This window comes from Cryptomeria japonica, chromosome 10 (genome assembly GCF_030272615.1).
Source record: "Cryptomeria japonica chromosome 10, Sugi_1.0, whole genome shotgun sequence".
Classification (NCBI taxonomy): domain Eukaryota; kingdom Viridiplantae; phylum Streptophyta; class Pinopsida; order Cupressales; family Cupressaceae; genus Cryptomeria; species Cryptomeria japonica.
Window position 1 is genome coordinate 467,121,815 of NC_081414.1, and position 72,089 is coordinate 467,193,903.

A 72,089-nucleotide genomic window follows, 5' to 3' on the forward strand; every position below is an offset into this window, starting at 1 on the left:
TAAATCATCTATCAAGACCTTAACTTTAATATCCCTAGCCTTTGAAAAGATTGATTATAACTTCCCTTTATTCCACCTAGAGCTTATTGATTGGGACCAACAAGGACCTTTGAATTTGGATCAATGTAAAAATGACAAAGCAATTGCTGAGTTTATGGAATTCTGAGAAGGCATACCACTAGAGGATCATAAAAATGATTTATAATATATCTTGATGCTACAACATAATTTGGAGAGTGTACTAGTCCTTCTACTCACAAAAAAATCAAAATTAAAAATAAGCGTTATAGTGAAAATTGAAACGCACTTTTAGACTCTAAAAAGGTAAAAATAAGGGATGTAGTTGTTAACATTTTTTACCAATTAGCCAAAGTTGTCATTTAAAGGTCATAGAAGGTTTAAAATTTTTTTAAGAAATTTCATAATTCAAAAATTATTGTGTAAAAGACTTGGGCGCCAAGATGTAAAAAGGGAAAAATTAATTTCTTTTGTGAGCCTCTTTATTGAACTTAATGTTGAAGTCTCATTCTTGAGTTTTTAGGGCACGTACTTGAAAGGAGTTAGATTTTTCTGCTATTTGATGTTGAATAAGTCCAAGGCTTCATGGAATGGTGTAAAATCAAGAATTTATTGCTCCCATAGTGATCCACATTTCAGGAAAGGAAGCAAAAAAGTGGCACATTGTAGAGATTTTTAAGGACTTGGCATGCAATGTGGGTTTGACAAAGTTTGAGGTGTTCTTACTTTCAAAACACATTAGAAGGATTAAACATTTTCCTTGTGTTTCCTACTAGGTATGCCTTGAACCTTGGAGGATGTTTTTTTTAAAACATAGACATGGACATGGTGTTAGACCCTTTCAAAGGCATATGTAAGGTTTGGGTTCTTACGTGTACTTGTGGCTTACATGACATGTTCATCTATCATAATGAGTGAAGACAATTTTTAGATTTTTTGAGAAGCATTGAGTGCCAAATCATTAAAAGAAGATTGTGGATGCCAAATAAAGTGAAGAGTTTTGAGCTTTCAATAAGCATATTTCTTGTGAAGGTTTTCTTACTGTAAATTCATCATTCCCTTTTGACAAATAAGGTAGAGGCAAGTAAATTTCATCATTATTTTATAGTCATGAGAGAGGTTTTGATCCAAAGAGAACAAATAAATAATAAATTTGAGCATAAATCACAGTTTCAAGCATATCTAGAATAGATTTGTACATATAAAAGATTTGAAAGTCATCAAATTTGTCCTTGAAATACTTATTGAGCTGGCTAATCCTATGGTGTATATTAAAAGATATGTGAAGAGGCTTGTAGGACCAAAAAAATAAAAGCATGGAAAATTTTAGGAGTAATCTTAGCTCTACAAATCCAATTCACCAACACAATAATAGTAGCAAAAATGACAGTTCCTGATAGCTTGTAGCAAGGAAGGATTCTCTCACATGAAGGGTAAGCACTATCAAAGGAGTGATAGTCATTTAAAGCACCAACATTGCCAAGTAGATGAAAAACAAAGAGTAGTTTATGAAAGAGGGTTTAGCACATCAAAGAAGAAAATATAGTGTCAACAAAAAAAATCTTTATTCATTTGTGTCCAGTGGTTAAATGGCAGCTCATGGGTTAAGACAATCTTCTCAAGAATGCACCCATGGTGAAATTAAGAAGTAGATTTGTCTTCCAATTCAAATGTAGTGAGAAAATTTCATTAAAATATAAATGACCAAAATATTAGCAATGACAAATATCAAAGGACTAGAATTTAGTGGCATGCTATAATCAAAGTGTGTTGTGTATGACAGTGGGGTTGAAAATGGAAGATGCTATAAAAATTTTGTTTCTATTGGACAATGAGCAATCCATAGTGATAGTAAGAGTGAATAAAGATGATAGTGCACAAAAGGTAGGGAAATCACATTTGGGTCAACATGGAAGAAGGCTAAAGATGTCCCCAACACTTTGCATCATCCCCTAATATCACAAAGCAAGATACAACATATAGAAGAAGTAGAGAGGCAAATAGAAGGTGTACAGAAAAAAATATGTCGTATCCGAGCACCTACAGAGTAACTTGGGTCCTTTGGGAGAGAAGAACAAATAAAGATAGTCAACCTCCCATATCCAAGCATGTACAGAGTAATCTGGGTCCTCCGAGAGGGAACAAACATATAAAGAAAGCATAGGAGAACACAATCAAGCTCACATGTAAAAAGATGGAGATAAAAGATAAATATACTAAAGGTTATCCATTAGGGGATCATCATCCTCCCAATATAGATCATAGGGAGAAGGAGGACGAGCTCAGAGAGGGACCACCGCTAGAGAATCATTGGGAACCTCACCTACAGCGAGGGCGAGGGATGAAGCAGCATAAATGTCTGCATCCACAAGCTCAGTGGAGGCAATGCTCAATGATCATGAAAAGATCATAGACAAGGTCAGGATGTCCTCCAAGGAGCTGAATAAGAAAGCCTTCATAGAGGAAGAAGGTGACTCAGTCGGAGAGGATGAAACAAGAATAGGATTGTCAGCCTCCGAAAGAGACGAAATGACAAACTTGGGAGAAGGTGGAGCCTTCTCAATTACACACACAAAAATAGGCAAAGTAGTAGGTACTAAAACAAGGAGAGAAAGGGATGAAGAACATAATTGTGAGGTTTTTTTCCATTGAAATTTGGGGACAGGGCCCTACTCAAACTTGCTTTTGGGTTGGATAGGAGCAATATGGTTCCTATCAATCATAGTAGGCTAAAGTACCCTAAGAAAATTTTGATGTGGGAATGACTGTGAAACAAGGGGTGAAGACAAATTTGTGTTGGACACTACCTATGTATGTAGCATATGAACAGGTCAAGACAAAAAAAGTATGTCTAGAAAGGAGGTAATGAGGGGTGCCTCCAAAGAAGGAGCAATGAAAACCTACACCTTTTTAAAGGGAGGTTCATTGATGGACCCCAAAGTAGTTGGAAGTAAAACCAAAGATGATGCAGAAATAGGATCAGTTGATGAAGGAGTATTTGATGCAATAGAACTACGTGTTGTAGATGCAACAATATATTGTAGAGCAGTATCACGCTCTCGAGCCATGGCCTATCGATAACACTTATTCTCACATGCACGTTGATTACAATAGAGATGAGGGCCACCAACTGAATCCCAAGAGGACTCGAGAACATCATGCTTCATGGGAAAGGCCTCCAAAACCATGTCAAGGATAGAAGAAGGCCTAATGGATGTGATTGGTACAACATTCACAATGATGGGGGCCCGACCCCACTTTTCCCAAGGAACAACTAGAGGAACATAGGGTGATGACAAGGGTTGTGAAGAAGAAACTAATGGATATGAATGAGAGTAAGGAGAATGTCTCCTCCTAGGATAGCAAGGAGGTTGAGGGATATCAGTTAAGATTGGGAGCTTAAAGGGAGGGTGGGTCACAGACTTCGATGTCATGGGTGCCTTTCCCTTGTCCAAATTAGGGGTAGACCTGAGGATACAAGACACCACTGGAGGTTGCATAGTCTGAGATGGATGAGGAGGTCTACTTGAGGGAGTGGTTTTAACCTCATCTCTCAATGATGGACACCACCTACTCTAGCACCAAAATGGATAGAGCAGAAATCGATGTAGGAAGTGGTAATGAATAACTAGGTTGCACCAACTTAGGGGCCAACTCCCCTGTCTTATATTGATAATAAGCATGGTACATCAAATCACCATGGGGAAGCATGGGCCCAACCAGAGAAGGCTATAAATGATCTAACGCAAAGTCTCCCTGAGCTACGAGGGGTTGATATCTAGTGTCTTGGATGACATGGAGAAAACCTTGATGGGAAAAATTTAGACATTTATGCACAACTAAGAAGACCACATCAACAACTATCAATTAGGGAATTCCCAACTTAACATGAAAAAGGTCCAACTTAGGATGATAACAAAGGTCAATGAAATAGCCTTGGGTTCGACAAGGACTGTCAAGGTGATGTTACCCACAGGAGGGATAAAGAAACCATCATGTGTCCTTAGGGTTTCTCAACATTCATCATATGTAGGCCTATGTCAAACATTCACAAATAGAGTCTCTTCTATGATGACAACGACTCTACATGATGGGTAAACCATCACACCTATGAAAATTTGACCATTCAACTTAGTAGGTATGTACAAAGGAGAAGGCTCACCACAATATAGAGCATCCAAAGGGGTGAATGACAATGATGTGTCAAACACCTTCCCCTTCTGGCTAGGAGGCAAACAAATAGGAGTGATGGTGACCATGTTCACAAATGGACCATCATTTGAAGAAGGATATGATGCAGAAATAAAATTTGCCGAATGCATGGGAAATGTATCGGTGTAGATCTGTAAATCACTGTTGGTCTTATCAACAAACTTGTTTGCCTTATGCTTCCACGCATCAACTTTAATTGCACCACTATCAATATGGTCTTAGACAATATTCTAAAGATGATAACATTGCTAAGTGCCATGACCAGGTACATAATGGTAATGAAAAAAATTTGATCCATCATACCAACACATATAGGGTCTATTATTAGACAATGGTCTAACATTGGGAAGAGTAATTATATTATATTTTAACAATTGTTGCATTATGCAGGTAGGAGTCATTCAATTTAGTGAAGAGTCTATTATATTTTGATCCCTGTATAGAAACCATCAGAGGAACAACCACAACATTAGCTACAAATTTGTTCTTTCTAGACCCTTTCGTGGATGTGCCTAAAAAAGACCCATCGTGAGGGTTTAAAGTAGAATCTCTGAACTGTGTCATGGTGTGCTGGTAGTCTATGAGTGCAGAACACATACTAGAAAAGTTTTGATAATGATTAAGAGATAACTTCTCCATTAATACCGGCTGCAAATTTCCCATGACATACTCTACAAATTGCTATCTAGCAGAACAAAGTGGATTTTGGTAGAAACCGACTGATATCTCAAGATAAAGTTTGTGACTTTTTCATTAGGTTTTTGTTGGTAATTGACACTCAATTGGTTTTTTTCACTATGTTGTCATTGATGGAAACATGGTATCTTGTTTCAGCTTCATGTTTTAGTTCATTTGTGTACCGGTAGGCACTTCACTGGCACCAACACTGGCAGGATGGAAGGAGTTCTTTGGTTATCGATAATGTAGGCTGACATAGTTTAGAATCAAGTTATCGGTATTGGAGGCCGGTATATTTTGGATCTGGCATCGGCAATTGTTTTTGATATTCATGTATTTATGTTATCTAGCTGACATGTATATTGATATTGTTATTATCTTTGTAAGCCAACATAAGGCATGATGAATTATATAGGGTATATAGGTTATTTGGTTAGATCATTTTGATAGGAGATGAATATGTGATGGATGTGGTATGGATACAAATAGGGATGTTATGTAATGAAAAATATATCAGAGAGATCATGTATGTGAGGATATTTATGTAAGGGATATTTCGATAAAGGGTTTAGGTTTTCAGACTGGAATAGACAAAGCTTAACTGGAACTATATTCAGGCATAGAAGATGCTATCTTTGTAGTTCAATCATTTCTTTGGATTGTAGTCTAGATTTATATGTAGTCAGTGAGGCTCCTTTTGTGATTGAGCAGTGTGCTCTAGGTTGTAAGCCTTCCTGCAAGTGCAAGTCCCTGTTAGGTCCCAAAGGCAACTGAGAAGGGGGGTGGTGAATCAGTTGTCTAATAAATAAAAACCAAAACTAACTTAACCAAACTTAATGCTTAATACTAGTAAACCAAACATTAATGCCGGTAGATAGTTTAATAGTTAATTGCAATACCGGTAAATTTTAATGCATGAAACAGAAAGACAAATAACATACACAACACATAACACAGTTATTTGTACATGGAAGCCCTATAAGGGGAAAAAATATGGTGGGAAACCTTACCAACAATCAGATGATACTATTGCAGATAGTATGTGTGTACAATATGGAGTCTCCACATGCAGAAAGGCCAACTACCTAGAGCTCACTGCTCAATCACAAAATGGGAGTCACACTGACTACAATTGGATGGTTAAATCCAATGATAATGTACTGCTCAAAATAGCATCTTCATATGCTAGATTCAGTACCGGTTAAGCTCTAATTCACCTTCTTCAAACCTTCCTTCAATCTTGAATGATGTTTGTGTGTATAGCTCTGCTTATATTTGTATATACCTTATTGTAATCCTTTTCCACACTCTACCACATAATCTCATAGATGATATCTTACATATATACCAAAACCTAAGACCAAATGTGTAGGTCGGCTCACTAAGATATTACAATAAAATCAATTACAAATGATTCAACATGTGATGCATGATATCGACTCAATGCATTTATAATAATAATAAATCATCTTCATAATGTGTCATGCCGATCTAGAATAGATAAGCTTGATGGTGCATATCCTAGACCTATTTGCCGGTAACAACAAATATGCAAATCCAATTAGATCAATAATCAAATCACAAAAACCAAGTGTCCAAACAATGTCTTCGACATAACCAAGTAATCTCCAGATGATAACAGATCATCCTCAATGCTAGTGATTAATATAATCTCGTCGATTAACCAGATACCGATGACTGTGCTTAAGTCACTGATCATGTCAGTGAACATAACCAAAGATCTCCAAGAGTTCTCAAGTGTTGACAAGTGTTGAAATCAATGACAAAACCATATCAACATATCCAAAATACCAACAATCCCCCCCTTTGGCATTGATGGCAACACAAGATGGAAAAACCATCTAAGTGCCAAAGCAGAAATGCCAAAAACCAAAAACCAACAATCTTCGAAAGAGATCATCAAAATATAGATAACAATCTCTCCCCAAAAGATAATGTGTTTTTCCATAGATATCTCTCCCCCTTTGACATCAAATACCAAAGAAATACAAAAACCAAATACCATCAGTTCAAAGAACTTATCACAAAATACCAACTTATCAATTTATCCAACTACTCCCTCTGAGAAGTAGCTCTCCTCATCAAAGCCGAAAAAAATATTTCTCTGTTAATTATGTTGGTTGATGACAATCATCAACTGTCTAAGTTTCTACCAATGAGGGTATAACTCCAAGTTGCTCCCTAAGATATTCAAAATTTTCCTTAGGCAAACGTTTAGTAAAGATATCTGCAATCTACTCTTTAGTATTCACATAAACCAATTTCACTTCTTTTGCTTCAACATTCTCTTTCAAAAAATTGAATTTGATAGAAACATGTTTAGTTTTTTAGTGAAATACCAGATTCTTTGATTATCAATTGCTGCCATATTATCATAGTAAATGATTATAGGTTCCTTTCATTTTACCTTTATGTCCTTCAACATTTGCTTAATCCATAATACCTATGCACAATTAGTTATTGTTGCAACATATTCTGATTCTGCTGTTGATAAAGACGTGCAACTTTGTTTCTTTCTCGGCCAAGAGATTAATCTGCTACCAAGAAAGAATGCTCCACCAGTGGTTCTTTTTCTGTCATCTACATCTCCTGCCCAATTTGCATCTGTGTATGTACATAAGTCAAAGTTTTCATCTCTAGGATACCATAAGCCAAGATTTGTTGTGCCTTGTAGATACCAAAAAATCCTTTTCACTATTGATTCATGATTTTCCTTAGGATTACTCTGAAATCTTGAATCAATACATACTACATTCATAATATCAGGTCTTGTTTGTGTCAAATACAGTAAACCTCCTATCATAGACTTGTACCTAGTCGGATTAATAGGTGTTGATTCATCCTTCAAAGATAGCTTATCAGTTGTAGTCATAGGTGTGCTTACCGGTTTAGATTTTTCCATGCCAAATTTATTTAGTAATTCCTTCAAGTACTTTGATTGATTTATGAATATACCTTTATCAGTATGTGAAATCTACAATCCTAAAAAGAATTTTATCTCTCCAAACATAGGCATTTCAAATTCTTCCTGTATCTTATTAGAAAATTCTTTACACAATCCATCTTCTCCTCCAAAGATTATATCATCAACAAAAACTTCAATAACCAAGATGTCATCATTAGTTACTTTGTAATATAGATTGTTGTCAGCATTAACTTTATTAAAACCAATCTTCAAAAGATATTTGTACAATCTAGCATACCAAGCTCTAGGATCTTGCTTCAATCCATATAAATCTTTCCTTAACCTGCAAACCATATCTTTGTCATCTGTCAAAGAAAATCCATTAGGTTGTTCAATTTAAACTTCTTCTTCTAGATCTTCATTCAAAAATGCACATTTAACATCCATTTGATATACTTTATAGTTCATGTGTGCTACAAAAGCTAAGAATAATCTGACTGCCTTAATTCTAACTATCGGTGCAAAGGTTTCATTGCAATGAATTCCTTCTTTTTGTGAATATCCCTTACACACTAATCTTGCTTTGTTTCTAATTACCTTACCATCTTCATTAAGTTTATTTCTGAATACCCATTTAGTTCCAATTACATTTTTGTCTTTAGGTCAGGGAACTAATGTCCATGTGTTATTCTTTTCAATTTGTTCCAATTCATCTTCCATAGCTTTAATCCAATGTTTATCTTTACATGCCTTATTAATAGTCGCTGGTTCAATTTAAGAAATAAGGCATACCTCTTCATTTTTCAGTCTTCCTCTAGTCATAACTCCTTGATACTTGTTCCCAATTATCTAATTTTCAGAGTGATTCAATCTTACATACCGGGGTGTTTTTACTTGTTGTTGTTCTTCAGTCATTGTGGAATTCTTAGACGATGCTAGTGTGACTGGATCAACATTCTATACTGGTGTGCTCATTGTAGGTTCATTTGATATTATCTCTATTGCCAATTCGGAGTTCATGGACCTTCTAAACTGTTCATCAATCTTCACATTTGCACTTTCAATGATTTTCTGCAATCTTTTATTAAAGCATCTATATGCCTTGCTCTTAGATGAATAACCAAGAAATATTCCTTCATCACTTCTAGGATCAAATTTTCGAATATACTCATCTCTCCTAATATAACATTTGCTTCCAAATATTCTAAAATATTTAAGAGTGGGATTATTACCAAACCATAGTTCATGAGGGGTCTTACTAGTTTCACCTTTGATGTGAACTCTGTTGAATGTATAAATGACTGTATTGACTGCTTCTCTCCAATACACATGAGGTAGATTTTCTTTTGATATCATGCTTCTAGCTGCATCCAAAATAGTTATGTTCTTCTTTTCCACAACTCCATTTTGTTGGGGTGTCTGAGGTGCTGATAACTGTCTTTTAATTCCATTCACTTCACAAAATGTATTAAATTCCTTAGATGTGAATTCGCCTCCTTGATTTGATCTCAAGCATTTTATTTTCTTACCAATTTCATTCTCTACCATTACCTTGAATAGTTTGAACTTCCCAAAATCTTTTGATTTCTCCTTGAGAAAAGTAACCCAACACATTCTAGAATAATCATCAATGATTAGCATAAAATATCTATCTCCTTGTAAACTTCTAGTTCTTGCTGGACCACATAAATCAGTATGAATTAAGTCAGGAACATTATTGGAATTTTTTGGTATACTCTTAAAAGATGCTCTAACTTGTTTTCCAAATTGACATTCCTTACATACTAGATTGTGAGGCTTAACAATCTTAGGTAAATCTCTTACTGCCTTAGTTGTACTAATTTTCACAATGCAATCAAAATTTACATGACACGGTCTCTTATGCCATAGCCAACTTTCATCAATATGTGCAATCAAGCATATCTTCTCATTGTTATTCAAATGAAATATATTACCTCTAGTCTGATTACCGGTTGCAATTTTCAAACCAGTTCTATTCATGATTTTGCATTTACCATTATTGAATTGTAATTGAAATCCCTTTTCAACTAATTGACCAACACTCAAAAGATTATGCTTCAAACCTTCAACATAGTAAACATTATCAGTATTATGCTTACCATCGAAAAATATAGTGCATTTTCCTCTAATCAAACAAGCTTTGTCATCTCCAAATCTTACTAGACCTCCATTGTATTCCTGAAAGGTTAAGAATTTACTCTTATCACCAGTCATATGATGTGAACATTTGGAATCAATAATCCATTCATCCTTATCTTCAAGTTTAGTTGCCAGGGCCTACTCTACCGGTTGAATAGTAGGTGTCAGTTGATCTTTTGTTATAGCAACAAAATCCCATCCATTGTCTGCCAATTCCTCATCAGAATCATCAGTAACTCCTTCATCAACATAGTAACATGATTTGTCTCTATTCTTCTTAAATCTGTACCTTTGATATTCAGGGTTAGGCTTGTATGTTCTTTTAGCTTCTTCTTTCAATCTTGCATGTCTATCAGGACACCTAGAAGCCATATGACCAATCTTATTGCAGCTAAAACATTTAAATGGTGCTTTACCTTCATACTTACTTCCAACTGGACCTTTAGGCATTTTCCTTGCAAATAGTGCTTCAAGTTCTTCCAGTTCTTCATTCTTCTTTCTAATTTCTTCAATTTCTCTTGCATAAAAGGCTTTCCAATCAGATTTTTCAAATGATGATAATGATGTTGCAGATGATGATGATGCTTTGAAAGCTAAATCTATCTTAATAGTAGCAACGGGACCAAATTCTTCAAGTTCAAAAGCTGAAAGTTTTTCAATCAAAGTATCTCTAGATACTAATGTATTAGGCATTGTTCTCAATTCATTAATAGCAGTTACTTTTATTTTGTATGTCGGTGGCAAAGCTCTTAAAACTTTAGAAACAATTTCATCTTCACTTAAGGTTCCTCCACAACATTGTATACCCAAAACAAGTTCATTTACTCTTTCCATAAAAGCAGAAATCCTTTCATCTTCTTCCATTTTCAGATTTTCATACATGACCCGGAAGCATTCCAGTTTTACAATTTTGACTATGGTATCACCTTCATTCAATGTCTCAAATTTATCCCAAATAGCTTTAGCAGCAGATCTATCTGATAATCCCATGATTTTCTGATCTGACAATGCGCTCAAAAGTGATTTTCTTGCTTTGCAATCATTTTCCTCATCCTTAGCCAAGGTTGGTGGATTAGGTTGACCTTGAGTAGGAAAAGTATAGCCATTCTTTGTAACATCTCATATGTCTTTCCCAATGCAATTCAAATGAGTCTCCTGTTAGGGTTCCCACAGATACTAAGAGGGCGGGTAAATCAGTATCTAATCGGTAATCTGATTTTCTTAAAATAGAACATGTAGAACATAAAGTAATAGTATACCGGTATGCAAGAATTAATGTAAATAATAGAATCAAAAACATCCACATGAAAAGAACACCATAACACAAGATGTTTAACAAGGAAACCCGGTGTGGGAAAAACCTCGGTGGGATTTATGACCCACAATATTCACTTACTGGCCAATAAGAGAATATTACTTACAATAGGGGCCTGCACATGCAGGAAGGCCAACTGCCTAGAGCACACTGCTCAATAAGAAGTCACACTGACTTACAATGAGGATTATGCAAATCCAATGATCTATACTGCTTTACAATAGCATCTTCAATGTCAGATCCAGTACTGGTTCTTGCTCTGTTCTTTACATATACCCTTGACCTACAATTCGCACATTAGGTCTGCCTTATAATTTTCTTTACGCTTCTTATCCATATCCTACAAATGTCTACAATGATCTCTTTTATATACAAGAGTCATTTTACAATTTGCCAAGTTAGCTTACAATAATAAACAAAATATTACATATCAAAAATCCTGTCGGCCTCTATGCCGGTATACATGTTTTCTTCTGTGCCAGTGTACATCTTCTATGTCGATGCCGGTGTAGATTGATCTTGCTGATGTTGATGCACTATCTTGTTTGAATAATTCTTTGCTGGTATAATGTCTTGTCGGTACCATAGGATTGCAAGGTTGCCCGTGTAATGCTTTTGCCGGTATAATGTCTTGCCGGTGCCATAGGATTGCAAGGTTGCCTATGTAATGCTTTTGCCGGTATAATGTCTTGCCGGTGCCATAGGATTGCAAGGTTGCCATCAATGACCAAACCTTCAATCACACACAATGTCTCATTAGAGTGTCCATATGCCAACAATCTCCCCCTTTGGCATTGATGGCAACACTCATGAGAAATTTCAAAAGATATCCAAAAAAAATGTGTAGACCAAAAATGTTACCAAAAATGTGAGAACTCCCCCTGAGTATGTGATCCCTGTGTTTTGAATTTTCTCATCCTACTACTCCCCCTTTGGCATCAATGACAAAGGTTAGTAGATTTTGTAGTTGTACCAATCCATAAGCTCAACCTTGTAGTTGGGTAGTTATTATCTGAAGAATATCTCTGAAAATTAAGTTTATACCATCCATAAACTTCTTACTGTCTTTTATTGTTGTCTCAGTTCTGTATACTATACTGGTGAGATGCTGCAAGTGCTCTACCAGTGTTTTGCTTCCCTGTGTTAATGCCTCTGAGATTTCCTTCCGCAGAGATGCTAAATAGTCCAATCTTGGACTTAGTTTAGATCTCAAGAATTTTGCCTTGTTTATTATTTTCTCTTTTTCTCTTTCCAATTTGAGTACTTATTCCTCAACATTTGTTATCTTTTCCTCAAAAACTGATAATGTATCGGATGAGTTAACAAAATTATCTGCAAGTTTATTGATCTCTTCTTGTACCTTGCTCATCTTTTTGTCTACATCTATGGTCAAAAAGTTTATCTTACAGGTGTCTTTGTACAGAGTTTTGTACTCTTTCAATAAATTGCACAGTTCCGGTAGAAGTGTGTCAAATTCCCTATTACACTTCTTTATTCCTTCCTCAAAGAATTTATGTTTCTCTTTTTCTACAATTTCCTTTACAGATTCTACCTTTGTTTGCTCAAAATTTCCAGAAATATATTTACAAAGTGTATCCAACTGGCCTAAAGAATCTTTATTGTCTATATTACAATTAGGAGCTATTGATTTCAAAAATGGAATTGAATCATCTATTGCTTTATAAGCTTGTGAGCTATAATCAGTTATTTTCTTGATAGATTCAAGTAATACCTTAGTCACATTTGATGGTGACCCAACAAACTGAGTGCCGATGGAAGTGACCACGCTAGTATTGACCTCTGGTAGGTCTGTTTGTGTCTCCATCTCTTTAAGCACTAGTTTTCCTACATCATTTCTTACCAGTGGCATCTGTTCTGGAGCCTTTAGCTCTGTTGGTTGCTCTGTTTGTGTTTCAGATTCCATCTTTTTCTCTGTATCTACTGTCGGTTGCTCTGTGTTTCCTATTACCGGAGGCTCTTTGGATATACCTGATTTATCTGTTGTATCCTTATCTACCACTATGTTGATCTTCTGAGTATCAACATTCACAGTATATAGGACTTCAGGATTAGGATTATTATCCTCTGTATCCATACTCTCAGCTGTCGGTTGATCTTCTGTAGTTGTTGTTTTTACTGGTGGGGTATTTAAAGGAGGTGGGGGTAAGTTGTCTCTAATCTTGATACTTGGTGGTCCACCAACTTTACCTGTCCCTTTGTCCTTCTGATATACCAGAATGGGCTTGGGATTCCTATATTCTTCTTTTTTTTCTTTTTCAACCAAGAATATATCCCAACCATTTTCTGTTTCCTTTGAAACTTCTGTAACTCTACCTGCCATTAGTGAAATTTGCCGGTGAGCAATGGAAAAAACTGTCTGGTTGGCCTGAGCTATTAGATCATCAATTTCCTTAGGTGAGTTAACCAGGTATACTGCAAGTAATTTTTCTATTTTAATTTTCTTATCCAACTCAATTATTCCTTGCCTTCTAGCCTCAAGTCTTTTATATAGATCATCAGGAATTTCATTTAGGACTTGCATCAAAAACTTTTTATACATGTCCATGTGTAATATAACACTCTCCTCAACTTGTCCTTTCTCATCATTTGATAGGGTGTCATAGATTTTCCCTATGTTTTTCAATTTACCTTCCTCTGTGATCTCATTCAGTAATATGTCAAGAGGGGCCAAGTCAGTGTTTGTCTTCTTCTTCTTTTTGGGGGTTAGCTTCTTCTTAGGTGTGACTTTCTTGATCGGAGATCTCACGGCTTGTTGCTTTTGTCTTGTTTTTCTAGGTGAGGGAGTGGTTGCCGATGAGGGGTCTCTTTTCCTAACAACTCTTTTGAAGGTTGCTGGCATATCTCCTTCTGAGGAAGTACCTACCGGTGATAGATGAGTTTTAGGTTGTTGGGCTACCAACTCATCTTCAGTTATGCCAGTTTTCTTTAATACATCTTCCTTTATGGCTTTTGCTTGTCTGGATCCTTTTCTCACAAATGCCTCAACCTTTTTTACTCTCTTCTTAGATTGAATTTGACTTTCTATGGTCTCAGCACTACCAAATACTTCTTCCTTTGGTTCATTGGGAGCTTCCAGAAGTGTTTTGGCATAAGTTTCAATAATATGATCATCGGTCTCATAACCCATCTCTATTACCCAAATTGTTCTTGGTATGACTGCTTCCATCTAGATCTCATCCTTTTTTATTACAAAACATATATCATCCTTGTATTTTTTGACAATTTCCTGTGATAGTCTGATTCTTTTATTCATTCTGGCCTTTAGTGCTTGAAAATACTCATTGATATTCTTTTCTTTGTTTTCACCCATGTTGTTGAATAAGTCAGATAATTGTTTTCCTACTGGTATGTCAAATCCAAAATCCTTGTTGCCTATACCGGGAACCTATTTGGTTATGTGTAGCATTAAGCATACAAGTAAATTTCCAAATCTAAAGGTTCCTTTCTTATCCTTCTTGAAATTTGCTAAATTGTCAATTAACTCATCCTTTAACCATTCACAGATATCAATTTTTACATTGTCCTTAACCATGTCATAAGCACTCTTTATGCATAAACTGGAAACTGAGTTAAGCCTATTAGCATGAGTTGCTTTGTAACCTAAAATCATGCTAACAAATCTAACATTTGTATCGGTCACATCATTAACCCTCAATGATCTCTTGTTGGGTGTTGCGCCAGTTAAGTTTGTTACTAAGTCATTGGAGACCTTCTTGGTTTTGTCGGGTCTGCTACTGGTGGAGGGTAACCCTGTTACTACTTTCACAACTTCCTTTGTAATTTTATGCACTGAGTCAAGCCAAAAGAATGAATCATGTACCCTGTTCAGAACTATCCTAACCACTTCCTTGGGAAATTCAGGAATGCAGAGGATTTCAGTGAATCCTAGGGTTTCAACAATTTTATGTTTAGGTTTCACATTTCCGGAATTGTCACATATAACAGTCTTATACATGTTTTTAATTTCTTCATCACCTAATTCCTCTATGTTGCAATGAATATACATTCTAGGGTCTTCTGCATAAACAAAACCTTTTGGAATTTTTGAAAAAGCACCTGTGTTGTCATCTTTCTTAGCTACCTCGGGAACTAGCTGAAACATGGGCCTAGGTCATTTTATAACTTCGACTACTGTAGGGTTTGCTATGAATTCAAGTGTAGAGGAGGATGCCATGATGATAAATACCTTTTTCTACCTTTGGATGGATTGATTGCTGAAGTGCTTTGCCTCTTTGCTCGGAATGCCTTAGCTCGGAAATCTTCGTGCTCTCTGAAAGTTTGAATTCATGGTGAAATGAAATGGAGCCAAAAACCTTATTTTATAAAGTCTTTTCTGCTACCTACCACATTAATTGCTTGCCGGTAATGTATTAGCTCAACTTTATTTGCCAGTAATGAATGATTTTCAACTTCTTTTCTCTAACCGAGGGAATAATAGCACATGTGTCATTAGACTGCCAAACCCTCAAGATAATTTTCTTCAATTTGATGAAGAACATCTTGCTGGTGGAGCATTACTCTGTCCTACCGGTGGAGCATCATATTATCCTGCCGGTGGAGCATTTGTTGGTTCTACCGGTGGAGGAGTATCCCCAATATTTAGATCACCTTTTCTAATCCATTGCTTTGATAATTCTTGCTTAACCTCTTCAACCTTTTCTTTACCTTTCAAACTAGTACTTTTGTTGTCTACCGGTGTACCTTTACTTCTACAAAATTTAACAATATGACCAATCTTGTTACATGCATAACAAGTTACATTATTTTTCTGAATAGCTTTCCCATAACCTATGTCGGTTTGTGTTCTGCATTGATTTGATAAATGACCAAATCTTCCACAAACATAACATCTTACATTCATTCTGCAGTTTTCAGAGTTATGACCAATTTTGTTGCATTTGGAGCATTGACCGATGGGAGGATTGATGTTCTGATAATTCCTAGATCTACATTCATTTGCCCTACGACCATATTTATTGCAGTTAAAGCATTTTCCATTGAATTTGTAAGTATTAGAAGGTCTTACCGGTTTGCTGTAATCTTGGGTATTTGCAGTACCAGAGCTTTCTCCAACTTCAAATCCAATTCTAGAAGTGTCACCTTTGAGTTTTTGATTCTTCAATAAGGTACCAAGTTCTTCTAAGCTTTTCTTGAATTTTTCTTTGTTTTGATTTGCAGTTTCCAATTCCCTTTCCAAGATTTATTTTTGTCTCATTAGTTCATTCGAGTCATTCTGAGTATGCATCAGATCTGTCTTCAACATGTCATTTTCATAGCTAAGTCTTGTGTTCTCATTTGCTGCATCACTTAGTCTTCTGGTCAATTCTTCTTCATTCTTCTTTCTGTCCTCAATCTCTTTGCAAAATCTCATAGTCATATCCTGCATTTCATTTTTTGTTGTCATGATCTCTTGTTTCAATTTGCTTATCATATCATTTAGTGATTCCTTTTCATCATTCTCATTTTGCAATTTTTCACAAAGTTCTCTTCTCTTATTTCTTGTAATTGTAAGATTTTCTTGAAGTGCCTGAATAATGTCCTGAGCTGCTTTTAAATCATCTTCTAATTTGATATTTTTCAACTTCTCTGCATCATAGTCAGTAAGAGCTCCTTCAAGTTGCTTCATCAGATTTTCCATCTTTACCGGTGTCAAGATCTTCCTCAAGCTGTTAGGCTTTTGAAAATAGAGGACCAGGCTCTGATACCAATTGTTAGGGTTCCCACAGATACTGAGAGGGGGGGGTGAATCAGTATCTGACCGGTAATGTGATTTTCTTTAAATAGAACATGCAGAACATAAAGTAACAGTATACCGGTATGCAAGAATTAATGTAAATAACATAATCAAAAACATCCACATGAAAAGAACACCATAACACAAGATGTTTAACGAGGAAACCCGATGTGGGAAAAACCTCGGTGGGATTTGTGACCCACAATATTCACTTACTGGACAATAAGAGAATATTACTTACAATAGGGGCCTGCACATGCAGGAAGGCCAACTGCCTAGAGCACACTGCTCAATAAGAAGTCACACTAACTTACAATGAGGATTATGCAAATCCAATGATCTGTACTGCTTTACAATAGCATCTTCAATGCCAGATTCAATACCAGTTCTTGCTCTGTTCTTTACATATACCCTTGACCTACAATTCGCACATTAGGTCTGCCTTATAATTTTCTTTATGCTTCCTATCCATATCCTACAAATGTCTACAATGATCTCTTTTATATACAAGAGTCATTTTACAATTTGCCAAGTCGGCTTACAATAATAAACAAAATATTACATATCAAAAATCCTGTCGGCCTTTGTGCCGGTATACATATTTTCTTCTGTGCCGATGTACATCTTCTATGTCGGTGCTGGTGTAGATTGATCTTGCTAATGCTGATGCACTGTCTTGTTTGAATAATGCTTTGCCGGTATAATGTCTTGTCGGTGCCATAGGATTGCAAGGTTGTCTGTGTAATGCTTTTGCCGATATAATGTCTTGTCGGTGCCATAGGATTGCAAGGTTGCCTGTGTAATGCTTTTGCCGGTATAATGTCTTGCCGGTGCCATAGGATTGCATGGTTGCCATCAATGACAAAACCTTCAATCACACACAATGTCTCATTGGAGTGTCCATATGCCAACATCTCCATCCTGATCTTCCATATGCCATAGTTGGTTTCATCTTGAGCTTTGAACTATCCTTCCTGAAATAGTTAGTAGACATTAGATCTCCTTAAGCTGTTAAACTTCCACAAAAAGAGGACTATGCTTTGATACCAATTATTAGGTCTCAGAGGCAACTAAGAGGGGGGGGTGAATTAGTTGTCTAATAAATACAAACCAAAACTAACTTAACCAAACTTAATGCTTAATACTGGTAAACCAAACATTAATGTTGGTAGATAGTTTAATAGTTAATTGTAGTACCGATAAAGTTTAATGCATGAAACAGAAAGAAAAATAACATACACAACACATAACACAGTTATTTGTACGTGGAAACCCTGTAAGGGGAAAAACCACGGTGGGAAACCTTACCAACAATCAGATGATACTACTGCAGATAGTATGTGTGTACAATATGGAGTCTGCACATGCACAAAGGCCAACTGCCTAGAGCTCACTTCTTAATCACAAAATGGGAGTCACACTGACTACAATTGGATGGTTAAATCCAATGATAATGTACTGCTCAAAATAGCATCTTCATATACTGGATTCAGTACTGGTTAAGCTCTGATTTTCCTTCTTCAAACCTTCCTTCAATCTTGAATGATGTCTGCATGTATAGCTCTACTTATATTCGTATATACCTTATTACAATCCTTTTCCACACTCTACCACATAATCTCACAATTGAGATCTTACATATATACCAAAACCTAAGACCAAATGTGTAGGTCGGCTCACTAAGATATTACAATAAAATCAATTACAAATGAATCAATATGTGATACATGATGTCAGCTCAATGCATTTATAATAATAATAAATCATCTTCATAACGTGTCTTGCTGATCTGGAATAGATAAGCTTGTCGGTGCATATCCTGGACCTATTTGCCAGTAACAACAAATATGCAAACCCGATTAGATCAATAATCAAATCACCAAAACCAAGTGTCCAAACAATGTCTTCGACATAACCAAGTAATCTCCAGATGATAACAAATCATTCTCAGTGTCGGTGAACAATATAAGCCCGCCTATTAACCAGATACCGGTGACTATGCATAAGTCACTGATCATGCCGGTGAACATAACCAAAGATCTCCAAGAGTTCTCAAGTGTTGACAAGTGTTGACATCAATGACAAAACCATATCAACATATCCAAAATACCAGCAACCCCTATATTTTGTAATATCTCTTCATATGGCTAGTGGATTGATATTGCGAGTCACAAATCCACCATGGTTTTTCCTCTTTGGGGTTTTCCACGTATATCTTTGTGTGTTATGGTGTTCATTTATGTGATTTGCTTATTGGTTGCTTTACTTCTTTCAATTTTGTATGTATCGGTATATCGGTTGGTGTATGCATGTTTTAATAAGGCTAAAATTGATCATTCTGATAGAACACTGATTCATCCCCCTCTCAGTGTTCTTGGATTCCAACAATTGGTATCAGAGCCTTGTGCCTCAGAGGAATTTTAATAGCTTGAGGAACATCCTGAATTCGGAAGATCCTGAATTCAGAATCCATGGATATGGGTTTCGAAGAGAAACTTGAGATGGCACTTGAAGATTATGATGTTGAAAGGATGAAGAACTTAAAGCTACAAGATGAATTGAATTCTTCTAAGGAATTCATTCTTGTCCTACAAGAGAAGTTGTCATCTGTTCAAGCTAGGAGGAAGGAACTTTTTCAAAATTAGGATGATGAAGAGAAAGATGCACTTAAGGAATAGTGTCAGAAGATGAGTCAGGAGAACATGGTAATGAGAAATGAAATGCAAGTTATAACTATGAGAATGTCTAAGGAGATTGAAGACCGAAAGAAAAAGGAAGAAAATCTTGTTGTATCTCTGAAGAACAAATTTGAAGAATGTGGTAGGTTGGTTCATGAGAATGATATGTTGAGAACTGATTTAGTACAATCCCAGAGTAATGAACAAGATCTTGTGTATAAAGAAAAATTCAAGATTAGTTCAATATAGCTAGATGAGTTATTGAAAAGACAAAGGCAAAATGGAGATTCTAGTGGAGTTGGATTTGAGCAAGGACAGAGTTCCGGTACTGCAAATGAAGATCAAAACCATAAGGCACTGGTAAGGTAGTTTAATGCTTATAAATTTAATGGTAGATGTTTTTTTTGTAATAAATTTGGTCACATGGCTAGGCATTGTAGAAACAAAGTAAATCAAAACCCTGATTTTGCTTTCGGTCAATGTTCTAAATGTAATAAGTATGGTCATAATATAGAATATTGCAAAATGAATGTTAAATGTTATGCATGTGGAAAATTTGAACATATGGCTAATCAGTGAAGGTCAAGCAATTATACCGGTTTTAGAAAAGAAATTCAAAAGAACAATGGACATATTGGACAAGTGGAAAGGTTGGACACATTGCTAAATTTTGTATAAGCATAAATCTACTGGTTGGTAATGGAGGATCAAATGAGAAAGGGAAAGAAAAGGTTAATAAAATTCAGCAAGATCATATCCAGAGATGGGTCAGGAAGAATGAAGAACAATCAACAGATGCTAATGCACCGGTTACTTATCCAGCAAAGGAAGTTGCTCTTGCACCGGTAGGAAGCTCAACCAGTAACTGAGGCAGATGCCTTAGGGGTAGGCAATAATTCTTGAAGATGCTGCATATGCCCCAGGAAGAGGTTCTGAAAGATGTTTCAGACATTGGAGATGCTTATCCGGCATAGATATGTGTTGGATTTTGCCAAGATCAAGGGCACAATGAAAAGCATAAAAGAGACAATAGAATGACAAGAACAACTGTACTCTCATCAATATGCAAAATGATCAATTGGATTAACCAATACAATGAATAGAGGCCTGCTTATATAGGCAAGGCCATATGGATGTATGAGCACACAAATATGACATGTGGCTCAATGAGAAACAAGGGTAGGTAAGAAATACTAAGGGTAGGTAGGAGAAATAATATAATATTCCACAAGAGGTGGATGGCCCACTGAATGTGGAGTGTAACAGCAAAATAAGACCACAAAAGGTGGAATTTCTCCTACAAGCTCTATCCCTAAGTGCACACTTCCCTAAGTGTCTCAAATCCAAACTACGAAGAGCTCGCAACTACTGGAACTTACTCTCGGTGAAAGGTTTGGTGAATATGTCAGCAACCTGCTCTTCTATACGACAATACTGCAAATCAATGACCTTCTCCTGGATGAGCTCTCGGATATAGTGCATATGAATCTCGATGTGTTTGGTCCGTTGGTGCTGGACCGGGTTCTTCAAGATCGCAATAGCACTCTGATTGTCGCAATGTAGAATTGTCATCCGTGGAGTGGTGAAACCAAACTCTATGAGAATCTGCTGGAGCCAAATGGTCTCAGTCGCTACGTTAACAGCGCCTCGATACTCAGCCTCAGTTGAAGAGAGAGCAATAGCATGTTGCTTCTTGCTCTACCAACAAATGGGGCCCGAACCAAGGTGAAAACTATAACCAAAAGTAGACTTACAATCAACTAGATCGCCAGCCCAATCGGAGTCTGTGTAACCAACCAAGCGAAGTCCTGTGCTTGTTGCATATTGAATCCCATAGTGATGTGTACCCTGGATGTAATGAAGAATGCATTTGGCGGCTTTCCAATGAAGCTCATGTGGATCCTGCATGAAGCGGGAAACCATGCCAACTGTAAATGAAATATCAGGGCGTGTATGAGTCAAGTAGATGAGACTACCCACAAGCTGACGATACAAAGTGGCATCAACTGGTGGAGAAGAACACTGAGCCTCAAGCTTGACTCCTGAAAGAAAGGGAGTCAGGGTAGGCTTACAATCAGCCATATGAAAGAATGCAAGTAGATCAAGAGCATACTTGGGCTGCGATAGTGTGATCCCAGAAGGTAACTGTGAAATCTCTATCCCAAGAAAGTAGTGCAAAAGACCCAAGTCAGTCATAGCAAATCTGTCATGCAAAGCAGATTTGACCCTGCTAATGATGGATGAAGTACTCCCTGTAATGATCAAGTCATCAACATAGAGCACAAGTATCAAGTGAGAGTCATCCTGTCACAAAATGTAAACATTCAGATCGGAATGACACCTGGTGAAACCTGTGAAGAGAAGAAAGGAATCCATCTTGGCGTACCAAGCCCTGGGGGCCTGCTTAAGGCCATAGAGAGATTTCCTTAGTCTGCAAACCAAGGAAGTATCCTGGATGAAACCCTGTGGCTGCTCCATATAAATCTCCTCATCAAGATCACCATGAAGAAAAGCACTCTTCACATCCATCTGATGTACAACCCAACCATGAGCTGTAGCAATAGCAAGTGTCAAATGAATGGAGTTCATCTTGGCTATGGGTGCAAAGGTCTCAGTATAGTCAACACCTGCAACCTACGAGAAACCTTTTGCAATAAGCCGAGCCTTATACTTATCCACACTACCATCCGCTGCAAACTTGGTCCGATAGATCCACTTACATCAAACCATCTTTCTCCCCTTAGGGAGATGGACTAGATCCCATGTGTTGTTCCTCATCAAGGAACTATACTCTTCCTCCATAGCTTGGTCCCACTCAGGAACCCCTGATGCTTCCCTGAATGTCTGTGGATTGGAAGCAGTAGCAATGAATGCATGTGGAAGATCCTAATGTTGTGATCGAGTTCTCCGTGTATCTGAAGGATCCCCAACAAGAGAACCTGCGGACTCAAGTGTCTGTCGAGCCCAACGAGGTCTAGGTGGGGGTGGAGAACGAGGCTCCTCAATTGCAAGTGGACCTTGCGGAGGTGTAACCCTGCGAGTCAGAGTTGAGGGAGTCTCATCATCTGAATCACTAACATCACTATCGACAATGAAGGAAGGTGGAGGAGGTAGAGAGGCTAAGCTAGGAGAGCTTTCCTCAAAGTGAACACTCCTCTCAATGAATACCTCATGTGTCTCTGGATCCATCAATCTGTATGCCTTAAAACCCTCAGGATATCCAACAAATATGCAAGGTTGACTCTGAGGTTCCAATGCCTTGCGTTTCTGTGGAGGTATGCGAGCCCATGCTGGACACCCAAAGACTCTAAAATGTCTCACAATCGGTTTCCTACCAGCCCAAGCTTCAAAAGGAGTAATACCTTGCAAATATTTGTGAGGAACTCGATTCTGGATGTGTGTGGCACAACTGATAGCCTCTGCCCAAAAGGCAGGATCAAGAGAACGTGCATGTATCATACAGCTAGCCATTTCTTTGAGATTTCTATTCTTGCGTTCTGCAACCTTGTTCTGCTATGGAGTGTATGCAACAGAATGCTAAAGATCAATCCCCTCAAATGTACAAAAATCCTCAAGTCTCTTGTTCACATATTCCCTTCCATTATCTGTGCGAAGAATCTTGACCACTTTCCCTGATTGCTTCTCCACACGAGTCTTGAAGTCCTGAAATCTGTCAAATACTTCACTCTTATGAATGAGAAAGTAGACCCAAGTGAAGTGGGAGTAGTCATCAATGAAGGTAAGAACATAGCAGGCCTTACTGAATGAAGGTGCTAGAAATGGACCTGCTACATCACTGTGAACAAGTTGAAGAACTTCCAAAGCTCTCCAAGTTTTCTCTTTATCAAACTTCTCTTCGGGATGCTTGCCCATGGAACAACCTGAACATACACCCTCTGAAAAACTAATTTGAGGAAGGCCTGTGACCATGTCTTTAGTGCTTAGCTGCTGAAGATAGCGGTAGTTGAGGTGACCAAACCACTCATGCCATAGCTTACTTTCTGAATTTGAATGAGTAAGCAAGGCCCTAGAAGGTGAACTTGGCACAAAGTGGGAGAATGAATAAAGTCTAGAGTTGTCATTGACTTGTCCCACTACTACCAAGGCATCATCATCAAGATCCTTTACCACAACTGAATCTGGGGTAAACTCAACCTTTTTCCCATTCCCATAGTGAGTGATTTGGTAGATGGAGAGAAGGTTGGTAGACAAGTTAGGAACATAGAGAACATTCTCAAATGTTCCATCATCCATGTCAACTGAACCTTTCCCTTCAACCTCTACTTGTGTGTCATCACCTATGTAAATGTGAGGTACCTTATAGGGCTCCAATGAAGAAAACTGCTCCTTTGTAGAACCCATGTGATATGAGGCACCTGAGTCAAGTATCCATTGCTGTGAAGAACCTGTTGTAGCCACAAATGCTTGCCCTTTTTCCTTAGACTATGAGGAAGAGGAAGGAGTTGAATCCTTCTTTGTGTAGGCGGATGGCAAGTTGATGTTGTTTTTCTTGAGAAGATTGGTTAACTCATCAACTTGCTTTGCATGGCATCGATGCTCATCATGACCATACTTTTTGCAATATGCACAAGTTGGTTTATCCTTCTTAGGTGGTGTCCCCTTCTTGGAAGAGGATGAAAAATCACCTTGTGATGGAGAGGATGATTGTCCTTTTTCCTGGTGTGGTTTAGACTTGGATTGCTTCTTCTTCTTGTTGGAATCTTTGCCTTGACTTCCTTGATTTCCTTGATTTGCTACCAAAGCCTTGGACTTTGAAGACTTGAGAAACCCCATGTTCAACAACTTAGATTGTTCCAATATCAACATTTCTGTGAAAGCATCAAAAGAAGGCATAACATAAGAACTCCCCACTGTCAAACAATGAGTTTGGAAGCTAGGTACAAATGCTGCATATTCTGGTGCAAGCTTGTCCAACAAGTTGAATATCAATTGAGCATCCTTCTTGTCAATTCCACAATCCTTTAGCTTTGCTCTTAGCTCATTTGCTTTGGTTACATAATCTTGGATTGTATCAAAATTCTTGGGATCTAAGTTGGTGAGCTCATTATCAATCTGATAGCCTCTGATTTCATCAACTTGTCCATACAATTTCTAAAACATATCCCAAGCCTCTTTAATTGTTTTACACTTCTCAATGTGGAAAATGAGGTCATCTGATACATACTTGCGTAAGGTTCCAAGAGCCATGCAATTCTTTGTGAGCCATTCTAATTGAGAATTTGGATCAGCCTTAGGATCAGGTGGTGTTGTTATTGTTCCATCTATGTAGTGTGTGAGACCCTTTTCCATTAGTTTACTCCATACTTTAATTTTCCATGATGCATAGTTATGTGGAGTTAATGGTGGAAACTTATTAGGACTCATTGCAACAAGAATGGAAAGAGCACAAAGAGAGGCACAATCACACAAAACACCCCCCCAAATTCACTCAATCAAAGAACCCCCCCCAAATGTGATGATTTGGCACTTTATAAGTAGTGCGTATACAATGGGCCACTTGCAAAAGATGGCAAAGTGGACTTCTGATTTACAATTTTACAACTGCCTCAATAAGGCCAAAAGAGTCTCAAACTGATAATGCAATAGATCTAACTAAGATCCAAGCAATTTACAAGTACCTAATAGGCCAAATAAGACCAATATCTGAAAGTACAATTTTCACTCAAATTCTCTAAAATCTGATCATAGATTCTGAAAGTAGATGAAAAAATAAGCACTTTCAAAAAAAACGGCACCTGAAAAGGAGGTCGTATGAGCTCAAACGAGGCCTTTGAAGTTGCAAAATTGAGGATTGGACAGGTACAGCTGAGAGAATCCAAAATTTTCGAAAAACCTAGGCACCAAAATCAGAAAATAACCACACCACTGCAAAGATCATGAAATTTTATCCCATTTCAAAAAAAATTGCACCAAAAAAGGAGCAAAAATGAGCAAGATATGGCCTTCCAAAGTTGGACTCCAAAACTAAAAAGCCCAATGGAGAGGGGTTAAGAAATTTCCAAAAAGTGCTGATGTGGCACTGATGTCAGCAATTCACTGTGTTAAATTTGACGGCCGTATGACCGTCACAAAAACTTCACCTCCCTACTGACTGGGCATCCGTACTATACGGACTGCTGACTGTACAGGTGACTGTGCAGACCGTACAGATGACGTGGCACTGTACAGACGTCTGCGTGGCGCAATGACTGTATAGTACGAACTGTACGGATTTGATGTGGCAAAGCAGTCGACGTGGCGTACTGTATGCTGATTGGGTGTCAGCGTGGCGCTGTCGAAGGTTTTTGAACGGCACCGGAGGTCTTTGGCCGACGGCGGTGCTGGAGCGGGAGGCGGAGACTGGCGGGGTCGACGTCTCGACAACGACCAGGGGAAACCGAGGTGGCGGCGGGAGGACGAAGACCTGCACGGCAAAGATAGGAGCTGTGGCCTGGAAGCAGGGAAGGCATCGGGAACCTGCGGGCGTCGGTGGCGATGCAACCAGCGGGTCTCGGCGGATGGACCTGCACGTGTCGGCGTCGTCAGGTACGACGGTCTGCATCGCTACAGGACCTGCGGCACACAAATACAGTGTACGGGGGGGTCTGCGGACCCCCAAACAAAAAACCCCCTTTTTTTTTATATTTTTTTTGATTTTTCAATTTTTTTTTTCGAAATGTTTCGAAATTTTTTTTTGAAAAATTAAAAAAAAAAATTGTAAAAAAATTTCGGAATCCATACGAAAATAGCCAAAATGGGGAAAAAAATTTCTCACCAAAATAGGTCGACTTTATAGTCGAAATTTATGGAAATGGCCTCCCGGATTCAACGGTGATGTCCAAATCGTTGTATGATGCCCCCAAAAAATGAAGATCCCCAAATCCGAAAGTAGAAGCCTTCCACGATGTCTCCAAAAACTGATCAATGAAACCCCAAAAGCTCTGATACCATGTTGGATTTTGCCAAGATCAAGGGCACAATGAAAAGCATAAAAGAGACAATACAATGACAAGAACAAACTGTATTCTCATCAATATGCAAAATGATCAACTGGATTAACCAATACAATGAATAGAGGCCTGCTTATATAGGCAAGGCCATATGGATGTATGAGCACACAAATATGACATGTGGCTCAATGAGAAACAAGGGTAGGTAAGAAATACTAAGGGTAGGTAGGAGAAATAATATAATATTCCACAAGAGGTGGATGGCCCACCGAATGTGGAGTGTAACAGCAAAATAAGACCACAAAAGGTGGAATTTCTCCTACAAGCTCTATCCCTAAGTGCACACTTCCCTAAGTGTCTCAAATCCAAACTATGAAGAGATGCATTATCCTAAGTTAACTTAAGTAAGTGTAATAATATCCAAAATGAATATTTATTTACACCAACAATATGTTTTGTTTGAGATCCAGTATCTTTCACTAGAAGTCATTGATGTCAATGAAAGATTAGGTTTTTTCTTGGAGGATAAAAGGTCGAATATACTTCATTTTTTATCACCTTGCATTTAGAAGTGATTTAGAGTGATTAAAGGCGATTTAGTGCAATCAGATATCTTCTTGAGCGATTTCACCAATGATTGGAAGAAGTCTTTAGATTTTTTCACCAGCAGCAATTCATAGGTATTTATCTTCAATCATGGAAGTTGTATCATCATCTGTACCTATCTTTGTTGCAAATCCGATTGTTGTTGAGCTCAAGGATCATCCCAGGCCGATTTTCAAGCGGTATCCACATGTGGCTACCCTAGAAGATTTTGTTGGCACTTTTTGTTGTGTCCCAGAAGGAGTTGTGTATGTTGAAGATGTAAGATCTTTCATTCATTGTCACATTGAGGATTTGGGAACGTCTGATATCAAGAGCATGTACATGAATGAGCTAATGGGAGATTCTAGAAAGATTAAGCCTGAGTACAAGCACATTGAGGATTTAGGGATTACCGACATCTGGACATTCCAGAGTTTGAAGATGAAATTGTTACGTATGTTTTGAACAGAGTGCATGGAGAGTTTATCTGGTTAGATAGGCCATACAAGATTACAAAGGAGTCCATCAGGGCAATCATCGATTTACCATAGGTTGGGCAATGTCCAGATGAGAAGGTTTCTAATAATCATGTCAACAAGATTACTGATGCAACATCAGACAAGTGGTCTATGAGAATCAGTACTATCACTGATACAGACATCAGATTTGATGGCATAGTCATTGGTTACAAGGTAACTCAATCAAACCGACTAAATTCTATTTCTAGTTCATGTATTTACGCAACTTATAAGATGATGAGATAAAATGAGAAATTGGATTTATGTGGTTGGATGTTAGATGAACTGTTGATAAACCTAGGAAAGTTTAAAGGAGAAAAGAAGGGGACTTTCTAGTATGGTAACTTAATTGTTTGTTTAATGTTAATTTTCATCAATGAGACTCCCTGTTTTGGGAAGAAACAATGGGCATTTGATATCTCGGTAGGGAGGCAACTGAAATAGTCTATTGCTACATTGGGCAGTCAAAGAGATGACAAAGTATGGGGATATTTTAAGGCATTTCAAAAGGCTATGAATTCTAGGATGAGGGTTCCAAAGCACATTGTTGAGAAATACTCAACCGACATATGCTTCATGGTTAAGAAAGATGAAAAACTCATGGAAGCGGTTAAACCCCAGAAGATTTGTATTGAGGAGATGGGATATGAAGTTGATGCACAGATCCTTGATGCTTATACACATATGTTAATTGATGCACCGGTAGATGAAACTAAAAAAACCTTTGGCACTGCTAAGAAGAAGACACAAGAGGTTGATCCTGAGTTCAATCAGAAGAAGAGAGAGAAGCAGGAAGGACAGGCAAGCAAGTTTGTAGAAAAGGTTTCACATGACATCAAAGCATTGATTGATACTATCCCAGAGAAAGGCAGGAAGAGAAAAGAACCAAAAGTATTCATTGAGCCTATTGCAGCAGAGTCTACATCTAAGGATGACATACCCCTAGCTTTCAAAAGGGTTATAAGGAAAAAAATAGAAGAAACCAAGGTAGAGGCTAAGAAGCAACCGGTTAGGAAAGTTACATTCAAGTTACCGGCATAGAAGAAAACACCAAAAGTAACACCTTTAGCCCCATTTGGTACTGGGAGAAGGAAGAAGAAGGATGACATTGATCTAGCAATTTAATCTAGTAATGTAACTATCATTCCACCAAAAACTTGTGCAGAATTAGTTGATGAGATTAATAAAGATGGTATGTTAAAGAATGTATAGTTTTATTACGAACATTTAGAGAATGATGAACAAAGAGAGGTAGAGGAAGCAATATTGTTATATTTGGATATTTATAAGAAAGCCTTGATAAAAATTGAAAACCAAATACTAGCCGAATTATACGATATGTTAGATGCTAGAAGACTATCAACAATGCAAGAGGACAAGCATATAAAGATACAATAGTTGTTACTGTTTGTGTTTCTGTTTCTCCAGAGGAGATGGATAGGACACTTGAGGTGGCAGATAGGAAAATCTTTAACAGCAAATATAGAATAATTAGTCTTATGTTAGGAAGAGTAAATGAGATAATCAAGGAGACCAACAAGGCATGGGTTAAGTTCTTTGAGAACCATGGTTTTTATACTTCGCCAAAATCTAAGATAGACACTGTAGACATCCTGGTTGAAGGAAAAGGAAAGGGTATTATGGGTACTTCACCCTCAATTTTGAAAAACATTAAGATAGTGGAAATTAAGCCCCTAGTAGATACAAATGTACAGACAAATGTTGAGATACCAGCAAATATAGAGAGTGAAAAGGTTGATAAAGTATAGGATACTAATGTTAAGGACAACAGTCCTCCAGATACAGATGTATAGGATGAGGTTACAGTTCCTAGGGAGGAACCAGCAGTTACTGAGACTGCACTAAGTGGCGAAGCCACCGGTGCAAGTGGGGAAGCTATAAAGGATAAATCATCAGAGGAGAAGAAAGAGGAATTCAATAGGGAACCGGTAGTTAGTACATCATTGTTATCAATTGACACCTTGCAGATTGAAAAGAAAAGCATAACCAAGATGAATCCTACTAAACTCATGATGATGGCTGCATAGAAAATGATGAAGGAGGGATCTATGGATAAAGGTGTTATGGATCAATTTATCACTATTTTACATAGACTAGTCCCGAAGTGCAAGTTTGGAAATGAAGTGAGCCCATCCAGCAAGCTTAAGATAATCACTGAACATATTTCAAAGGATTTTAAGTCCTTACAACATATAGCAAACTGAAAAGCACTAGAGAGGTTCACACAGGCAAAGAGAGCTACATTTGATCAAATGATTGAGTTTGAAAGGAAGGAAATTCATGATAAGTTGAAATTGATTGATAATTCTTTAAAGAGGTGTACAAATATTTATAGAGTATTTTGTAACATAGATTGTCTTACAATTAATTTGGATAAGAGGATTAAGGAAACTTGGGAGAAAATTATAGGTATAGCCAATTCTTTTGATGGATTGAATTCATTGACTACATCCATTGATGGTCAGATTTTGGTTTTTGAAGCCCAAGTTTCTGCTCTTGAGAAGGAAAAGGAAAAAATCATAAGAAGAGCCAGAAGTCTTAGAGGTTTGGTGGGTCCCTGGTTGGATTCACTTAGTGTATATAAGAAGGAGTGTATAGATATGGCTGGTAAGCCCACACCGATAGAGTTAAATGAGAAAGAGTCATTTGCCCATATGCTAAATGGACTTGTATCTATTTTTGGCACTTTCAAATTTTGTTGGGATACTTATCTAGAGCTTTTAGATAAGGCCTATCCAAAAAATTTCAAATATATCAAGCTCCAATAAGGTATTTTTGGGATATTCATTGTATAGTATCTTTCATTCTTTGTCCTGGTTTTGGATTTTTGGTACTCTTTTTGGAATTTTTGATGGCATTGATGTCAAAGGGAGAGTGATATAGATGTGAAAAATAAAAAGGGAGTTTTTTATATTAGGGTGAGATATGGAATTATGGAGTATTTTGTATTGATGGATATTCAGCTCAAGGGGAGCAGGTTCAGAATGAAACTGACAGTTGGAAACCTTGACCATTTTTCACATGAGTGTTGCCATCAATTCCAAAGGGGGAGATTATTGACAATTGATACTCAATTGGTTGGTTTCACTATGTTGTCATTGATGGCAACGTGGTATCTTGTTCCGACTTCATGTTTTGGTTCAGTTGTGTATCGACATGCACTTCATCAGTACCAACACCAGCACCGACAAGATGGAAGGATTTCTTTAGTTACCAGCAATGCAGGCTGACATGGTTTAGAATCAGGTTACCGATATTGGAGGTCCACATCTTTTTGGATCTAGCATCGGCAATTGTTTTTGATATTCACGTATTTATGTTATCTAGCCGACATGTATATTGATATTGTAATTATCTTTGTAAGACGACATAAGGCATGATGAATTGTATAGGGTATATAGGTTAGCTGGTCAAATCATTTTGATAGGAGATGAATATATGATGGATATGGTATGGATTCAAATATGGATGTTATGTAATGTGAATTATATCAGAGACGTCATGTATGTGAGGATATTTATGTAAGGGGTATTCTGGTAAAGGGTTTAGGGTTTCAAACCAGAGCAGACAGAGCTTAACTGGAACAGTATTCAGGCATAGAAGATGTTATCTTTGTAATTCAATTATTTCTCCATATTGTAGTCTGGATTTATATGTAGTCAGTGAGGCTCCTTTTGTGATTGAGTAGTGTGCTCTAGGCTATAAGCCTTCTTGCAAGTGTAGGCCCCTATATTTTGTAATATCTCTTCATATGGCCAGTGGATTGATATTGTGGGTCACAAATCCCACCATGGTTTTTTCTCTTTGAGTTTTTCCAAGTATGTCTCTGTGTGTTATGGTGTTCATTTATGTGATTCTCTTATTGGTTGCTTTACTTCTTTCAATTCTGTGTGTATCGATATACCAGTTGGTGTATGCATGTTTTAATAAAGGCTTAAATTGATCATTCCAGTAGAACACTGATTCACCCCCCCCCCCCCCCAACACTCTCTGTGTGTTCTTGGATTCCAATAGTTTTTACTTATAGTGAACAAGGTCAGTGATAGTGACCCTATTACCAATAGCCTAAAATTTCTTAAGAAACAAATCCATAAGTTGGTCAAAGGTATGGATGGAATGATCTGGGAAGGAGCTACCCCACTCTAACGTAGTTACCTTAAGGGACCATGAGAATAGTTTTAGAAACACAAAATCCAGGTTGTGGTAATTGCTACACATGGTCATAAAAGAGTCAATGTGTACATTAGGGTCCCATCACCGTTGAATTTGTCAAACTTCATTGATTCGGCCATAGGAGGAAGGAAGGTGTTCAATATAGTGATGTCAAGGGGAATCTTCCTATAATATACAGGCAAAGATGATTGACTAGAAGCAAAGGCCAGGTTTGTAAAATATAACTATAACTACCCCATGTTCCATAAGGTAGTGTTCAAGACAAGATTAGAAGGTAGAGGAGGCAGAGGTGTGCCAGATGCACCACCACCTCCACCAGCACCTCCAAGAGAACCAGTGCCACTGGTAGATGTAGTACTTGTGTTGATCGTAGGGATATGAGATAGGTCAAGCTAATAAACATACTCATGTAACCCAAGGGAGGATGAGGCATTGATGCTAGGAATAGTAGAATCCATCATATGCATGTTCAACCTTTGTATGTCAACGTCGATCTGAGAACTAGAGGCATCAAACTGGTCATCCTAGGGGGTGCCTCTACCAAGGGTACATGGTTTTTAACAATCATGGACAATGACTTCAGCATCTCTAAACCTTTTCTATCTGAGATGAGCATGTCTTTTAGAGTGTTAACCACATTTCTAGCCTGAGGGAGGAAATTCTCCTGATTAAGGAACCCTTCAAAATATCCCAAGTTCTTCTCTAGAGACTGAATACAATCAAAGTCAATAGTGACAGTGGAGTCATGGTCAATGATAGGAGGAGAGGGCTGCGGATAATTTGTTGGGGAGATATTTTGAGAAATAGTAGTTGATGAGCCTCCCATGAAAGGTATATGGAGAGTATGAGAGGGGAAAGGCTCATTTGGGTTAGGTAGAGGATTTCTGATCATCTCATAAGGTAGAGGAGGATTGTAATGATCAAGAGGGAAACTCTGCCTAGATGTCCTCTTGAATATAGCTCATGTGGCAGTCTAGGTCCTAAAGCTCATAGACAAGCCTCATGACACTGAGACCACACTACAAGGACACAGAGGGTTTGGTCTTCTAACGAAGCTAACCAAACAGAAAAATAAAGAAAAATGAATGCAAATGCTAAAATGGAGATGTAAGCTACACTTTTTCTTTTGTTTTTTTTAGATTTTAAATGTATGCAATGAACTAAAAGATAAATACACAATACATAAAGGAAATTGGCTTCATGTTGGGTTCACCAAAATGTAGAGGACATTATTTGTTACCCTCAAGGTGATGGACTTCAAGGAACAAACGTACCTTCTCTCTACCTCATTTAAACTAGCGCTAAGGGTTAGCCAGGGGATCAAAATGCAAAACTAAGTATAGAGTAAGATAAATGACTAATAAGTAGAATTCTTGAATGACTCCTAAGCCTATGTCCCAAGGATGAGTGCAAGGAACTAGGATACCAGCGTGGCATGTTGTCATCCTATATGGACAAGGTACAAAGGTCATATGAAAATGACATATGCAACTGCATTACTAAATAAACATGAAAAATGAAAAACTAAGCTAACAATATAGAATATGAAAGAATAGAGTGAAATGAGAAAAATGGATGAGGGAAGCTCATAATTGGTCCATGATTGAAGCCTCCCACAAGATGAATACCTTCCCACAATTACAAACTTGCACATAAACAAGAAGGAAAATATTGGGGGTTGTGTTATGGAGTCTGCCTTAGTCATACCCTTGTTTTGGTATTTCCACCTCCACTGACAACCCGGAATATAGAAATAGTGAAATGGAATTATAAAGATAAAAGAAACACAATTAAGATAATAGATAGATTGAAATAAAGGATTATGAATATGCAAACAAACCAAGGAAAAAAAGTTAACTCCACTTCCAAGACTTGTGAAGACAACACTATGAGCTGTTCGAGGGACTACAACAATGGTGGTCCTTGAGATGGTGGAAAAACTATGAATATTGCTTGAGAAAATCGTCAAAAGCTTCAACCTACAAGAAAATGATCTAGAATCCCCCAAAATACCTTGAAATAGGAGAGATATAGACCTTGGAAAGAAAACCAGCGTTGATGGGTGCATGTAGAGGCATTACAATTCCTTCCAGATGAAAGCATAATTCTCAAATTACCACCAACGAATTGTCAAATTTGTGGGATGCTAGCATGTTGTGCATACATCTTTGTGTTGCACTAGTGTCGTGAGGATGAAAAGTTGGAAAAGTTGGTAAGATTCCAGTCTGGAGCTGACAAAGTGATCTAGGTCATTAAAAAGACAAAAGCAACGATACATAACCTTCGATGACATGGAAGAAGGCACCATTTGTTGCGTTGAATTGTAAAAAGTATGATTTTTTATATTATACATTCCTTCTCCCTTTTTCCTCTACAAGTAATTAGGATAAGCTTAGAATAGGTTTTACAAGTGTTGGATTGGTCCCACTCTACATCCTGATTGAAAAGGAATTTGACCTTCTTTGGAGATTAAATGTCGCATGTGCAAGGTCCCACACTTGGATTTTGTTTCCATGTTTCACAAGGTTGATAAGCATTAGTCTTTAGCAAGGGTGCAAACTTTGTGACAACAAAGAGTACTACTGATGACCCCAATGACTTTATTGACATACCTGAAGACTATTGTGTCTATACCCTTACACCTTCTAACTTTGAACATACCAATGGCCTTCCTCTCATTTACCCTCAACTCATTGACTGGGACCAACAAGGCCTCCATAACTTAGAACATTCTGAAATCATGAGGCCTTCATTGATTACCTTGGCATAAGAGATGATCTCCCTCTTGGGGACTATAAAAAAAGATACACCATTGAACTGAATAGCATGGCATACTTTGAAGAGAGTGCCAAGCCTTCTACTCGTAAAAAATATTAAAATAAAAATAAATAATGGGTCTTTAAGTGAAAAATGCACTACGACGTTTTCTAACCCCAAAAAAGTAAAAACAAAGGACGCATTTGATGGTGAAAACCTCTCTAAGGTGCTAGAAGATGCAAACTTTGACACCCTCCCCATGACATCATATTAGGAGAAGTCATCTATGTTGATTGAAGAGACCATAAAAAGAAATATTGGGATAGAGGAGGTACCACATTACATTTTCCTTGCACAATCATTGACAAAAATTGAGAGGCCAAATTTTGCAAAGTTCTTTATAGATAGACAAATAAACTTCACATGGTCATATATATATATATATATATATATATATATATATATACTTGGTTATGCATCACTTGATAGTTACTCTGGGCACCAAACCAGTTAAACAAAAAAGTATATATATATATATATATATATATACTTGGTTATGCATCACTTGATAGTTACTCTGGACACCCCTAAAAATGCACTCATAGATCTTGATCCTGATAAGAAATTTGACCTTACAATTAATTTGATCTTGCAATTAGGTTTACCACTTATAAATAAGCATGATTATCCATATTGAGCTTCCCACAATCAAATTTGATACCTCTGTCAAATAGTAAAATTTAGGGTGCACACTAGTTAGAGTCACACAACCATCCCAAGTAGCCATGTTGGAGAGTTAAAATATTTGCACCTGTAAGCCTCCAAGCTAGACCAATTGTTCCATTCAATTATCCTATCAACAAATTAATTTTGTGCCAATTTTTAGAGCCTCATAACCCAATTTGCTATTTTTCCCGAACATGATTCATTTGCAATTTGTTTGGTTTTCACCAAAAAACTTGTTAAAGTAGCCTCCTATCTGAATCAAAATTTGACAGCCAAATCACCTCCACATTAAACAATTGTTCTTTATAATTCTCTATATTGCAATGAACCCCAATGCAAGGTTTTAGAGCCCCATCGGTCCGTTTGATATTTTTTTCTGAGCCTAAACCAAATGCAGTTTATGCAAATCTGAAACTTTCACAAAGCTAAAATCAATTATGGAGCCCACTTTGGAAATTAATATTTCCTACTACAAGATGAATTTCTTGGATTCATCAGTTGCATTACAATCTTTGGTTAAATGTCTACATGATTGCCTACCCTCATCACCTCATTATATGATTTGGTCAGTTTTCAGGGTTGATTTCAAATGCAAAAAATTGAGTTTGGACATTTTTACAAAGGGTTGAAAATGCACAATTCGATAATGTTCAAAATCAATTCATGATCATAAACTCGCTCCAAATTATTTATGTCCCTAGTTCAAGTGGATTACTATGTTGGAACAAGATATGGAACATTGTCTTGAGAAGAATGGTTTATTTCACCAGATGAGGTTGTTATTGTTACAAATGAAAGACATGAATAGCAAGCCAACTCTCACAAAGGTAAATATTTTTCTTTCGAGAAGCTTGATAATTTAAATCAATATTTTTTAGATTAAAGTTGAATAGTTGATTTTAAATGTTCACTATATGTGGGGGTAAATGTGGCTCCCATAAGGGTATAGACCAGTATATAGTTTCGAAGGGAGGCAAATGAATGTCATAGCACACAGAAGCAAGAGGTTGGGTCAACACCTAAAGGTATATTATTTAAATTTGTTTGATTTAAAATAATAATTCATTTAAAATATGAACATATATATAAGATGCAATAGTTATAGATGAGAGGGATAATATTCGGGAGAACTAAAAATTTAAATCATTTAAACATGATTTAAATTAATTATTATGCCGAAGGCGTTTCTTATATGAGATGAACAACTTGATTTTAAAAATCTATGGCTGAAAGTTAGCCAAAACAAATGCAATACCATTGGAAAGGTTTCCGCTGTTGATTGTTTTTTCCCTATTTTGTCATCTGCGTATGGTGCTGCTGCGTGAAAGGACTCATCACCGTTCATCGTTTTTGGCCCTTTTCCTTCCCTGCCATATCATATTTTCGAATATTTTTTAATTCGAGTAGTAAATGCGGTTTCATTTGTCTTGTATCGATGCGCATTTGTTAGCGGCTTACATGGAAATTAATCCACATGTAGCTTTCTGTATTTCTTTCTTTATTAACCCGTACCTATTCAGTTTGCTTTTCCACCATCCACCGTCCACCGTTCAAAGCATTATCACAAAAAAAATTCCATGCATGCTCCGTTAAGTTCCGTGGTATTGGACTAGTAGCACATTTTCCAACATCCTTCAAATTTTATGGCAGTGAGATGGACATTATGGTAAATAATAATTTAACTTTTAGATTATGTATTAATTATATTTGCATGTTTGCTCAATTTGTTCAATATAAAAATATATTCATTATTAATTATAATAATTTATATTTGTATTCAATAGTTTTTATTGCAAAATATAATATTTAATAATAATATAATTATATCATATATAATTTAATTTATATTATTAATTATAATAATTTATATTTGTATTCAGCAGTTTTTATTGTTAAAATAAATTGTTGTATATAATGATAATCATATATAATTTAATTTATATTATATATTAATGATTATATATTGTATTATATATAGGTAATTCATTTTTTGAAAAGATTTGTGGAGAAAATGAACAAAAATTAGTTGAACATTAATCAACAAGTTTGAAAACCAAAAAATAAAATTAGGTATAGGCATGACCTACTCACATTAGAAAAATCCCAATCAAATAGGATTTCACACTCAAAATTTAAGACCACCTAACAAAGTGTGTTTAGTTGTATAAAAAAAATCGTTTGATGATTGCTTAGATTTAAGACATTTCTTTATTTAATATTCAACATAGTAGATTGTGATTGCAAATATATATGTAATGGAGATGGTGACTATAAATGAAAGAGTTTTAGAGGACTAATCAAAAGCATGTTTACTTGTTTGAAAGCTAATTATATATTTAGTTAGTCTTAAAATAAAATTATGAGGATTCTTTCAAAAAAACCCTACTTAAAATTTCATGAACTAGATTAGTATTATAAATATGTGAATAGTACCCTTCATTCTAATTTTAAGATATTCTTTAGATGGATTGGCAAAACCCTAATGAATTAATGACACTACTAGGCTTTTAGCTTTGCCCTTCTCTCCCTTTGTCTTACTGTCAATCACTCTATCTATCTCTTCATCTCTCTACCCATCTTTCCCTCTCTATAATTTCTTATATCTATATCACTCAGTCTCACAATCTCTCTCTCTCTCTCTCTCTCTCTCTCTCGGCATGTATCCCTCTATATCCACCCATCTCTCTCCCTCTTCCTACACCTTTATATCTAAATCTTGTTGCCTCTCTATATCTATCTCTCCATACTCTCTCTCTCTCTCTCTCTCTCTCTCTCTCTCTCTGCATGTATCCCTCTATATCCACCCATCTCTCTCCCTCTTCCTACACCTTTATATCTAAATCTTGTTGCCTCTCTATATCTATCTCTCCATACTCTCTCTCTCTCTCTCTCTCTCTCTCTCTCTCTCTCTCACACACACACACACACACACACACACACACACACACACACAACCCCTTCTCCATCTCCATCCCTATCTTATTTTCTATCTATATCTCTATACCCATCTCCATTTATATCCCTATCTTATCCACCATCTATCTCTCCCTCTTTGTATCCCTATCTTTCTCCATCTTTCCCTATCACAAACATAGCATGATCTTTCTATTTTTAAGGTTTTACTAGTTATGATTTGATCTTTCTAAGTGAATGTATAGTTGATTTGGACCTATACTTCTTTATTGAGACCTTTGTGCACAAACATCATTTACTAAAATTTGTACCAATTGACCTCATGTATTGAACTAATGTATGCAATTAATAGACCAATCTCTCTATCCATCTATTTTTCTCCTTCTCCCTCTTTTTATCTCTCTGTCTCTCTCTGTCTCCATGTCTCTCTATCTCTGTCTCTCTGTCTCTCTGTCTCTCTCTCTCCTCGCCCCTCATTCTCTCTCTCATTCTTTCCCCCCTCTCTCTCTACCTATTACAAATATAACATGAGACTATTCGTAATGGATCTTGATATCCTCGTCTCTTTTGTCTTTATCTCTCCCTCCACCTCTTTCTATCTTCTTCTCTCCTCATCTCTCTCTCTCTCCCTCTCTCTCTCTCTCTCTCCCTAACTATTGTAATATAGCATGAGACTATTCGTAATGGATCTTGATTATATTCCTAGTTTAGAGGTTTATTTTGCATTATGTCACTTTATCAATTATTGTTTTGACAACTATTCTTCTTTATAGTTAGAAATCAACTATCCAATTATGTATCCTCTTACAAGGATCAAAAATCAATTGAAGCAAACCCTAATGGGAAAGATATGCAAAAAAAAATTAGGATCTTGTCTATACATGTTGATTTTGTATTGGGTTGAGAGGTTCCAAGAACATTTCAAATTCTTATATTCAAACAAAGATAATGTAAACCATGTGGTCAATTCCATAGTGTTTGTTATTATATTGTACATATTCTACATACTTGTTTGAAGCAACATTAACCATATATCCTTTTACAGATTTATATATAGTACAAATTCTAATATATGAATCTTCATATCCTTCATTTCAATGACATTCTATTGGTCATAAATGAATTATCTCTATATGATGAATTATTAAACTTGTTCAACCTATTAAAAAAAAATGATTTACAATATGTCACTTTATCAATTCTTTTTTTTACAAATATTCTTCTATTTCTAATATTTATTATTTTGACCAATAATCTTGTTTTCGGCGTACCCATTGCACACCAAGGTGCAATTGCTAGTTATGAACATTATAAGAAGGGGGAAAGATAAATTATTATGCACGGTCAGTAAATCCAAATGAGGCATTACAAGTTTGAAGTGGTGGGCCCCCAAATTTTTCTACACAATATTGGGTGTCTCTAAAGGCAAAATTAATTTTACCGAAGTAGAAAGTTACACCAAAAACCACAATGTTAAAAAAGCATTTAAAAAAAACCTTCTCCAAAAATGAAAATGAATTTATTGTTTTCGGTGTAGCCTTGGATATCGATAAGGACAAAAATGATTTCCTTGATAAGAGGAGATACACCGAAAAGAAGTTTATAAAGGCTTCCAAGGAAATGAAATTGATAACTGTAAACCTAACCCTATTCGCCATCCTCCCTGCTTCTGCCAAAATACGAGTTACAAGGAATGTGGATTATTGACAGATCTATAAAAGGAGATGTAATTTCCTGGAACACAATGGATGCAATATTCGTAGAGTGAACGTGCTGAGAAGACTTGTTGGAAGTATCACAGTTCTGAGAGGGGGGGTGAATCAGAACTGTATTGTTCTAATAAGAAACTCCTTCCTAAATTTTTCACTAAGCAGTTTAAAGCAGAATATTTACAGTTTATGCAGGAGAAGTGTAAGCATTCATCATAAGCATAAGGAAATGAAATTCACAAACATGAAGAAACACCAAATTTGTGCCGAGTGGAAAACCCTCCAAAATCTCATGATTTTGTCATAGGGAGAAAAACCACTCCATGAACCTGTATCTTTTATTCATTCCAATTCTTTACAATCGGCAGTCACTACTGCTCAGAAATTTAACACAATTTAACACAACTCATATACATATACAAATGCGCATATATCACTTGTACATGTACACAAGTTTATGATAAAACTTTCAGACCCGCTAATCTTCAGATACATATATATATATATGTTTTTTACACACACATACGTACATGCATCTAAAGATTACAAGTTATATATGAACTTCGAAACAAAACAGTTACATATTTCTAACTGAACCAGTTAGAATTTGTTTAACAATCTTCCTCTTAAAAAAACTTCAAAAGATCTGTTTCAGATTACGAATCTGTTTTAGGCGAAGCTGATAAACATTAATCTTCGTTTGAGAGATATTCGAAGACAGTTTTCATAACGGCATAACTGACTGAAACATTTACATATTTCCTTTTGCTTTGAAACAACAAACTTTTAAATAGTGCCTTGGGTTTAAAACCCCAAAAGATTTATAAAACACTGCATAGCCATATATCGATTTCGAAACCCTCTTTAGAAGTGAATCAAGAACATAACCTTCATACCTGTGAATTTTACGATTCTGCCCAAGAAACCGCATACCTGAGACACAAGATTCTGTCTGGCCTTAGGAAGTTTCTTCCTTCTTTCATGCGCTCCAGATTCTCATATAGAGCAAAACGAACATATAAGCAAACTTGTATTTTCACTGAGTAAGATAAATGCATAAACCTGAAACTCTATGTGAAATAGACAACAAATAATGAACCTGCGTGAATCCATCGATCAATTCCCTGTTTCGCACAAAGATATCTTGACCCAAATTATTACCTGTCTGATTTACAAAATGAATACAATCTTTCAAAATGCAACAAAACTGTTTGCTCAGAGTAATTCGATACCCACAACCTCAATTAGGTTTAACAAAAATTTGGAGTCCGCCATGCAAAGTCAATACTTGGCGAGAAAGGACTGACAATAATTAATAAACTTGTCAGTTTACATTGGTCTCAAATAAAACTGTCGACAAACCATTCAGACTTTTCAACTTTTCACTTTACACAAATACCATTATATATTCCTTGTCACGTCAATGCCACATGTAACATTTTGCCAACAACGCATGCCACGTATTTGCCGGATGACAGATAATGTAAATAGTTAACAATCTCCCCCATTTTTGATGCAAAAATTTTCACCATTACATAAAATGAACTGAAATACCGTTGATCATAAATAAGATAATGAACTGAAATACCGTTGATCATAAATAAGATAATGAACTGAAATACCAAACAGATTTACCATGAAAACATGATTAACCTATGACCCAAGTGCATCCAAATACAAGAACCAAACTTGAACAAACCAAAACTGCTGTGCCAAAAGATCAAATCAAAACTGAACCTGTACCTGTGAACCTGTGCCAATCAAAACACCACTGAACTGAAACTGTATGAACCTGTGCCAATCAAAACACCACTGAACTGAAACTGTATGAACCTGTACCAAATCAAAACACCACTCAAAACACCACTGAACCTGTGCCAAATCAAAACACCACTCAAAACACCACTGAACTTACTCCCCCAAAATTTATGCATCAAAAATCTAACCATCTGCTGTAAAACTTATCCCAGCATGGATTGGGAGAAGACTCCCAAGCGAATTCTGAACTGTTCAAACAATTCTCTAGGAAGAGCTTTGGTAAAAATATCAGCAACTTGTAATTTAGAAGGTACATGAATAAGAATGACCTCATTGGATGACACATGTTCGCGAATATACTGCAATTTGATGGCAACATGCTTAGTTCTAGAATGCATAACAGGATTTTTAGAAATCTGAATAGCACTGGTATTGTCACAAAGGATTTTGAGAGGTTTTTGAACATGAATACCCAAATCTGAAAGCTGATAAGACATCCAAATTAACTGAGTACAACATGCCGTTGCAGCAATAACTTCAGACTCAGCAGTAGAAAGAGTGACACAATCTTGTTTTTTACTGTGCCAAGCAACTAACCGATCACCTAAGAAAAATGCAGCACCACTAGTACTTCGTTGATCATCTTTACATCCACCCCAATTAGCATCTGTATAACCAATGAGAGCAAAATCATCATTTTTTCTGATAAAACATTTGCAACCAAATATTTCAAATAGAGCTCAAATCAGAATAGTTTAAATATTCTGTTTTAAACTGCAAAGTCAATACTTGGCGAGAAAGGACTGACAATAATTAATAAACTTGTCAGTTTACATTGGTCTCAAATAAAACTGCCGACAAACCATTCAGACTTTTCAACTTTTCACTTTACACAAATACCATTATATATTCCTTGTCACGTCAATGCCACATGTAACATTTTGCCAACAATGCATGCCACGTATTTGCCGGATGACAGATAATGTAAATAGTTAACAAGACTAACCTTCATCGCCATCTTCCAGCCAGTACCGAAACAACAACTTTGAAATAGTTTGTGGATGCCCATCAAAACATTAAGGATGGAGGAGTTTTGTAAGATTGAAAACAATACGATAGATACATATGTAATGTATGTAAGCATAGACACAGTGTGTGAATCATTAATGAAACACTCCGAAGAACTGCAATATCATAGCATGGAGTGATTGCAACAGTATGCAAAAAAAGGAATTGAAAGAAAGGTTTTCATGCAAATACGATTGGGTAGTATAAAAGTCGTAATTCCACAAATTGATTTTGATAGCTGGGTTGGAGATTTTAAAACTTTCGAATGGATGTAATTGATAACTGCTAAGCCATATCCCACAGCCTTTGTCGTTATCCTCTCAGTTTGTGCCAAAAGGATATGGACATTCATCAAAGCATTATAAATAAAAAATGATATTCAAAATAAAACAGCAGACATGCATTAGAAATGCGAACTATAAACAAATTGTCTAAAAGGAAGGCAGTCTCGTGATTACCACAATGTATATACATAGTGTGAGTTTGTTAAAAAGGCTTTAGAAACATTTTTGCAAGAAAAAATATGATTCCATGGCTTTTGCAAACGTCCTCCCAGCCAGTGGTGAAAGCATGCAAACTGTTGATACTGTGCCTCGAAGAAATGCAGATCTATGAAATGAAATAATTACAGGATATGTATAAAATAAATCAACACAATAAATATGACAGGGGCCTCCATAAAAACATTAGATGATCCTATAATTGGAGTGTCGTGATAGATATGCTTACACAATGCAAAAATATAACGCACATGAAGTACGATGATAGCAAAAATACACACAACGGATTTGTTGAAAAGGCAGTAGAAACTTTCAAGCAAATTGCAATCAACAAAATATATTAAAGTTCGAGATACCGTGGTAGAGATGGATTTGAAATTTGGAATCACAGGCACAATATGAAGTATAGATAAGCTTGTGAATTCTTTGGTATTGCCTCAAAGAAATGTGTCTCATAATTGTCATGGCATAACTACAAAGAATGAAGAACTATTGAGAAAGATTTAGAAACTATACTTCATGATCTCAATCATCATTTGCCTGCACCAAGATGGTATTTTAGGATAGTTCATGGACATCCATGTTGGAAGTGAAGTCCAACGGACTCCTTCGTCTTTTCCACCAAAACCTTTGGCTCTTCATTTTCTATTGTAAAGCTCTTTAAGAGCTGTTTGAATATCATTATTGTGTGTGTTCTGAAGCTGCTTGCAGCTGTGTATGTAGAAATAGAATTGTTCATCAATATAATAGATTTTGCTGCTTTGAGTGTGGATGTAGGCAATCTACCAAACCATGATAAATTGTGTGTTTCATTTGTCCCTGTCTATGAATTCATTGTTTAATTTTATGCTCTTCTAATTCACTTTAAATCCTAACAATTGGTATCAGAGAAAGGTTAGATCGTTGTTAAGATTTCGGTGGTTGAAATTCCGGAATCATGGAAGAAGCGAAGATAGAGAAGTTCTTCGGTCAGAACTTCGGGTTATGGAAGCAACAATGAAAGATGTATGGGATAAATTAACAACCATGTATGAAATAGAATCGGCTGCAAATAAAGTATTTATCATGAAGCGATTGTACAAGATAAAGATGAAGGGAGGTTGTGCGATGGCAAATCACATCAATGAATTTAATACATTGATCAGTCAAGCAACTTCGGTGGGGATGACACAAGATGATGAAAGCAAGGTTGTCTTTTTGTTATGCTCTTTACCAAGTAGCTGAGATGGTGTTGTAACAGTCGTTAGCACATCGATAAGCGGTAAAAATAAGTTAGTTTTTAATGATGTAGCAGCTACTCTTCTCAGCGAGGATTTGAGAAGAAAAAATGAAGAACCTTTATCCGGTGAAGTCTTTACGGTGGTAAGAACCGAACATAGAGGTAGGAGCCATAATAGAGGCAAAAATAATTATCATAGGCATTCGGAATCAGCAAGGAGATCGAAGTCTAGAAATAGAAATGGTGATTGTTGGTTTTGTGGAAAATCTGGTCATGTAAAGAAGGATTGTAGAAACTACAAAAGGGCACAAGAGAAGGTGCGGGACAACAAAGCAAATACAGTCTACGACAAAGATAATGGTGTACTAATCCTTTCAACAACCGACACTACTCCGGATTCATGGGTACTTGATTCCGGTGCCTCCCATCATGCTACCTCATGCCTTGAAGTGTTCATTAACTACAAAGAAGGTCACTTTGGAAATGTTTTCTTAGGAGATAACAAAGCTTGCAAAATTACAGGCAAGGGTGATGTGTTGCTACCATTAGAAGGTGGTAAAATATGGCTGCTCAAAGATTTTTGGAATGTCCCACAATTGAAATGGAATTTGATATCCGTTGGACAGCTCTTCGATCAAAGTCTTAATGTGAATTTTCTTCAAGATACTTGGAAGGTAACTCATGGTACCATGTTGATTGTAAATGGAAATAAATTGGGTAGTCTCTATATATTTAAGACTCATAGTGAAGTGGGAGCTACAATGGTGGTTGAGGACAGCAAAGCGGATCTTTGGCATGAAAGGCTTGGGGATATTAGCAAGAAAGGGCTCCATGTTATGCACACAAAAAATCAGCTTCCGGGTCTCAAACTTGTAGATTTAGCCTTTTGTGAACATTGCCTTTATGGAAAACAAAAGCGAGTCATTTTTTTGAAAGGTGGGCGTGATACAAAGACAATACCGCTGGAGCTTGTATATTCGGATGCTTTTGGGCCTACTGAGGTAACCTCCATTGGAAGAGATAACTATTTTGTCACCTTTCTTGATGATTGTACAAGGAAAGTATGGATTACATGCTCTCTAATAAATTTGAAGTTTTTTCAGAATTTAAAATTTTTAAAGCTTTAGTTGAAAATTAGATTGGGCATAGGATTAAGTGTCTACAAACAAATAATGGTGGAGAATTTCGTTTACACGAATTTGATGTTTTTTGTGCTGATAATGGGATTAGAAGGATTAAGGTTGTTCCTTTCACTCCTCAAGAAAATGGTGCAGCCGAGAGGATGAATAGGACAATCCTTGAAAAGGCATGATGTATGTTATCAAATGCAGGTCTAGGCAAGGAATTTTGCGTAGAAGCTTGCAACACAATAGTATATCTGATCAACCAAAGTCCCTCATCTAAATTAGACTTTGGTATTTCAAAAGAGGAATGGCAAGGGAAGAGGATTTCTTACTTGCATCTTCACGTGTTTGGATGTGAAGCCTTCTTGCATATACCCAAGGAGAGAAGAACTAAATTGGATCTCAAGTCGTAGAAGTGTATTTTTGTTGGGTATGGCGAAGAGCAATTTGGTTTCAAGATGTGGGATCCGGTTCACAGAAAAATTATTCGCAATAGGGATGTAATTTTTTTTGAGACTTCTTTCCCTACGCTGCAAAGTTCTATTAAATTAGATAAAGAGTATGCTCCTCTGTCTATTTTGTAAAATTATTCTTCATCTATCGGTGTTCTGCTCCATATCTCTCATCAAGTGGGAGTCCCTATGTCTTCCACCATGATTGAATTCAAATCCCAGTCCTTTGACCAGACTGAGAATGATGAAGAAGAGAGTTTTTACAATGGCTGCTCTCCATTTAATTTTGAAACAACACATTATGGAACACGGGGTCGAAATCAAATTATACACCGTGAAACAAGGGGTATGCAAAATAGAGTACATCCTCCCTCAGAGTCACCACGGGTTAGCACATAAGATGCAGAAGACGTCCCCACACCGTCTATACCGTTGCCTACATGGGTGGAGAAACATATACATGGTGTCGCATTCTCAAAGTACTCAAGCCTTCCCCTTAACGCCCCCCCTATGGGCTCACAGTCTAGGCGGCATGGTGGACTATCCCTATGGCTCACACCGTAGCAATCTAGGCAGTCTGCATGCCATGCTAGGAAGCCTTCATGTGATGTCGGCCTCTCACCACAACACGTTGGGCAAACCACGTGTTTGCCCCCAACTTCCACCTTCCCGGGCTCACAGCAAGGGCATCTTCCTTCGCAAACCATGGATGATGCCTCTGCGATAGCACACTCCTACGGTTTTCCTCCTCCTCACCTTGATGACAATGATCCATGTGGTTTTCTTAGACTTCATCCTCCCCGCTCTATCTAGAATACTGAGCATGATCAACCTACAGTTTCCATACTAGAATTTGGAATTCACCTTGGGCATCAAACTTTGCCTATAGAAAACATTGATTTACATAAACAAAGACCAAATGATTTGAGTAATCTTAGTAGGGATGATCTCACTACTCAAACTAAGAGTCAATTGAGAAATTCTACTAGGCAGAGGAGACCTCCAGCTAAGTTCTCTGATTATGAATTATTATTCTGTGAAGAAGGTGAACCCACTTTGTTAATCTCTTATCAAACAGAGCCTCTGACTTATAAAGAAGCTTGTAAAACTACACATTGTGATAAATGACATGTTGCAATGTGCAAAGAAATGGACGCATTATTGCAAAATCAAACATGGGATTTGGTGCCACTTCTGCCTGACAGAAAGGCATTACGTAATAAGTGAGTGTATAAATTGAAAGATGAAGCTGGTGGTCAGAAACGGTTTCGAGCAAGACTAGCTGTCAAGGGGTATGCTCAGCAGCAAGACCTCAATTTTAAAGAAAAAAAATTTCTAGTTGTCAAAATGACTACCATCCGAGCAGTATTGGGATTGGTTGCAGCCTAGGATCTTGAGCTTGAATAGTTGGATGTGATGATGATATTTCTCCATGGCGGCCTTAATGAGGAATTGTTTATGCATTATTTTGAAGGATTTATCAAAAATGGTCAGGAACATCTCTATTGCAGATTGAAACGGAGTTTGTATGGGCTTAAGCAAGCCCCAAGACAGTGGTATCTCAAATTTGACAAGTTTATGATTGATCACAAGTTTACTCGCTGTGAGTTTTATCCTTGTATCTATTTTAAAAAGCTTCCCAATGGCGAATTTTTTATACTTCTCCTTTATGTGGATAATATGCTAGTGGCCAGCACAAGCATGAAAATTGTTCGTGAGCTTAAAACTCACTTAGCTAATGAGTTTGCCATGAAAGATTTAGGGGCAGTGAAGAAAATCCTTGGGATGACCATTTTTCGGGATAGGAAAAAGAGAACTCAAACTATCTCAACAAGACTACATTAAAAAAGTATTGGATAGATTTGGTATATGCGTCCCCTTGGCCTTTCATTTTCAGTTTTCTTCTCAATTGTGTCCAAAAACACAAGAAGATAAGGAGTTTATGGACAAAATTCCATACAAATCTACAGTTGGGAGTCTTATGTACGCTGTGGTGTCTACTCGTTTGAATATTGCTCATGTTGTGGGAGTGGTGAGCAGATTTATGGCTAATTTGAGCAAACCACATTGGGAGGAGGTCAAGTATATTTTACGATATCTCAAGGGTACTTCAAACTTTTGTTTATGTTTTGGGAAGGGAAAGGCACACTTTCAAGGGTTTACTGATTCTGATTTTGCCAGAGATTTAGACAAACGGAAGTCTACTTCAAGTTATGCTTTCACATTTGTTGGGGCAGCGATTAATTGGGATTCTAAATTACAACATAGAGTTTCTCAATCAACTGCAGAGGCTGAATACATAGCTCTTTCGGAGGGAGTCAAGGAGATGGTATGGTTGCAACTCTTGTTCAACGAGTTGGGTTTGAAGCAATCAGATTTTGCCTTGTTTTGTGATAATAGCAGTGTCATCTTTATGACTAAGCATCAAACATCTTAGCCTCGATCAAAACATATTGATGTACGTAGTCATTATGTTCGTTACATGGTCGAAGAGGGCAAGTTTCATGTAGACAAAATTCACACCGAGGAGAATCCAACTGATGTGCTCACCAAAGTTGTTAAGTGGGAGAAGGTCTATTTCTCTTAAGCTTCTTTCGGTCTTTCCAATATATGATATCAGGATTGTGTGGGGGAATCTACTTGTGCAACAATTCGTTGGCCTTCAAGTGGGAGATTGTTGGAAGTCAAGTCCAATAGACTCCTTCCTCTTTGCCGCCAAAACCTTTGGCTCTTCATCTTCTTCTGCAAAGCTCTTTAAGAGTTGTTTGAATATTATTATTGTGTGTATTATGAAGCTGCTTGCAGCTGTGTATGTAGAAACAGAATTGGTCATCAATATGATAGATTCCCCTGCTTTGAGTGTGGATGTAGGCAATCTATCGAACCACAATAAATTGCATGTTTCATTTTTCCCTGTCTGTGAATTCATTGTTTAATTTTCTGCTCTTCTAATTCACTTTAAATCCCAACAATCCATACAAGCAGAAGAAGATGGATTTTTGATAGATATTATAATCTAAATTGCTCCTATAAAAATAGATGTAGAATGTAGACGCTAACTATTTGAACAATACCTAGAAGAGATGTAATCTCACGGAGCGCAATGATTGCAGAAATGCAATAAATTGATTTTATTGAAGAAGTTTCAAAAATTTCCAAATAAATGCGACAGGAAGGCATAAAGCCATGCCCCACAACTTTGCCAGTTTCCTCCTGGCCTGAATGGGGGTATTTAAATGGTGAGCATATATTAAAGCATTAAAAAAAATGATTTGCTGAAGGGGTTGTAGAAGTTCTGAAAACTTGTGCACAATTCATTCTACCAAGAAGCTCTCAAACTCTTTTGATTAGAAAGACATTTCCAAGCACATGCTAATTATATAAATTTGATTGTTCATTTAGCTAAATTGACAATCCAACAAAGAACAATATAGAAGGAACAATTGAGGATTGTTGTCATTTGATAGGATGTAGAGACAAGAAAGCTGTGGATTCTAAAAATCTGTTCATTTATACTAGTATTAATAATTGAAAACGGCAGTTTGTAAGTCTAGAGGAGGATGAAGCCAATGGAGAAAACGATACAACAAACTATAAAAAATTAAAGCAGGATATAATGCCTTAAATAAATCAGATGCTTACCAAATCAAGTAAATTTGGGAAAAGATTTAGTTATTTCACCTTTGAGTAGTCTTCACAGCAAGTTCTAATTAAATATAAGAAAAAGATGAATTGTGCTTGGGTAATCTTAAAAAGAAGGCCATGCAATGAATTTACTGAGAAGTGGTAAATATTTCTTAAAAATAAAGATGAAAGATACGTGATGGTAGATTTGAGGATAAAGCATAATGTTGATAATATTTTTACTTGACAATGAAAGATGTTGCCTGAAAATAAAATAAGTTGAATATGACGGAGAGAAATTCATCAAGAAACCCTAAAGTTTAATGTGTTTCCAGTTACAAATAAGGATTTTTTTATCATTTAGAGTGGAATAATATTCACTCCAAAGAATAAACTTACACAAAAGTGAATGGTGGGATAAATTGAATAATTTTAATTAAAGGGCGGAATGAATTTCACTTATGAGATATGGAGTAATTATGAAAGCAAATTTAAAAGATATTTATCTTTAACCATATCAAAGGTTAACAAAAGAAAGAGGAAATTATTTTTGTTTTCACTTGAAAGTAAAATAATTCCTAGAGAGTTATTATCGTTTCCACCCTAAAGTAAAAAAAAAAAGAACTTTGGAGGAAAGGGACGATAATTATTAAAGTAAATATTAGATAAAGAAGGGTAATTGTTTTACCTAAAGGGTGGAAATTTTTACTAGAACAAATGAAAATATGATTATGTCCATCCATAGGTGGAAAGGATTTCATGAAATGATTAATACAATATGAAGAATTCATTAGTAACGATGGAAAATATGAAGGAAAATTTTACTTAAAGAAAGGAAATTATGCCAAGCTCAATAGGAAATATTTTTATGAGTGGTAATAATAATTATTTTATGTGCCAAGCAAGTGTATGGGAATACAAGAAAATAAAAGAGTTGGAGATCAAAGGTTTTATTAAACATGATTATTTTATGCTTTTGTGGTTAGGTAAAGTTATATAAATATTTGTAACCAAACATTGTAATGGTCTCAAGTGCTCCCTTAAAATTATTAAAGGGAAATCAAGACCAAGAAATGAAGGGAGGATAATATCATATTATTATTATTATCACTGTTAGTATGCAATACTGATACAAGCAATTCAAATTATTGTGGGTTATATTTTGAGTCTCTTGCTATTTTGATACTAAGAAGATCAAAGGCTGCATTAAAAGTTCAATTTGTATACTGTTACTATCTTGTTATTTTCATTTCTTGAACAAGAAGGTATACATTCTTGGATAATTACTGTGTGAGCTTGATTGAATTTGCCATATAGTATCTATCATAATAAGATTAATAGGTGTAGGAAGATCAACAATGGATAGTTATGTAAAATTGTCTATTAAGGAGACAGGAAGAAAGGAAGCTCCATAAGACTTTGTGACATAGTTCTATTTTAATTTTCAATAAAATAGGAAGTAAGATCTCATTTTAGTTCCACTTTTGTAAAGTAGGAGTAAAAGATATAAATACAAAGTCATTCTCACTTTCATGCCATTTGAGATTGACCTAAGATAGGAATATTGTAATATAATCTTCCTAGATATCACTGGCTGATTGTAACACATATAAGGTAAAGTTGGTGATAAGGTACACCTGCCTTGGTTTGGCAGAACCAAAAGTGAAGCGAACTAAGATCAAATTGATCATTCCATTAGTTGGCCAAAATAAATTGTTGATCTTGATCATAAAAAGTGGCATACTCTTAGGGGTCATCAAACCAGTGATTTTGAGCTCCAACAGGTTCTACATATCAGAGAGCCATGACAACAATCTTTCATGGCATCATGCATGTTACCATGGAGGAATATGTTGATGATATTTTAGGAAAATAAGTTACAAGGGAAGAACATTTGGATGTCTTAGTAGTGGTTTTTGATCGCTTGTAAAAATATAAAGTCAGATTGAATCCCAAGAAATGTGTCTTTGGAGTGACCTCTAGGAAACTCCAGGGACACAGTTTCACAATGAGGTATTGCGGTAGATCTAGCAAAATTTAGAGCAATTTTAGAGATGCCTTCGAATAATATCAGTCAAATCAAATCATTACAAGGAAAGCTCCAATCAATTCGTAGATTCATAGCACAACTCGCAAATAAGTGTCATTTGTTTCAATATTTGCTTCATAAGAACATCAAGTTTAGGTGGGATGGCAAATGCCAACAAGCCTTACAACTTCTTAAGGATTATCTACTTAATCCACTAACTCTTATGCCACCAATTCAAGGAAAACCATTATTAATTTACATATTAACAACAACGATAGCACTAGGGGCACTTTTCGCACAACAAGATCATGAAGGAAAAGATTGAGCCATCTACTACATCAATCACACACTGGTAGGATATGAGCTTAATTACACTCCAATTGAGTGTGTGTTTCTTGCTGTAATTTTTTCTTCGCATAAATTCTATCATTACATGCTACTCATAAAACAAAGCTCATAGCAAGAATTGATCCACTGAAATATCTACTCAACAAAGAAAATCTCACAAGATGGTTGGCTATGTGGGTAATGATAAGAAAATTTGACATTGAGTATGTTGATAAAAAAGTTATCAAAGGATAAGTCATTGAGGTCAACTCCCAAATGCACTAATGGTTGATGATTCTCCTCTTGTATCACAATTTTTAAACGAATCCATTTTCACCATATCAAAATCAAAGTTATGGCAGCTATATTTTGATGGATCTTTTACACAACATGGAGAAAAAGTAAGAATACTATTCATCACACCTCAAAGCTCGATTCTATTCCTAAGTCATATCAGTTATCCTTCCCTTTCACAAACAATATTACAGAATATCAGGCATTAACAATAGGTCTATGAATTGCAATATAGTGGAGGATCTACAAACTTCATGTTTTTGGGGACTCTCAACTTGTGATTTGTCAGACAAATAATAAGTATCAAACCAAGGATGAAAAAGTAATGCCTTACAAGAAAATGGTGGACAACTTCAAGAAGTATTTCATGGAGATAGTCTTTGATCAAATACCAAGAGAAAACAATCGAGTTGTAAATGCTATGGCTACCATTGCCTTTCTTGGTCGACATGCCACAAAACATGACCCACTATGAGTTCTTGGTGGATAATCTTTTGGTCCTTGCATATGAGATCACTCCATCTGAATTAATATGTGTTATTGGTCTTGATTCCTCTTGGTATGACAATATTTTCACTTACCTTTGTGATAACACCCTTCCACCTGACCTTTCCAATAACCAATGTCATACCTTCATCTATTAAACCTATCACTAAACCATCACAGCCAACACACTTTAATGACAAGGTCTTGATGGTACTCCTCTTAGATGTTTAAAGAGTGAGGAAGTTCAAATCACATTGCATGAAGTCCATGAAGGTATATGTGGGGCTCACTCTAGTGGTCTAACCTTAGCCAAGAAAATTATGAGGATTTGTTACTATTGGCCTACAATAGAAAATGACTCATACCAATTTGTAAAGAAATGCAAGCAATGTCAAAATTCATGGAGACCTGATTCATGCACCAGCACAAAAAATTTAACCGATCACTACTTCATGGCCCTTTTGCCAATGGGGACTTGATCTCATGGGCAAGATTCACCCTCCATCATCCAACGACCATAAATTCATTATCATAGTCATTGAGTATTTCACAAAATGGATGGAGGCCATCCCTCTCATCCAAATCATCGGTAAGTAGATTGTGACTTCCATCCTCAACTACATCATTTGTCAATACAATGTTCCCATTTCCATCATCATAAATAATGGACATCCCTTCAAAAGTTAATATTTTCATGAAATTTGTGACTAATTCCACATCCACCATCACTTTTCTACTCCATAATACCCCCAAGGTAATGGTCAAGTTGAGGTGTCAAATAAAACTATTCTTAGAATCCTTAAAAAGATAGTCGATGATGCTAGCCGCAACTAACACATCCAACTTAATCCCACACTATAGGCATATTGCACAAGTTTCTGCACACCTACTAGAGCTACACCCTATTCACTTGTCTATGGTGTTCAAGCCATCTTGCCCATTAAGGTCGAATTACCATCTTTACAGGTCTCCTTATGTAATCTAATCAATGATGAGGGCTACAAGGTCTCCCACCTGGAAGATTTGGAATTCCTAGATGAATGTCGATAGAATGCATTCAATCACCTAAAAGGATATGAACAACGCATGAGCTGCAATTACAATCACAAGGTGAAACCTCGCACATTTGAGGTAGGTGACTTGGTGCTAAGAGAAAACCCCAAAAATCAATAGGATAGAGAGAAAAGGGGCAAATTTAAACTGAAGTGGCTTGGGCCTTACACCATCATAGTAGTTTATGGCTCAAGTGCTTATTAGTAATCAACACTAGAAAGAGAACCATTGGATGATCCTATCAGCAACATGCATATTTGTAGATTTTACACAAAGATTTTCAAATAATCCTATTAAAAATACAAAAAAATCAAAAAATAGAAAAAATAAAATAAAATAAAAAATCATCACTTTGGCGAAAACCTAGTAAATAGGCACCTTGTGACACAAAAAAATTGAAAAAAGTAAAGAGAAATAAATTTGTCCAACAATGAAAACCGCTTTGGTGGCACCTTGGACAAGTACTATTATGAAAATTGGGAAACTGCTGCTATGTGTAGGGACTTTTGTGTTGATGAGCCTTTTATACTCACCTAACATGCAGGATTCACGAAGCGGAGCCTCTCCTGAAAAGAGTAAGGATTATGAAATCTGCACTCCCCAAGGTCCTATTGGTTGGGTCACAACTATGCAAGATTGACTCAAGGTCCACATGAATTATTAATCAAGGTGGTATGCTGGTTGTAGAAGACACTCACACAGATCCACTTAGAAATAAAATTCAAAAGATATGGGGAGTGAGGAAGAAACAAACATAATCATGCAAGATTGTTAAATTTGAAATAAATACTCCAAATAACCAAATTTTATCGAAACTTCCATCTACATGCAAGGTCTATAATATTACACGTAGAAAGAGTTGATTATCAACTTCATGTACAATAATAATGAAATCCACAATATTCATGACAATTATTTTATCTAGAATGAGAGAATATATCAAATCAAAGAAATACCAACTTCATTCAACAAAGATCTTGAAACATGTAGACCATGAAGCATCTTGCATTGATTAATTATGGAAATAAAGGTACTAGTGAGCACTGATACTACGAGAGCAACATAATTTGAAGTTTAAAATGCTAGGAATTAAAATACTGTAAATGAAATCCTAACTATGGCCTCAAATCTTCAATTTTTGGACCCTCAAAATAGCCTGATTCATTACATTTATAGTATCTAGCCCCCTATGTTCTAGGAATAAACTACGCCTATAACCCAGTTACAAAATGGTGGAGGTTTCAGTCGACATGCAAGTCACTTTTGTTGAGCCTCAATTATACTATGCAAAACAAAGGCAAATAACAAGTCTTCTCTTAGTGCAGTAGTGCATGCATCTTCCACGCGTTCTATGTCTGCCTAGAAGCTATATTCATGCATGACAAGTGTAATTTGGATCCTCTTCAAACTATTGTTCTTACCAAGATTTTGGCTTCTTCTTTGGGGTATACTGGGATTTGTCCTTGTTTTCACTATTTGTTCCTCTTGTAGTTGTGGTAGTTCCCCATGCAGTAGTCTATTGAGGTAGATGGTGGATTGGACACATATTGAATTTGAAATTTTGAGACCCTTAGAGCTTCTCTTACCTCTTATACCTTATCGACCATATTGTCCATTTCTTATGTAGCTTGGTAGGATTGGAGAACTAGCTACATGTATTTATCCATGATTGTGATAATGAATTCAGTGGTTGGAGAGTACTCAGCAACATATGCTTCCCATTGCTTGAGGACCGCTTACTAGTGGAGTGCACTTTATTGCATTACGTCCTTTCCATACTTGCCTAGTACCTTCATTACATATTGTTCATATTGATTAAGCAAGCTAAAGAAGGATGGGTGTTATTTGAGTGCCTTAGCTCTACACTAATCTATCATATCTACCTTTAGCTCTATAATATCAATGCAGGACTTCAAGTTGTTGAAATCCTCTCCTCCTAGTAGGTCTTCTCTTCCAATTGCATCCTCCCCCAATGCCTTGATCTTTCTCAACACCTTATCTTTCTTTGAGAATATGTTGGATTGTGCCTCCCATTGTGTGGAATGAAGGATGAGGCCCTTCTCAAGGAGGTGAATGTCTTCATATGTCTCCATAGTGTCCCGTAAGAACATTTTCACCTTTCTCAATTGATCTCTTGTTCAAGTCTTAATAGTGGTTTCCACTTTCCTCATTTCATATAATGCTCTAACCTCTTCCTATGGGAGTTTTGATGTGGAAGGTAGTGTGTCACCAGACCTTGAGTCAAATGTTTTTGACATTTCAATGAGTGATTGTTTATATTTCCATAGCTAAGCCTTCACCTCTTTCTTGGATCTATGTTTTTTTTCTATCCTTGTTTTTATTGTGGAGGTGACAACATCCAAGGAGGAAATCTCCTCCCATTTAGTTTGTTTACCAAGGTTTATTTGGGAGACCTAATACCTTGGAGGTTCTTTTTCTTCACCTTTTGCATCCTACAGTGGAGCAACTACACAAGGTATTACATCCCCTGAGTCACTTTTTGAAAGATGAAGAGTCTTGCTTTCTTTGCTATTCTCGGTGATTTAGTAATTGTTATCACTAAGGTTTGCACCCTAGCTAAGCATAAAATCAGCTAACCTGTGACACATGGGACTACCTCCAGGTTGTGGGTACCCTATTGTGGAAGTAAACCTCCAGAGAAGGTTAATTCCCTTTGAAATATCCTAAACCTCTAATTGTTGCAAAGAAAAGGGATAGAAAAATGACTGTAAATAAATTCTAATCTACTTAAGCGGTGATGCACCAAAATGTTTTGTGTTTGTTGTTTTGAAATGACTGATCATGAAAGACTCAACTAATTAACTTCATTCACAACTCATCATCTCCTAACATGATCATAAACAATACATATGAAGGTTTTATCCTCAATTTTCATGAAAGATGGAAATACCATATAATGACATTCAAGCTGAAAATACAAATTTAACACAACATATGTCGTGATTTGACTGAAGGATATTTGCTTAACATCTCATTCATGTACAAGAAATCAAAGGGTTAAAGTAAATCAAAATGAATTTTTAGTATGATAATATGAACTCCATGAAAATAAAAATCAATGAGTAGGAACAACAAGAACATTTTCATTTATTTCTAGAATAAACTCATGTAAAGTGCAAATACAACTCTAATCTTCATTCAAATGATAGGTTACAAGATATAACACAACTAATTACAAAGAAATTAGAGAAGAACTTAGAAATTTTTTTAGAAAAATCTAAGTTACAATTCCCAATACACTGTTGTATCACAGAGAAAGGAAAGAATTGATTACAAAATGAATGAGAAAGATCTTTTATTAATTTTGTTCCTAAATTTTAAATTTCAAAATATTGGCTCCCTTTGACTTGCTGACTCAGCTAGCTTGTTGAGTGTGTTGTCTTCTCCTTTGACTTGAAATTAGCTACTAACTAATGGAGAATCTGAAATGGCAACTACTGGGCAAGCATACTTGAGATTTCCACAAAATCAAGGTTAAACTAAACTGAAAATGTTGTTTTGTGTTCCCAAACTACCCCTTGGTTGATGACTCACACCTTAAGGGCTTTAATCAGGGGTGGGACTATTGTAAAGGTCTGAAAAACCTCCACAAATCATGGGATTTGTTTGTGGATGACATGCCTTGACTTCTCTTTCTGAACCTTGAGTTTTCATTGATAGGAGGTTTTGAATTTTGAAATCCAAATCTCAAGCCCATTGAGTTTACATAAATGATTGATTTGAATTTGAAAATAAAAAATTTTCACATAACCTCCCTATAGTTGCACATGTCACTAACTCTACTAGAGACTATAATCATACCAACTGGACTGATCTCTGATAGAAGTTACCTTACAACCTTGTCATGCCATCCTCTCATGTCTATTGCTAAATGTAAGATTTTTTTTTATTTAGTGATTTGTTAAGGACTGCATCATTATTCTCTCTAATCATTGGTATATCCTCTATCATATATCTCAGATCCTTTGTATGATATCCATTTATGAGTTCTTGAGGGGTATCATAAGTCGTAGCTTATTTCCATATCTTTGTTGTGACTTTATTGTGGTTGTTCTTTATATATTTTGGTTGTCCTTGGTCTACAACATTGACTGATTTGTGAAGTTCAAGGACTTTGTCTTCTCATCAAACAATACTGCTCATGAAGATACTTTTTACTACTATAAAAGCATTGCATTTTCCTTTTTCAAATCTACCATCCCTAACTATGACTATGGCTAGGATTTTACCCTTATAGTGAATGCCATGATGGCCATTGTCTTTACTCTAAAAATGCCCTGTAACTCTTTTAGACTATCTTGATTTCATTCTTCCAATGGACCATATCCTGATCCTTAACTGATCTTTCGAAGGACTACTACTGCATTGAAACTAAGAAGGGCTATTTAGACTATCTCTCCCTATCCAACTATCTCCATGTCCACAACATTTTGGAAGTGTCATTTCATGGTGTTGGACTGTTCTAGAACCATTAGCACCTCCATGCCTTATGGTTTTGATCCTTATTATTACTGTTCTTGTCTTAATAGTATCAAGGATTTCATCAAAAAGATCTGATCATTGAGACCTCCTAGTACTTCTGCCCTAATAGTCCCTGCCCTAATTCTTACTTCAAAGCAATATGACCACATCCTTGAAGATTGCTAGCTGCTCTTTACTTATGTATTCATGCTTCTTATGATGTCATAGACTCCTATGTTTGTTGCAACAACAACTCACTTCTTTAGAACTGCATCTTAACTTTACCACATGTCAAGATATCCTCTTGAGCTTCCCCATAGAGGCATTATCTTTTGATTTCTGCAATTTCTTTTTCTCTTGCTCTTTTGTGCCTGTGATGAACCTTGTGACAATCATACTCCTTTACTTATTGTTTCTCTATCTCTTGACTGAAAATCACTGTGATTGGGATTCTTGTCACCTTTATGCTTTCTAAATGAATGAGACTTCCTTAGTGTCCTTGTATTGAAGTCTTTCCCTATTTTGATTGCCATAACTATTATTGTTTTGTGAAGATTAGTTGTGCCTTTAAGTTTGATTGTGGATAGTCTGAATATAGCCGATCCATGGCTTCAAAATAACCATACTTGGCTTATGAGTACTCTTGAACCTGCTACTGCTAAATGTGTGAGTTTGACTGCTTTGTCTTCTCATTGGCCTGCACATCATTAGGAGAGTTGATCTACTTTTGGTCTTTGTTGTCTCCGTTTGCATGCACTTTGAAGCTGCTCTTTCAAGATTGACCAATTTGTAATATTGAGTTGAAACTTCTACTATGACTGTTTATGGGTTGTCTTTTCATTGTGTTGTACTTGTGAATAGTGCTTGAAGTGTTGTCATTATAACACACCTTTAGAAGCTAGGGACTTATACACTTGCAATGACCTAAAAGATTGATCAAGGCCAAGGTACTCCCTTATTGATTTATCTTCAACACTGTTCTTTTTGACATATCTGGCTCCAAACTTCTTTGAGCTAGATGATTGAACTATCATAGATAATGATAAAAACTTTTATTTTGATAGTGAATCATTTCTCACTATGACTAGCTTTTTTATTATTCCTTTTCGGGATTGTGGATTGGCTCTTTTATTGCAATCATAGTTTCCTTTCTATCTATTCATGTATCACCCTAGAGATTTGTCAACCATTGGTATATCTGGCTTTTATCTTCTACTCTGTCTATGATATGATAGGATTGTGACTTGTTGTCTTAGAGGTTGCTTTATCATTGATTCCTTTTATTGTCCTAAGTGTTTGGACTGTATATTTGCTATGAAGGCTGCAACCTCACTATCCTTGACAAAGGACATAAACATCATGCCTTCTGGATATGAACCACTAAAATTACTGCTCATTAATCATTGCTCTCACTTGTATATAAGTTCATAAAATACTTAGCAAAGGAAAAAAGAAGTTCTTAGGAAACTATATTAACATCTTGGCATCTTCAAGGAAATACTTATATTCCAAAATGATACATATGTCTTGATCAAAACAATGGATATGCAGCAATGAAATATTTTAATGTAACTATATTTTCTCATAAAATTGTGTGTGCGTACACTTATGGAGTTATTAAAACTTCTAGAGCAGCAATAGATCTGATTCTTCTCAAATAATGGCTAAAACCAAACACAGCAAATGAAGCAACCAAAGAATACGAACATGTCTTAGAGCTTAAAGGTTTATATGAAAACCTTACCTCTTGTTTGAAAACTCCTTATATTTCTCTTTAAAAATCTTTGATTTTTGCACTTAAAGTGTAAAATGTGGCTCTTCCAAGCCACTATTTTTGATACTTTATTGACAAATCTGCCCCTCAACTGTTGTTCCCACTGGATATCTACCTTTAAGCTCAGATTTTTCTCCTTTATTTTATGATAACTAACTGAAAGTCCCTTCTTGGTGGGCATAGCTGAGCTAAAACAAAACCGGGGCTTTCTTTTGCAAAGAATAGCCTACGTGCATGCCTAACTTCAATGTCCTTTGATACTAACTCATCCTCCAACCTTGGGTAAACTCAAACAAAAAAAAAATGTCCCTCCAAAAATCAAAAGAACTCCCTTTTGGATTTCTTAACATGGTTTGAAAGCATTTTACTCCAAAAACTTAAGGGACTTTATACAACCAAAGGACTTTAGGATACATGACTTTCATCCTACATCACCAAGATAATTTGATTTAAATTTTACCAAAACTAGTGAAATTTCCTAATAAGACCTAGCGCAACCTCCTTCCTAGATTTATGTTTCATCAAGAACAATCATTAATGCTCCACAAATCATTATGCTGAGGAAGTGGTCAATTGGTTATGACCTTCTTCAATGTTGCTCCACTTTGACTGGGTCTTCATCTAGTGAAACGTTGATGTGTCTTTTAACTGCAAGCTTAGTCATCCTTTCATCTTGGTTGGCCCTGCATCATGGCATTAATATGCACAAAATCATGTGTATCCATTGATGTTAACATAACATAAATTAAACCATATTTTAAGATTAATTCAGATAATTTACATAGATTGATTGTATAAAGATCATTAGATAACAACCTTAGGTCTGGGATAAATCAAGTCCAAAAATACTAAAAATACATCAACCAGGAAAGTCCTAGGACCCATACATTACCCAAACATATGACCAAAGAAAGAGTTCTATGACAACATTTGACAAAACAGAGCCATTATTTTGGCTCATCATTACCCCCCAACCTATCTTCTTGTTGGTCCTCTAGTAATAGGAATGTTTCTAATCCTAGCATTAATTTTGAAATTCTCAGGGGTAACCTATCGAGATCCTCCTATAGTCAAGCTCCAATAGAACCCTTTTATTTTTTCCAACTGTGTCCACCTAGAGTACTCTGGTGCTTCATCATAAGGCAAGTCATTATCCCTGCATCCCATCAGTGGCCATAGAAGAATGGGTGCTTGGAAGCTAAGGGGAAACCAGTGTTTTCCTTTTGTTCTACCCAAATGTATATATTTGGGTGCCCATCTTAGTGTTGCATGATAATTTGACAAGGAATGTAGCTTAGGCTGTTTCAATTCATCAGGTAGACTATTCCAGCGCTGTACTAAATGTCCAATTTCCACCTAAACCTCAACTGTAGCCATCTTCTCATACTCTCTGAATGCTTATTCTCTTAGAGGTAGAATATTATTCCCATAATCTGGTCGATACAAATTATTTTGCCAATCATAATAAAGCCTTCTTGGATTCCTTGATTCAGCTCTCAATGGAAGTGGGAGATCAAGTTCCTCCTTCACGTGTATCCTAAATTTTTCTCCCCTAGTAATTTTGTTTTGAATCCATGACATGAGAGCCCTTAGTTTAATATCCCCAATGTAGAGTAGGGGATTCAAGTCAACATCATCAGGACAAAAAATTATGTAAATAGAACTCACAAAGAAATTTTTGATGGTTGCAGGAGACGTTTGATAGACATGATAAAACTCCTGAGGTGTTTCTAAAGAAGGACTTAGGTCTCCAACAATTATCATCAACTAAAAAAAAAATGTTTCTCTTTCACATACAAGGAGTAGACTCGAGGTGGCACCTTGCACTGCATTAGTTGTGGTATCATAGTGACTACTATATCCACCTTATTTTTGAGCTGAGCAATTTCCTCATCTTTTTGATCTATCACTTTCTTCTGTTGATCAATAAGTTTACGCATCTCTTCTTTTTATAACTCCCATTCTCTGTAGAAGGAAAGAGCAGTAGCATGGCTAGTAAGAAAAGAGGGTGGTATGTGAACTAGTGCTCTAGGTTTTGACTTCCCAGCTTCACCTTTTGTTTCAACAATCTCCCCTGTGATGGAGGCCAAGTTGTCAAGCCCATCCAAGCCCACACCTTCCTATGGTTGTTAATGAAGGCTTACTTTCTCTACATTTTCACCCTTATCTCCTTCTTTACTAGGTTCTTCAGGTTCTTGAACCTCCTACGGCTCCATAGGTGAGGACAAAGGAATAACATCTTGGTAACGACTGCTCGGTTCTTTCTCTAGGGAATCAACAAGAATGTTGGCACTCTACTTCTCTAACTGCTTTTTATTTTTAGGTTTTCTTCGAATCCTATCGCTTCTTTTGAGAGGCATTTCTTTGGTGGTTGCAGGTTGGTTTTCCGTATCTAACTCTTTAGGTGTTTCCGAATCTTCTTTTGCAATTCTTTTTTTCTTTGTGACAGGAGGGGCTGAATCCACTCTTTTTTCCTTCTCCTTCTTCTCCATGTCAATTTGCTTCTCTTTACCTTTCTCCCTCTGTGTAGGGGCCCTAGTTCTCATTGGGGTTTGTGATACAACACCTACCGAGACTTCTATTGCTCCTGACAAGGTTTCTTCTGGCAAGGGTTCCTCTGCTATAGAAACATTCTAAACTGGTGACATCCTAGAGGATGAGGGCTCAAAGACAGGACCAGGTCCTTCTAAATTTTCCCCTTTTTGAGATAGGGGTTGTTCTGCTGGACCCACATTATTCACTCTAAACCTTCTAACTTTTACAAATTCATCCCAAGTCATCTGCGAAACATCTCTCAAAGACCTTTCAACCAATAATTTGATCAAACAATGGTGAGTAACAGAGTGAGGCCTACCTTTTTGTGTCTCTGCTGCACTGATGGAAAGAAGATTATACAACACATTTGGAACATTCATTCTCCTCCCACGACATAGATGACTCAGGAGCTTAAAATGGTGGGAATGTAGGCATGAGAATCTCCCTTCACAATTCAAATATTTCATGACATATAATGCTACTACTTTCCATTTAGGAGGAAGGGATTCTCGTCGGGTCCCCTACTTATCTATTACCAAAGGTGGGTCAACTTTTCATGTGAATTTTTCCCTTGCACTTCGTGCATCCTTTGTTTCAGGGTATTTTTTCCCATCTGCTAGCAACCCTGCTACCTCTACAATCCGCTCTTCTGTTGCGATAAATCTCAACCCTTTCACCCAAGCTTCCCCATCAAAAAATGTATGGGTGAATCCTCTTGCAATATCCTCATTGAACTCAGTTAGTTTAAGAAAATAATCTAACCAACCACTATTGCAGAATTCAGGTTCAAAACTCATTTTTTCATAAGGACATCATGCATTGTAGGTTCATGGCAAACTAGCAGACCACCCATTGTAACACTGACACGGACAACTCACCACTTGTAGAAATGTACCCAATTTCATCTAAACTCTACAAATTCTCAAAAGAAAATATGCTCTGCTTGCAAATAACCCAGCTGCAACTTCAAAACAACTCAAGGCAAGCGAAAAAAGTGGTGGTAGAAGAAGCTATATCAACAAGAACATAGTACATAATGTCACATCAAACTGAAATAATTTAAATTTAAACTTTATTTGAGATGACATAAGAATTATCCATGTGAATAATTCACCATCGTACTTTCCCCCCAACCTAACGCTTAATAGGTGTCCACACATGCGGAGGATGACTAAAAAGTACTCTATGCAAATATCATAATGATATGAAATATGGTTTAATAAATGTATGCAACATCAAATAAATACACATGACTGTACCTGATATTATGCCATAATGACAGCAGTTGGAGAAATCCATCATGGATGAATTTGATCCGCTATGTATGAAAAGTGAGGTGGAGAAATGAATGGTGAAAATGGAATGATACAGAGGAATGATGGGTGAGTACGAAAATGGAATATTTATTGTGAAGAAGGGTACTTCCATGGGATATGGAAGTATTTATTATGAGCATACAACAAAAAAATTGGAAGACGGTGAGACGGCAAGCCCACCTTCTTTTGCTACAGGAATCTCGTCACCTTCTTGAGTAGTGAATTGCTACAGGAATTCCTCTTTGGAAAGAGGCTTATGATAGAGGTGCAAGTGATGACCATTTACCAATAATTTTAATTTTATAGGATCAATAGTGGTCAATCATACAACACCATTTGGAAATGTTTCAATCACCTCATAAGGCCCTAACCAGCATGTTTGTAGTTTTCCCAAATTATCCTTATACCTTGAGTCATACAGAAGGTCCCAATCTCTTGGTTTGAATGCTTTGTCTTTGATATATTTATCATACCATTTCATGCGTTGATTCTAAATTGTTTATGTGTGTTGTAGGGTGGACTTCCTGATTTCATCTAAGGCATTAAGTTGTAGGATCCTATCCCGTTGAGTTGTAGAGAGAGTCATATCCAAGGTTATGGTTGTTCTAAGTGTTTTATGCTTAAAATCCACAAGCATCATAGCCAATTTCCCATAAACCATCTCAAAGGGTGTACAACTTGTAGTTGTTTTCCATGTGGTCCTATATGCCCAAACTACTTCAAACAACCTACTAGACCAATCCTTACAATGAAGGGCTACTATTTTTGGTTAGTATAGATTCAATCTCCCTATTGGTGATTTCAGCTTGTCCATTTGCTTGAGGATGGTAGGGGGTTGACTTTCTATGCCTTATATTATATTCATTGACCAAGGTTGTAATCAAAGTGGAAGTAAATTATGCCCCTTGATCAATCACAATCTCCCATGAAACTCCATATCTTGTAAATATCTCTTCATACAAAAAGTCTACTACCTTGTTATCTCTAGCATGCATGAATGCTTTCACCTCAACTGATTTTGTAACATAGTCAATACACACAAGAATGTATGATCTACCATTTGAGGGTGGATCAATTGGCCCAACAAAATCTAACCCCCATTTGTCAAATGGTGTAACAACTACGTGTGGATGCAAAGGCATCTCATTAGACTGAGTAGGTCTGCCCATTCTCTGACATCTATCACACTTTCTAGTATACTTGATTGCATCTCTATACAAGTCGGCCAATAATAACCTATATTCAAGATCTTTATAGTTGTTCTCTTGACAGAAAAGTGTTCTCCACAAGGCTTGTCATGATAGGCATGAAGGATATCATAAGTTTCATCTTCTTGAACACATCGTCTTATAACTTGATTTGGCCCTGTATAGAATAAGCAATCTTCTATCCATGAAAAATTGAAACTCTTTTCTACAAGTAACCTTCTTTCTATGAGTGAGAAATGAGGGGGAGTTTTGTTAGTTGCTAAGTAATTAGCTATGTCAGCATACCATGGAGTGTGCACATTAATTTAAAACAAATGCTCGCCTGGAAAGGAATCATCAATGACTGCAGGATCATCCTTTGTCTGAAGTCGGTACATAAAGTTTTCTACTACATTTGCCTTACCTGGCTTGTCGATGATAGTGATGTCAAATTCCTGCATCAGCAATAACCACCATGCCAATATGCCAGAAATAGAACTTTTATTCATAAGGTATCTAATGGTTGCATGATCAGTATGCACAAATATCTGATAGCCAATGATGTAGTGTCAAAAATTGTTGAGGGCATAGATAAGAACTAACATTTCCTTTTCTATAACAATATAATTTAGCTCAGGTCCTTGTAGATTTTTGCTGATATAATAAATTGCATTCTCTAAAACTCCTTGTTTATGTCCCAAGACTGCTCCAGTTGCAAAATCTAATGCATCTCTATGAATGTGAAAAGGGAGAGACTAATCAGATCCTTTCAGCATAAGACCTTGAGTTAAATCTCCCTTGAGTTTGGAAAATACCTCTTCACATGTTGGTGTCCATTCAAACTCAACATCCTTTGTCAAGAGAGAATATAGATGTCCTTCCATCTTACTAAAGTCCTTTATAAATCTTCTATAGTACCCTACATGGCCTAAGAAACTTCTTACATCCTTTTGTTTTGCAAGGGTAGGGAGGTTAAGTATTACCTCAATTTTGGCAAGGTCAACTTGAATACCCACTTGAGAAATACGATGTCCCAATACTATCCCTTCTTGCATCATCATGAAGCATTTTCCACTATTTAGGGACAAATTATGATCCCCAAACTACTACAACACTTTGCCAATATTTTGTAATGCTTCCTCAAAAGTAACCCCATAAGCAGTGAAATCATCCATATCGATTTCCATGCAATCATGAGAAATATATGAGAATATATGGAGGACAACCCTCTGAAAGGTTGCAGTAGCATTGCATAGACCAAATGGAAGAATTGAATAGGCATACATTCCATAAGGGCAATTGAAGGTTGTCTTTTCTTGGTCTTCTGGAGTAATTCTAGTTTTATTGTAACCACTAAACCCATCCAAAAATGAAAAGTATTTTTTTCCTGCTAAAGAATCCAACACCCGATCAATGAAAGGAAGTGGGAAATGATCTTTCTTAGTAGCAGTGTTGATCTCCCTATAGTCCACACAAACTCTCCATTTACCTCCTTTCTTAGGGACTATAACCAGAGGAGATACCCATAAACTATCTGATATAGGGTAAATGAACCCTGCATTAAGTAACTTTTGTAATTCTTCCTTGACTATTTCCCTTAATGCAGGATTAATCCTTCACTAAGGTTGTCTAACTGTCTTACAATCTTCTCTAATATAAATCCTATGACTACATAATTTAGAAACTAATCCCTTCATATCATGATAATCCCATGCAAAGGCTTGTTTATGGGTCTTGAGGAGTTTTGTCAAGGACAATCTTTGGTCTATTATAAGCTAACTATTGATATTCAGGTATCTTCCTAAAGCAACCTCTACTTGAGTATTCGACTCAATTTTAGATACTTTAGGTAAACAAGGGGTTTGGATTTCCTGTGGGAGCAAGGTATGAAATATAAATGTGGCTACAGGAGAATCTAAAGAACCGACAGATGGAAGGAGAGTTTGCAAAGGACATGTTGGAAAACTAGGTAACTGTTGAGCTACACCATAATGATTTTCTATGATATTAGAGAGTACCTTATCATCTTCAAGGAGTTCTATGAATGGTTCCCTGGCTTATCCTACATCTAGCCATACTACTTTATCTTGATCAAGTTGCGGTTGTGTAGGAGAATAAAGTGCAAGATTTTTAATGGTGGTACCATCTGAAATGGACATATCCCTTGATCTACACCCTATATATGCATCAGGTGTAGCAAGCCAAGGTCTTCCCAAAATGATTGGATATCCCCCCAATGTTGCTTTAGTAGAGAGTATAATAAAATCAGGTGGATATTCCCAAGAGTCTAATGTGACAACAATATCCTCAACCATCCCATCAGGTCAGACAATGGAGTGATAACATAATGATGAACAATGAGTACCAAACTGGTACTAAGAGGGGGGGGTGAATCAGTACAGGTATAAAAACTTTTCCTAAACCAGTTTGACTACAAATAGTGAACTTGACTGGCAATCACTAACACCAGTCATAAACCAAATTACTATCGATTAAGCACAATGAGACTGTGAAGGATATAAACCGGAAACACTTATCTTGCCACACAACCTACACCCTCATTTCTACATTATCCTTGTGCATAGATAGGTAATCTATCATCAAAAATATAATAACTTGCTAGATCAACATGATTCATCGCTTGACAGAAAACAACAAAGCATCACATGAAAAAGACATCACATATGACACACATATTTTTCACGTGGAAACCCAACTGGGAAAAACCACGATGGGGATGAATACCCACAAGCTATTTTTGAACTCTTTAGAAGTCCGCTCTGTTAGGAGCCTAGTCCGGTCAAAGACTGTTACAACAGGTTCTGTTAGGAACCGATCCTATTAGGGATCAGTCGGTTAAGGGATGGCTAGAATACCCGGTTAAGGGTTAAACCCTATTAAGGGTTACCTTGTTAGAGGTTTTTATGAACTCAATGGCTTCGAGTCACCCTTTTAAAGGATTTATAGCAAGCTGGTTAAAGCTACCCTGTTAAGGGATTTTCCAACTATTGAAGTGATTAGAGATCAACGGGTATTACAATGATTTGGTAATAACACTCAATACCAATGCAAACCCGCTTTAGTTCCTTTCTTCTGCATACACACTTTGCAGGTATCAACCCTCTTATCTGGTCTAGCAAGAATAATGTATCTTTGCACTTAGATACACACACAACATTTACCAACAACTTCAACATGAAACACAACATTGAACTTATAGGAAACAGATAGGTTGGTAACATAAACCCTAAACCCTAAAAATTTAGGTTGAACAATCCAGTCGGTTCAATCCTGACCACTGAATACTTTGTATTTGAATACAACGGTTGAATGGATCTCAAGACATTCTCCATCATTAATTCTTCACCGCTTCTTGGAGCTGATAACCCATCACGTGTTCTCCACCATTTGCACACACTTCGCACATTCTCGAGGTGGATAGGATCAATCTCCTTCATGCAAGATCCTTCACATGCACGAGACTGACGTGGCAACATGATCTGATCTCCATTACAATGCTAACTCAACACACAATGCCATCAGTTAAATCACACAGGCTCAAAACACTTCAACCAGAAACCCTGAAGTTGAGACTACCAGCCGGTAGTCATATCATATTAAACCTTGATAGAAAACATTCCATATACCAGTTCACTTGGACAACCGTACCGCTTCACCTTTTGCACATATATTGGTTCTCATCATTATACTGGTTCACTTTGCTAGTTGCTTAACTTCAATAAACCTGTTCACTCTTCATCATAGTACCGGTTCACTCTTTCAGCATATTATCGGTTCTCTCTTGAGCATATTACCAGTTCATTCTTTCAGCATATTGACATCAATGACAACACAATATCATCATGTCAACATATTCTGCACATATGCCAACAATCTCCCCCTTTGGCATTGATGGTAATATACAAAGATATCTCTCTTTCTGCATTACACCTTCTCCTTAATACTGTAGATATCTTCTCCACTTCACATCTTCTCCCCCTTTGACAACAATGCAAAACTGGAGGCACAAGCTTCCCTGTTCCACTATGTTGCTCCCCCTAAGGAGTAGCATCCTTCAACACATCAATCCTGAAAAGATATAGAAAAGTAAGATCTGACTGATGTGGAGCACAAACCTTTTAGATTACCTTTGTAAGGGGCAACACCCCTAATTCACCTCTCAGATAGGTAAAGGTAGCCTTCGGTAGAGGCTTGGTGAATATGTTTGCTAACTGATCCTTATTGGAAACATGTTCTAATACCACCTCTTTGTTCTGAACCTTTTCCCTCAAGAAATGATACTTGAGTTCAAAGTGCTTGGTTCTAGCATGTAAAACTAGATTCTTGGAAATGTTAATTGCACTTGTATTGTCACAAAATATACTTACTAGTTTAGACACAGGAACTTTGAAGCCATTCAATACATGCTTCATCCAAATAGTCTGGGTGCAGTTCATAAAAGTTGCAACATACTCCACTTCTACTATAGACTGAGAGATACAACTCTTCTTTTTGCTCATCCACGAGACCAGTCTACCACCAAGAAAGAATGCACCACCGATTGTGCTCTTCTAGTCATCCATATTACCAGCCCAATTAGCATCTACGAACACTTTCAGATTGAAATCATCATTGTATGGATACCATAATCCATAGTCAATAGTTCCCTTCAAATACCTAAGAATCTACTTGACTGCTACCGAGTGGGATTCTCCTGGGATTTGCTGAAACTGAGCAGTAATACCCATTGAATGTGCAATGTCTAGTCTGCTATGCACTACATAATACAACTTACCAATCATTGATCGGTATTCCTTCTCTTTTACCAATGCCAAGTCATCCTCTTTTGATAGTTTAGAACCGGTCACCATTGGTGTACCAACCGGTTTGTTGTCCTCCATGCCAAAGGTCTTCAACACCTCTTTGACATACTTGGACTAAGTAATAAAGATTCCATCTTTCATTTGCTAAATTTGCAGTCCAATGAAGAACTTAATCTCCCCTATGAGTGACATCTCAAACTCCTTTTTCATCTCATCTGCAAAGTCATGACTCATCTGGTCATCTCCACCAAAGATTATGTCATCAAAAAATACTTCACAGATCAGAATCTGATCTCTTCTAATTTCAAGTAGATATTGCTATCTTCACTTGTTCTTTCAAATCCAATATTCACAAGATGGGAGTGCAAGCATTCATACCATTCTCTAGGTGCCTGCTTCAGTCCATACAAGGCTTTATGTAGCCTACACACCATGTCATTGTCTTTTGATAGGGAAAACCCATTTGGTTGCTCTATATACACCTCCTCTTCAAGTATTCCATTTGGTATACCTTGAATCCTTTAAAAGCTGCATATGCAAGAAGCATACGAACTCCTTCCAATCTTGCTACTGGAGCAAAGGTTTCTCCATAGTCTTCTCCTTCTTCTTGGGTATATCCTTTACATACTAGTATGGCTTTGTTCCTTACCATTGTGCCATCCTCATTTAGTTTACTTTTGAAGACCCATTTGTTTCCAATTACATTTTTATGCTCCGGTCTGGGTACCAAAGACCATGTACCATTCTTCTCTATCTAGTCAAGTTCTTCTTCCATTGCCTTGATCTACTCTTCATCTTTATGTGCCTCTTTGAATGATTTAGGGTCAAATTCAGAGATCATACATGAGTTTTCTCTTACCTTTCTTTGTGTAAGAATTCCTACATTTTTGTCTCTTATGATTTGCTTTGGATCATGATTGAGTTTTACATACCTAGGTATATTCTTAACACATTCCTATTGCTTTTCTTCTTCATCCTCATCTTCATTAGCATCAACATCCACCGATGTAGGAGCATAATTACTAGTACTGGGCTGATTTGCAACCAATTGCCAGAAGGTTACTACCGGTTCATCTCCTGCATGCTCTCTGCCAGTTTCCTCAGGTTTCTTAAAGTTTTCATCAACCCTAACATTGATGCTTTCAACAATTCTCTGAGTCCTATTGTTGTAACATTTGAGAGCTTTGATCTTTGTGGAATACCCTAGGAATATTCCCTCATCACATTTAGCATCAAACTTTCTCTGATGTTCACTCCTCTTGATATAACATTTACTACCAAACACTTTTAAGTAGCTTACCACTGGTGTCTTACCAGTCCAGTACTCATAAGAAGTCTTATCCTTTCCTTTCTTGATGAGTACCCGGTTCATTGCGTAAACTGTAGTGCTCATCGGTTCTCTCCAAAAGGTGTGAGCAACCTTTCCTTGGATTAACATGGTTCTAGCCGCTTCAACCACAGTCAGGTTGTTCCTCTCTGCTAAGCCATTCTGTTGTGGAGTCTGGGGGGTAGACAGTTGCCTCTTGATGCCATTCTCTTCACAATATTTGTTGAATTCACTAGAAGTGAATTCTCCTCCTTGATCAGTTCTAAGGCATTTGATTCTTCTACCGCTTTCGTTTTCTACCAGTGTTCTGAAAGCTTTGAACTTTCCAAAGGCTTCAGACTTATCCTTCAAGAATGTGACCCACATCATTCTTGATCAATCATCTGTAAGAATCATAAAATACCTATCTCCCTGCACACTCCTAGTTTTCATAGGACCACACAAATCAATATGCACAAGATCAAGTAAATTGTTTGCAGTGAAAGATTTACCTTTGAAGGTTGAAGAAGACATTTTCCCCAGTTGACACTCTCTGCACAAAGGATTTTCCGGTTTCTCAACACCGGAAATCCTCTAACTACCTTGATCTTACTGGCCTTCATAATATTGTCAAAGTT